Below are 72,089 nucleotides of genomic sequence, written 5' to 3'. Positions count from 1 at the left end.
CTCCACTGGAGGGACTCTGAAGGGAAAATGAAATTACAGGGTTGTAAGCCTCAGTCATTCAATTACCCTCAGTCCATTACTATTAAGCACTTCAGTTCATTGCCTAGCAATTCCTTTTTTTTCTACCTCATGATTGCAAAATGCTTTTGAAAATATATACTTTTTTCTTTTGAAATTGAGATTCAGTTGAGGAAAATTTCCCAAATGAGCTGATTTGGGGTTTGCATTTGAGCAAGCCATCCCAATCTGCCGGCCTATTTCCACCACCACAGAAAAAAATCTTCAGCACTTATGCGGAGATCTGTCTGGGCGTGCTCATCTTCCAGAGAACGAGAGGTGAAACCTTGGCCTCTCTCTGAATTGGTATGGCTCTTCAGCATCTGGGGTTGTTGCAAGAGGTTACAGGGTCAAAACTGGAAGATTGGATCTGTCAGGTAGGGATGGAGACTGTTTTTCTCATGTGATCTGGAGAAAATTCCATCAGGGAGTCAAATCCTTACACAATCAGCTTAGCTGTCAAAGTGGGGAGGAGGAGAGGACAAAACAGGGATTTGGGGACGATTTTGGAAATAATTTCACTGACAGCATTTCTACCCCACTTCGAGACTGTTCTGTGAGCATATGTCATGGTTCCTTGCTAGCCTAGATAGAATTCAAAGAAATGTGCATTTCTCTGAAATATAAGACAGGTGGTTATTGAAAACATTGTTTTATATGAGCCAGGGAAGTAGCATTGGCAAATGATTAGAGCACAGGCCTGAGAGGCACAAGGATCTGGGTTCTAAACCTGGCTCTGCCACTAGTCTGCTGCGTAGCCTTGGGCAAGTCACAACTTCTTGCCCAACACATATTTCCATTACCCTATTTATTTTGTTAATGAATTGTACATTGCCTTGATTCTATTTAGTTGCCATTGTTTTTACGAGATGTTCTTCCCCTTGACTCTATTTATCGCCATTGTTCTTGTCTGTCCGTCTCCCCCGATTAGACTGTAAGCCCGTCAAACGGCAGGGACTGTCTCTATCTGTTGCCGACTTGTTCATTCCAAGCGCTTAGTACAGTGCTCTGCACATAGTAAGCGCTCAATAAATACTATTGAATGAATGAATGAACTTCTCTGTGCCTCAGTTCCCTCATCTGTAAAATGGGGATTAAGACTGTGAGCCCCTTTTGGGACATGAACTGTGTCCAACCTGATTAGCTTGTATCTACCCAAATGCTTAGTACTGTGCCTGGCACTTAGTAGGTGCTTAACAAATATTATTATTATTATACTCACCTGCTTTGAAATGCTCACAGTCACACAACTCTACCTACTGCAAAAGGAGAGGAGAAAGGATGAATTTAGGACACTCAACTAGCTGCTGTATGGAGCACTGAAAGGGGAAGCACGCAAGTCAGAAAGGTAGAATAAACTCTTTGAAGTCTTGGTAAAGCACAGTATCCTGCAATGTGACCTAGCAGTTGACTTCTTGGGGACCACTATCACTAACAGTGTAGTCTGGTGGGCTGAAATCTGGGGTAGGGTTGTTCTCACTGAACAAAGGTTAAGATGCCAAGATGCAGGATGGAAAATGGGCTCGCCCCATTAGAGTGGCAAGAATCCATGCTTACTGATAAACAATACCGGAGAGCTCGTGGACTCAATCGATCAATCCATCGGTGATATTTATTGAGTGCTCTCTGTGTGCAGAGCACTGTACTAAGGGCTTGGGAGAGTACTATATAATAGAGTTGGTAGATATGATGACTCTTGTCCTCAAGGAGTTTAAAATGTAGTGGGTCCAGCATTAATATTTTCTTCCAGTCTTCCATGCATGGCTAGGCCATGATTCTCAGTAAAGTCACATTGAAAAAGAAGGACAATTATATGTTACATCAACACATATACTATGTATACTATATGCTATACTATAGTATATATAGTATAGATGTAGATGTAACTTATAGCTGTGTGTGTATATATATATATGCATATATGTATACATATATATATACACACACACACGTAAAGAGAGAAAGATAGGGAGAGCGTTCTCCTTTGTATTTGAAGAAGACTCCACTAGCAGTGTGTGTGGGTGTGTGTGTTTGTGTGTCTGAGAGGGCCAATGTGAGGCTCACAGTCCTGCCCACACGGTACACACAGGAAGGCATTCCCTTGTGTTGTCACAGTGTATGTTTTATGCATATTTGTGTGGGCACGTTATTCAGTATAGGTGTAAAATTCACCAAAAGCCCTCCTACAAAGAAATCCCTGAATTCTCGCCTCCAAAAACGATAGTCGTAAGGAAGAGAAGAGAGGCAAGATTGTCTACCTTGGCTGAGTCTATCCTGGAGTCAGGTAGCTTTGCTTGTCTCTCTCCCAAATGTCAGACAGCCGCAGTATGGAAATAAATTCTGAATTTAAAAATCCTGACAGGAACCAAATCATCAGGGAAGTGTATGTCAGGTGCTGATGTACTGGGAGAATGAGGCTGCAGCTCCTAATGATTTTGGGAATGGCCCGGTGTCATTTCATGATGACACTGAAGTTGATAACAGGCGGGCACGGAAGCTGGAAATGGACGAGCAATGGAAAAGAGGAGCAGGGAGCCAGTTTGGTGGCAGGGAAGGAGTTAAAAAATATAATTGCCCAGAAGAAATAGGCTGTTTTCACCATTTTTAAAAAAATTGTAAATCGTACCTGTTAGGCGTTTGCCATGTGCCAAGCACTTTACTAAGTCCTGGAGTGGATGCAAAATATTTAGGTTGGATACAGTTCATATACTATATAGAGCTCACAGTCTTAATCCCCATTTTAAAGATGAGGTAAGTGAGTGTCACACAACAGACAGGTAGAGCAGGATTAGAACCCAGGTCCCTGTACTAAGTCCTGGGGTGGATGCAAAATATTTAGGTTAGACACAGTCCATATCCTATATAGAGCTCACAGTCTCAATCCCCATTTTAAAGATGAGGTGAGTGTCAGACAGCGGACAGGTAGATCAGGATTAGAACCCAGGTCCTTCCAACTCACAGGGTCGTGCTCTATCCACTAGGCCATGCTGCTCCTCTGTTGAGTGTGGCTTCAGGGATTTCCTTGTGTTTGCAGGGGACAGTCAGGTCAAGCTAGATTTCAGTGGTCTTAAAAGGTTTTTCTTCTTCCAAAAACATGACTGTCAAATTATCTAGTCTGGAGACATCATATTGTCCTGATGAACTCTTTCTGCTGTCTACAATCCTACTGCAACAACGTTCAGACTCCTCCTATGTCCCCAGCCTCAATTTTCTCCAGTCAGCATCAGTATGGAGAAATTCAATCAATCGATCAGAAGTGCACCTGGGTTCTGGATTTGGGTTCTAATCCCTCTCTGCCACTTTTCTGCTGAGTGACCTTGGACAAGTCACTTAACTTCTCTGTGCCTCAGTTACCTCATCTGTAAAATGAGGATTAAGACTGCGAATCCCAGATGGGACAAGTTTGTGCCCAAATATATTAGCTTGTATCTACCCCAGTGCTTCGTAAGGTGCCTGTCACACAGTAAATGCTTAACAGATACTATATTAAAAAGAAGGTCCACTCAGTTCCATCATCACCACAGATCTTCACTATGTTCACTCTTGGGAAAATAGAACTTGTGCTTCTGACAACAATCTCGATATAGTAGTAGCTTAGCTCAGTGGAAAGGGTACAGAATTGGGAGTCAGAAGACCTGGGTTCTAATTCCTGCGTCTCCATTTGCTTGTTGTGTGCCCTTTGGAAAGCCACTTAACTTTTCTGTGCTTCAGTTGCCTCATCTGTAAAACAGGGATTCAATACCTGTACTCCTTCCTCCTTGGACTTTGAGTCTTGTGTGCAGCAGGGACTTTATCCAACCAGGCTATCCAACCTGCAGTACTTAAGAGAGACCTTGACACACAGAAAACATTTAACAAATACTATTATCATTATTACTAATACGCAGAAGCCAAGGTGATGACAGAAGAAACAATTATGTGACAGTGAAGGCGTTCAAACAATAATACAATTTGCTCTAAATGCAGGACAGTCAATAATGTTACCCTGACATTACAGGAGAGCTGAGCGTATTTATTAGACCCCAAAATGAGCAGAGAACTGTACTTTGTACTTGGGAAAGTAAAAGACCAGAGTTTTCAACTGACTCTGAGCCTGCTACCCTCTTAAACCCGATAGTCCAAACCCCAAGAGGAACTCTGGGACGACAGTGCTGTATCTACTGCTCAGAGGACACTTAGAGAAGTATTGGGGCTTGCCTAGAATTTTGAGGGAAGTCCCACACCAGACATAATTTAGGCAGCTAAAGATTCCCCTCCCCCAGCCCAAATCGAAACACGCTACGGGGTTCGAGCTAGGAGTGTATAGAGACAAAAAGGTTGTGTTAGAATCCCAAGAGACAGTTAGTTACTGCATTTTCCCATCCCATAATATTAAGTAAGCAAGAGCCAAGCTCTATTCATTTTATGATGCCATTTTTTTTTTTCAAATTTGAGGAAATAGATTTATTTCCCTAGTGATGCCGACTCGCGGTAATGCCGACAAATTATCCGTGGGTTTGGGTGATTACTAGTCGCTTCGGTCCCCCATCTTTACCCAGCATTTCGGGCAATTATAAACACAGAGAGTCGGTGCAATAGTTCCATTTCAAGAAAAGCCTATTTTTAAACTTCCCTTATAATGAACCGTGGAACGTTCAGGTAAATCAACTTTCCGGTGAAAATTGAAATGCAGAGGGAAGACCTCTGCGAGGTGAAGAAATCACTCATTCAGTATATTAGGTTACCAAGTCCCCGTATCTTGAAGGTCAGAAATAAATGATGACAAAGAGAGGGGATCAGATGCCCTGCTGAAAGAGACGCTCACATGCGGAGACACAAGGATGGCGCCCAGTGCATTTACTGTAAGGACAATTACACATAATTTACAAGTATTTTCGTTTTGTTTTGTAGATCACACAATAACACGAGGCGATGTGTGTGTTTATAAGTGTTTAGAGAATAGACGGGAGGAGAATGATAATGCACGTGTTATTATCCCCGGCAATTCTTTGGATAAAGCTGGAGAGGAAGATGCAGAATTAAAGTGGTTAATGAGAGTGCCTTGTATGTGCTGGGAATTGCAGCTGAGCAGGGCGGCCATTGCTGCCATTTGGATAATAGGGCTATCTCTGACCAGCCTTATCTCTTCTCCGGACAGCTGGAGTAAAGGACAAAAGCAAAGTCGTTCGATTCCCGCTCCATAAACCGTTCTCCGACTCTCACGGTAATAAGCCCTGGGTCTCCTCAGAGCGTCGCTGGGACAAACCAACCTGCCATTCCGGGAGCTTTCACCAACTCAGAGCACTTTCCCGGAAGCTCCAGGCCCACTCTCCCTTTGCTGACGACAGTGGATCTCTGAAAGCGAGTCAGGAGAGGCGCGGTGTGGAACGGCCGAGTGCAGGCCGTGTAATAGCAGGCATCTGAATAATAGTCTCTCTCCGCAATGTATTGGAAGTCATTTATGGGAGCAGCTGACAATGAAGGGAGAAGAAAAGACAATTATGTCATGAAAATGCAGGTGCAAGATGGGTGACGTTTCCAGGGAACAGATGTGCGGGAAAAACGTCTCCAATCTGATGGCACCTGCTCCTTTTCTAAGCCAGACTTTTCCTTTAACCCTTTAAGGGAAGCCTAAACCACTGAGGGGTTGAATACGTGTCTCAAGCGGCTTTGAAGCTGAGGAGGCAGAGGGATTCTTGATGATCTCTCTCGATTATTCTGTCTGAGAACTTTGATGATCTAGAGAATGGTTCCCAGGGAATGGAGTTGGCTGTGAGGGCTGGAGCTTGGGGGGTGAGGGAAGGAGGCCGAGTCCCCTCCTCCAGTTAACCTCCAGAGTCTGATCCAAAACCCAGGTCCTCTCATTCCCGGGCTGCCTTCCCCACCCTAGGTTAGGGTTTTTTTGCGGTATTTGTTAAGCACTTACTACGTGCCAGGCACTGTTCTAAGTGCTGAGGAGATAGAAGCTAATCAGGTTGGACACAGTCCATGTCCCACATGGGGCTCACGGTCTTCATCCCCATTTTACAGCTGAGGGCACTGAGGCACAGAGAGGTTAAGTGACTTGTCCAAGGTCACACAGCAAAGTAGTGGAGCAAGGATTGGAATCCAGGTCCTTCTGATCCCCAGGTTCGTGCTCTCTCCACAAAGCGACATTGCCTCTAAAGACAGCATTTGTAAGGACAGCAGGGGATTCTGCAAACATTCTGCTCCCTACCTCAATCTATACACATAACAAGAAGAGGATTCAGTCATGCGAATAATGATATTGTGGGTAAGTTTCCCACTTTTCTTTTGTTTGATTTTTTACCAAACTAAGTCGGGGTCTATTCCATGATCACATTCATTTGGATACGTGAACAAAAGTTTGGATTCTTATTAAAACAGTGGAATTGCTCTAGAAATCTCTCCAGAAGATCTCCGTTTTGGAGTCTAGCCAAGGAAAAGTTATTCTGCTTGAAGGCCCCTGTGGTCCATTCTGACATTTAGATCTCCAGCCCCAAACCAAAGTGAGAAGGCCAGATGTGCAGAACTGAAACTCCACTGGTGAAAACACTGAGTAGAGCTTTTTCAAATGTGAAGGACTCAATAAAGAATAGGTTGCAGTTTGGGGTAAATGTCAGGTTGTTTTTAATGAATCTTGCCCCAGTAAGTATAAGGGGAATAATAGACAAGTTTTCTTACAATAAATTTCTCTCTTTGAAATCATTTCCTAACATCTGGTCCTGGGAGACAGAAGAAAGAGAGGGAAGCACTGCAGATGAATCTTTGTGAGGGAAAAGGAAAAATTATGACGGGAACTAGGGTTGCTACAAAACCATGGTTAGGAAAAGGCATTCGAGCTAGCTGTGAAAATATTAGTCCTGCCTAACAAGCTGCCTCAACTAACTTGTTGGTGAACAATTAAATTAAAACCAGGAGGGAGAGGAGAGTGTAAAACACTATATACTTTTGACATGGTAAGAGAAGTTCTTAATCAGTACAGCATCTTAAAAAATAACTGACCAAAGGCAATTCACTTAAATTACATTCTTCTTTCTTTTGTATCTCTTCTCAAAGGAAATTACATTGATTGCCTTGATTTACCTGGAAATATGTCCCAACTTGGATTCAATAACACAAAGCAGACTAGATAAGAAGCCACAAGATTATGGATAAATTGCACTGCTATTTTAGACCTTTTTTTCTGCAAATATCTCACGTAATTGACTTTTTTGCAAAATGTCTGGGACTTTAATCTAATTTTCAACCCAGTTAGCAGGTTTTGTACCATCTTCAATAAGAATCTTATAATCATGTGATATTCTTTCATAACTGTTGATATTGTCATCTTATAATAATTTTATATTGAAAATCTCCTTTCACTTTTTACAAACTGCAGACTAATTTAGAGGGGTTTTTATTTTGCGCGTGTGTGTATGTGTGTGAATTTAACAGCCAAGAAAATGATCAGACCAGAGGAATGGACACTTAAATTGTCCCTTAAAGATTGCTTCTGTACAAAAGACTATTGAAATCATCCTTTGAGAATGGCTGGATTCCATGTTTTCCCTTTACTATGATGTCTTGGAATAAAGAGAAAACTGAAAATTAGAACCAACCATCTGTTCACTTCAGTTCGGCACCATGGACCTCTTTTTGAACTTGAAGTTGGTTCCTCATATAAAACAGGTGAGTAAAATATCTCAAGCTTGAGTGAAGTATTGTCATTATTGGGGATATACTGGGAGGAGGAACTGTGAGTTCATAAGGAGAGTTGAGCCTGATTCCTGGGGAAAGCCATGATTGCTGATGGTTTAGTTCAGTTCTCTGCAATAGCAGGAGCTCAAATGTTGTGTTGATTGATTGACTGAAGGGGACGTCAGATGAATAGAGGAAAAGAATGATGGTGGCATAAAATTATGCACCAGGGATATTGGTGGCCTTGATTTTCTTGTGGTGGTTTGGACCCAGAAGCCACTCAAAATTCTTTATAGAAGCCAACACCCAGCCATGGCGAGAGAAAGGTAGGCCAGTCAGATTAGTCTGCGGCAACATCTCCTTGCCCTCATGGTCTGGAGGCAAGACCGTGCCTTTCCCATGTGTGGGAGTGGTGCTCTGTGGGAAGAGCACAGAAGGATACCCTTCTGTGCTAATTCCAAAGGGGGACATTATCCTTTCACCCTTCAAAATACAGAGGTCATGTTCTTGGTGTATCACATGAACCTAGGTTATGCAGACCAGACAGATTTGGATGGAGCTGCCTGCAGGATAACTGGGGGATTCTTCTGACATCATGGTCTGTTGTTGCGTTACTTTGTGGGGAGTTAACTCTTTAATTCCCTTGGGGTGGGTTATCTCCTCCCCCCAAAAAACTTTAGCCATAGGGTGGGAAGTGCTATTTTCTGGGTTTTCTTAGAAATGAACAGGAAGGCATACCAGTTTGAAATTGTGTTCTAATCTTGTAGTTTTCCGAAAAAATACTCTGAGAGCAATGTCCACTCCTGAAACTACACTGTTTGAGGCAGTTGAGAATAAACGGCATCATTCTTTGTGAGAGTTTTGTTCACAACAGTGGGGACAATTCTCTCATATGTAACTTAATAGTGTTCTCAGAAGTCAGTGTGAGTTATGCCAGATCCCAAGAGGATAAAACTTGTGTTATACGGTATCTTGGAGCCTTCAGTGACAGCCTTCAGCTTTCCCTCTGAGATGAAATAGCCTACCTTGGAAACCCCACACGGTCTCTCCCCGATAACACTGCTCAGTTCAAAAGGAAGAGAATTAACGAGAAAGACAAGCTTCTCCTTTCCTGACAAGGGACAAACAGTAGAGGAGATGGGAAATAAACTTGGAAGACATCAAATCTCAAAAGAGGGGCATATTTTCATCTATAGATCAGATTAGGTCACTGATGTAGTCCTCTCCACCTTCTGGGCCAGAAGAAACCCCTGATTTCAGAGCCTTAGGGAAAGGCTCAGAAGAGTGGCATTGACGATTATCTTTCTCTTTGTAATTTGCTCTTTGTTATTGTATCTGAGACTGATAGTAAGCTCTCCGCTAGGCCAGTGGCCTATGACGATAATGTTAAAGTGAGATTTTTGAAGGTGGCAAAGAAAATATGTAGCCGATTAAAATGACAAGACCGTGTTGATAACTGGTATAGGAAAATGAAATCCATTCCCAATGTCCCCAAACAATAAATGTAGCACAAGGATGCTCTATTCCTCTGGCACTGTGATCTTACTCAATGAGAGACCAAGGTAGAAAGTTCTAAATGTTCTTTCTACACTTTTCCTATCCATTCTGATTAGACTGTGAGCCCAGCATTGGACAGGGATTGTCTCTGTTGCTGAATTGTACATTCCAAGCGTTTAGTGCAGTGCTCTGCACAGAGTAAGTGCTCAATAAATATTATTGAATGAATGAATACTCTGATAACCACACATCAAGTCCTTATTACTCTTCAACTAATTTCAATTTGATTTTGGTAAAACTTAGATAATGAAGCATAGCATAAATTTCATCATCATTCAATAACAATCATGGAGCAATTACTACCCTGTGCAGAGCACTGTATTGGGGACTAGGGAGAGCACAACTGAATAACTGAAACAGGCTCTGTCATCACAGAGTTTATAGTCTCCAGTGGATTAGTACTGTTAGCAACACGTAATTTGCTGTATTCCCTTTTATCATCTCCCTTTAGCAATTCTTCCCAAATGACCTTGTTCAAGGAGAAATTGCACGTTGAGCTACAATAGTAGAGTCAACTGGTTGTTCCAAATTGAAAAATGGTTTTGATTCCTTAATCTGGAAAAGTAAACATTTATGGCATCTCCTAAACTTTCTGTGGTCTGGTGCCCAAATTGATTTATTAGACTATGTCATCCAAGATCAAATGAGATGGGTGGTTTGTCCGCAGAAAGCTTACACTGTGAGACAAGTGTCATTTAAAATCCTGAATAGTGCAGGTTTGGCATTTCCAACCATTTGATTCACTCAACAATTTCTTGACTCTTCACTTCACACTTTCTTAGTAAGAAGAGAGGGAACAAAACCAACTAGTGATGGACTTTATGGAGTAAAAAGGACAAATGGCCACCCTCTGTGATTTTCAAATATTGGAAACATGGCGTGAATTTTCAATTTTCACCTTATGACCCTGTCTAATGCTTTACATGTGAAAAGGATAGCTGCAAAAGAAACAAAATGTCTTCTTACACAGTTCTGAGATTACCTTGGGAAGAAAGCATAAATCACTACTTTTATGGGATACCTGAAAATATGGCCAAAATAAAAACTCTTTCAATGTATTGCCATTTCTTGATCTCCTAAGTAGAGCAGTTATTGGTAGAATTTCAAAAAGAAATTCTACACCCATAAGAATTTTGAAACAAATTTGGGTATAGTTTTGAAAGTTATCACACGCAATCTGTGATATTTTTTGAGCACTTAGACTATGAAGAGCACTCTACTGAATACTTTGGAGAATACAATACAATTTGATAGTCCAATTGATAATTGATAATACGATACAATTTGATAACACAATTGATACATGAAGGTGCACCTACAAAAATTCTGCAAAATATCATAAAAATAAATAGGAGAAGCTTGTAAACAGAGAGGTGGGAGTGGTGGCAGTTGAGAGAGAGAAAATTGGAAAACATGCATTTACTGAGTTGAATGAAAGAATATTTTTTCAGGGAGATGCAGTTACACAAGTCTGTTCAAAATAGTATTTTTTCCTCAGTAGGGCCAACGCTTCTGAGCTGTGTCCACTGTTTCATAGAAATTCCATATCATCCAGGGAGAGGACCTATGTGGGTTTTTGGGTGTGGAAATGCCACATTCAGAAACAAACCACTTGCTAACTCAAATATATTAACACTACCTTAAACCTGTTTCGGAATCTCCACAAGGGAACTAAATAATAAGTGGAGATTTCATTCTAAATGACTCAGTGCTTGGGTCTGATACTTAGAGTGCCTGTTTTCTTATTCTACTTCCATACAACATGGAACACAAAATAGAGATATAAATATTAACATTGCTAAGTCTTCATTCAAATTAAAGTTTTAGGCAAACATCTCACCAACGTCTTTCACTTGCAGACACTCTGACTCATGTTCTGGCGTTTTATTTTAATACAGTGTGACAAAGTTTGTACTACTGAATTAATATTTCTGCTCTGCATAAAAAATTCGTGGAGTTATTCTGAATTTCACTAAAGCAAGCATATTTCAAATGCATTAGTCTTGAATTATAATTGAAATATTAAAAGTAAATGGTTCAGACTTGAACTGTCACTTATAGTAGTGGAGGAAAGAGAAAACATAGATTAATAAGAGAAATTTAATTTAAAAGAAGCATTAAGAATCTTGAGTTATAAAGAAATCAGAAATGATATTCTTAACTCATGGCTTTCCTTGTAGAAAAGTAAATGGAAAACTCTTTTTTAAATAATAGTAATAATTATTATGGTACTTATTTAGCGCTTATTATATGTCAAGCTCTGTTCTAAGCACTGGGTAGATAGAAGTTAATCGCGTTGAACACAGTCTCTGTCCCACATGGGGCTCACAGTCTTAATTCCCATTCTATGGATGAGGTAACTGAGGCACACAGAAGTTAAGTTACTTGCCCAAGGCCACCAAGTAGACAAGTGGTGGAGCAGAGAGTAGAACCCAGGTCCTTCTGACTTCTAGGCCTGTGCTCTATCCCTTAGGCCATGCTGCTTCTCGCATTAATCGTGCTTATGTATTCATTTTTCTCCTCTATTTTCTATTCCTCTGTTCTAGGACCGGATTATTCCAGTTTCTAGCTTTCCTCATTTTACTTTTACAATCTGATACGGAAGGCCAACTTGCACTCATGATGCAACTTGCCTATCCTAACATATCAAGCACTCAGAAAATACTACTCTTGATGATGAGGATGATTGACACAACTCGTAAAATCCCTGGAATCTTGTCGATCCATTTCATTGAAGTTCAAAGTAGGGTCTATCTTTCCTTGGAACTCAAAATGGTCCTTGACCAAAACAGAAGAGAGAGATCACGTAAACCCAGAGAAAAGAACAGTAGCCTTGTAGAAAGAGCCCAGGCCTGGGAGTCAGAGGACCTGGGTTCTAATCTCCAGCTCTGCCACTGTCTGTTGTGACCAGGGGAAAGTCACTCAACTTCTCGGTGCCTAAATTTCCTTATCTGTAAAATGGGGATGAAATCTCTCTCCTACTTAGAGTAGTGAGCTTCATGTGGGACATGGTCTGGGTCCAAAGTGATTATCTTATTCCTATTCCTTGCTTAGTTCAGTGCTTGGCACATAGTAAGGAGTTACTAAATATTATTGCTTTTGTTATTGCTATTATTGTTATTATTATAAAACTAACCATTCATTGACATTAGGACTGTAGGTAGTTTCTAGGAGCCATTTTCTTCTGAGTGTCCATTCACATGCCACCTCACAAACGCTCTCTCTCTGGCATACACTAGAAGGGAAAACTCTGGCTTTGTTGTACATCAAATGCTGCCAATAATTCAGCAGTTCAACAAGACTTTGCTTTAGTTTCCATGGGTAAGGAATACTGATGTAACATACTTAGGGAGTGCAGTTTACCAGGATGTTAACCTCCGTGATGGCTTTGAAAAACTGCTTGTTAGCTCCCAAATAAAACTGCTACTGGGCAGATTATGAGAAGGACTTTTTGTTCATGATAAGAAATTTATAGCCACATGGAAAACAGACTTAAGCGAACACGGAACTGTACACCCTTCCATTTTTATTATTTTTCCCATGTATTCTTCAGGTACTAGTCAAGAAGAATAGAAAATACCAACCACTTTCAGGTTGCCCAGAGAATTCATTTCTGTGGGAAATGTTTGGTAATTTAGTTACATTATTACAAAGGAGAAGTGAAGAGGACTTTTGCTCTATCAGTGACATTAATCTTGCTTTCTGTGGAGTTTCTATTTAGAGTTTCCGTTAATTCTTCTTCCCCCGGGAGTGTAAGTTAGCATCAATGGCTATATTTTCTTTTCTCCATCTAATCCAAAGTTTAATTTACAACCACAGTAAACCTCATAGATCTAGTTGGGTTGGGAGTGGGCACAAAATCCTGGTTCTTCCACTTGTCTACTGTGTGACCTTGGGTAAATCGTTTAACTTCTCTATGTGTCAGTTTACTCATTCTTTCATTCAATTGTATTTATTGAGTGCTTACTTTGTGCTAAGCACCATACTAAACCCTGTACTACTCAGAGCTCCTTATCTTCCCTGCCAAACGTTGTCCTCTCCTGAATTTTCCCATCACTGTAGACGGCACAGCTAACCTTCCCGTCTCACAATCCCGTAAACTCGGTGTCATTCTTGGCTCCGCTCTCTCATTCAACCCACATATCCAATCTGTCACCAAATCCTGTTGGTCTCACCTTCACAACATTGCTAAGATCTGCCCTTTCCTCTCCATCCAAAGTGCTACCACATTAGTACAATCACTTATCCTCTCCTGCCTAGATTACTGAACCAGCCTCCTTTCTGACTTCCCAACCTCCTGCTTCTCCCCACTCCAGTCCGTACTTTACTCTGTCGCCTGGATTATCTTTCTACAGAAACGCTAAGGGTATTCATTCATTCATTCAATAGTATTTATTGAGTGCTTACTCTGTGCAGAGCACTGTACTAAGCGCTTGGGATGAACAAGTCGGCAACAGATAGAGACAGTCCCTGCCGTTTGATGGGCTTACAGTCTAATCGGGGGAAATGGACAGACAAGAACAATGGCAATAAATAGAATCAAGGGGAATGTCACCGCCCTCCTCAAAATCCTCCAGTGGTTGCCTATCCAACCTCCGTATCAAGCAAGAACTCCTCACTATTGGCTTTAAAGCTCTCCATCACCTTGCCCCCTCCTATCTCACCTCCCTTCTCTCTTTCTACAATCCAGTCTGCACTCTCTGCTCCTCTGGGGCTAACCTTTTCACTGGACCTTCATCTTGCTTGTCTCGCCCCCGATCCCCAGCCCATGTCCTGCCTCTGACCTGGAACACCCTCCCTTCTCAAATCGGTCAGGCAGTCGCTGTCCTCACCTTCAAAATCCTGCTGAAGGTACATCTCCTCCAGGAAGCCTTCCTAGACTAAGCCACACTTTTCCTCATCTCCCACTCCCTTTTGCATCACCCTGACTTGCTCCCTTTGCTCTTCCCCCCATCCCTGTCCCATAGCACTTATGTATATATGTGTAATTTTGTTTACTTATACTGATGCCTCTTTACTTGTATTGATGTCTTGATGCCTGTTTACTCGTATTGAAGTCAGTGTCGCACCCCTCTAGATTGGGAGCTCACTGTGAACAGGGAGTGTCTCTTTTTATTGCTGAATTGTACTTTTCCAAGCACGTAGTACAGTGCTCTGAACACAGTAAGTGATCAATAAATATGACTGAATGAATGAAACTATGGAATGGGGATTAAATGTCTGTCCTTCCTCCCCCATAGGACTATGTCTGACCTGATTCTCTGTATGCACCCCAATGCTTAGAACAATTCAGTGGTATTCTAGAATTATCAGGCCTGTGATCTTTGAAGTCACTCCTAAATTCACACAATTACTTCTAGAGTCCTAGGTTCCCTAGTTTTGCTTCCTGGCCCTTTTTCCCCAGCTTCCCGCCCCTCCAACAGCTGCAGCTCAGAATTGGTCCCCACTTTCCTAGGCGGAGCAGGCTTTTGGGGTGCATATATGCCACTTATCATTGTCTGGTTAATCTGTGCCAGTACGTTTCAACAACTGCTAATATTGTGGCCCCGATAAGCCAGACTGGCAGATTTTTGCAAATATCTGATGCAAATACAGCATCAGGTACAGTGCCTATAATTAGTAGCTAAATATCTAATCTAATTAGATCTAAAACCATTCAGATATTTGAAATAGTGATAGCTAAACACAATTAGATTTGGAAAGGTACTCTACTAATCTGGTTCAAGTATTCATACTTCTTTTAGATTACTTGATATTCAAATTTTCCTTGTGCAGTCTTCTCTTTTAATTGAGGAACATGTAGGCCTTCGATTTGGTTTACACTGGAGTACCGCTTAGGGAATTAGACTGATATTAGAGCCACCCTACAAGGAATTTTTCAAAGAAGAAATCATTTTTATAATAATTGTGATATTTGTTAAGTGCTTACTCTGTGTCAAACACGGTGCTAAGTGCTGAAGTAGATTCCATACAATTAGATCAGGCACAGTCCTAGTCCCACATAGGGTTCACAGTAAAAGGAAGAAAGAGAACAGATATTTAATCTACATTTTATAGATGAAGAAACTGAGGCACAGAGAAGTTAAAGGGTTTGCCCACAGTCACACATCAGGCACGTTACAGAGCTGAGAAAACTTGTATTCTGGGAGGGCTGGGGAGTACCTAAGTATGTAGAAATGTGGAACTGCTGGACTGTCATTAGAAGTGGAGAAATGAGAGATTTCGGGGAAGAACTCTTGAAGGAGATGTGGTTTTAGAAGGGCTTTGAAAATAGAGTTATAGTCTGCAAGATGTGAAGTTGGGGAGGGTCTTACTTCCAGACTTGGGCAGGAGAGAGGGGGGATTTAGGAAGCTGAATTACTTAAGAGGGCATTAGGTCCACTCCTTCAACCTCCTTGTTCCCCACAGAATTCAACCCTTGATGTTTCAATCTGTGGCCTATGTACTGAATGCTTTGTTCTCCAATATCTGCTTTTTCCAGAACAGAGGCCTGGCAGTTGGGCAGTGGGGGAGATGTCGGGTGATGATGGTGATTTTCCCAAAAGAATGTGACTTAAGATGAGTGACTTCAGATGCAGTTTCTTCTGTCCGGGACAGTTTACGACAGTGCCTCAGTGACCTTAAGAAGGACACCACACTGAAAATACATATTGCCAAACGATGCTGGTGGAAAGTGAATTGGCAAAAGTGTCTGCCAACTTGCCCACATGCAATATTCTAACCTTTTCCCCAGGAAAATGATGAGTACTTTCAAGAGAGCACAGCTACTAAAGGGGGGAATTTATATTCTGAATCTTGTTGTCCCCCTTAAATTTCTCCATATTAAAATGAGAATTTTGTGCCTACTGCTTATGAGGATACATGAAACTTCAAGGCCTGGAGCTGTGCTAACTTCCTGCCTGCCTTCCATTTTGAAGTACTGTATACTTTAAAATTTGTCTTTGTTTTGCATTTCACTGTAGAGGAAAATGTACTCTTTTTTGCTTTGACTACTTTCAAAATGGATGATTACTTATTTATTAGGTTTATTACAAACATGCTCTACAGTCTGAAGGCTCAGTGGTATACATTCCAGAGCAGAAATGCAACAGTTAAGATAAATATAGCAACTACAACTTCCCTTTGTATAAAGAAGTAATGTCAGGAGTCTCCATTCTTTGGGGATAGTTCCTCCAAAATGGAATTCTTTTTCTGTATTTACATAATAGACCGAAAAACTTGAAATGCCAGAAACAAAGAAGAAAAAAAGGCATTGCTTCAAATAATTATCAACTGCAATAGATATTGCAGGTTTTCAGGCTGATAGCCATTTACGACTTCTGATGATTATATTTGCTACTGTTTTATTCACTAAATAGAAAATTATTTCAGACCAGTGCTTTTCTAAATCTAAATATCACATATAATGATTCATTTTGACCCTTCTGAACTGTAACTTTTCCAATTATTTCCATAAAGCAGCCAAAAGTGGACAGTGTATTGGATATCCTACCGTAAAAAGATGAGGGGAATGTAAGCGTGAAACCACCCAGAGATTCGTAGCTTCAGCCTGCAGGGTGTTTTTCCACGGCAACCGCAAGTCATGTCTCAGTTCCCAGGGCGTATCAATCAATCGATCAATTTAATAGGATTTATGCTTACTGTGTGCAGAGCCCCGTACTAAGGACTTGTGAGACTTCAACAGAATTGACAGATACACTCTCTGGCCACAGTGTGCTTACAGCCTAGAGGGTAAGACAGACCTTAAAAAAAATAAATATTGGACATGAGTGTCATCCATTGGTCACAATCCATCCAATTTTGTGTTCTAAGAGGAAAACAGAAATGATCTTCCTTTTATCTGATGAAGAGGCTTATTCAAATACTATTGAGGCTCACTTGTGGCAAGATAGCCCACTGACAATTTGTCTTTCGATCAAGAAACTATAAGGCTGATCTTTGAATCAATCCATCGATCGGTCGCATTTATCGAGCACTTACCCCGTGCAGAACACTGTACTAAACAGTTAAGAGAATAGACTTGCTAGACATGATTCCTGCCCTCAAGGTTGAATTCCAGTAAACACAGTATTAAACAACTGATATTGGTACACTGCATATTCACGATCGGTGCATTCTAGAGTGATTTACACTCGTGCATATGTGCATATTCACTTGTGAGGTCAATGATTTATTTTGATTTATTCTATCTCATTTTGTTCAATTCCCTCTCTGATCTTTATTCTTACTGCTTTGTAAATATTTTTATGTCTTTCTCCTCTATTAGGGTGCAACATTTTGATGGTCAGGTAATATGTCTTGTGCTCTTTTTGAACTTTAATCCCCATCGGAATGACAAGGTGGGGGAAAGTGAATAATGAGTCACCCCCTCTACCACAGCTAAGAGATCGATCAACCAATCAATGGTATCTATTGAACATTTATTGTATGTGTGCAGCATACCATATTAAATACTTGGGAGAGTATACAGAATAAGTAGACATCTCATCTGCTTCAGAGAAGTTTATGGCCTGGCAGCTGCTAAGTGAAATATTCTAGGGATGATAGAATAGGGTTCTGGAGTTCTGAAGCAGTAACATAGGCTTTCAGCAATTCTAACTTCAGCATTATTTAGGCTGAAAATGGGAGACGGGAGATACCAGGTTGTGGGTGGAAAAAAATCTATTCCTAATCAAGTCAATGAGGTTGCATTTTCCAAGTGAGAGATTTCTTAGAGACAAGCAGTGAAATATTTATTTTTAAAAATCTGGCAGTAGATGAGAGAGGGGAGAGGAAGTTGATCCAGATTATAAATGACTCCTGGATGGCTTGTCAATTTAGGCCAATTTCGAACTCGATCAACAGCGTGGATTGATATTTTGAGGAAGAACAACCAAGTATTAACAGTTGTCACTCTTTCCCTTTCTGTCTCGGCCTTCATTTCACAGATAGCTGCTGGTCTCCCTCAGATGGCCCAGAATTCCAGGGGAATGTCATGGCCGTGTTCCTCCACTGTTTGTCTTGTCAGTTGTTCCACCCCCGTATGCACACATATGCACTCTACGCTGGGCAGGTATCATTTCTACCAAGTCTGTTGAATTCTCCCAAGAGCTCGCTATAGCGTTCTGCACCCAGTAATCCCTCGATAAATACCCCTGATCGATATAGTTGATTAAAAATTGTCAGGATAAATGAAATGACTGTTTCACCCTAGTGACAGGTTTGACACGCAGGAAACCCAGATAATGCAATTTATTAATTCCATAAATAGGCCATTTCCTTTTAAACTTGGGGAACAAACCTTCCGTAAGAGAAAAGAGGCTTACTGCTTGGTCCTATGACAATCCCACAGTATATTTTTGGTGTCTGAGTAGTCCAAATACGCTACCATATAATGGCCTTGGCTTTCCTCCTAATGGGATGTTGAGAATGTTGCAGAGATCCAAAGAAATGGTGAATCTAGGAGAAATTATGAAAAAGACTTTTTTCAGAAAATACTTGCACTCTGCTGGGGAGAAATACAATCTGCCTACCTCAGAGGAATGTTAGAATTGTATCTGTCCCTCTGAGATGTATTAAGCATTGTTCATCTTCTCTATACAGATGAAAATCTCTGGCATAAAATGGTTGAGTGACACAAAATCCCACGACAGGAGTCGAGTGACAATTAGAACTCTAGAGCCCTGAATCTTGAATGGACTGCCAAACATGCTGAGCCACATCACCTCTTCAAAACAGGCTAATTGAGAGATCTTTCCTGGGGCAACTTCCCTTATTCATGGGCAGGACAGTTTCAAGAGCAAGCATGGGACAACAGGGTTATGATTGGGAAGGGGGAGAAACAAAAAAGGATAACCGAAGACATTGGGAATGGATGAGAAGGCTACCTTGGGTCTTTCAGTAGACCTTCTATACCCCTCGGAAAAACCCTTTTCTTTACAGGAAAGTGATAGAGGAATGGCTCTTCTGTAGCAGGAATACCTTTTCTGTTTCTCCCCATTAGAGTGTGAGCTGCTTGTGGGCACAAACATACGACTTATTCATTCTGTAATAACATAATAATAATAATAATAATACTGTTAGCACTAATTAAACTTTTACTTTTTTGTTGAGCTCCAGACAAAGCTCTGGGAGATACAAGAAAATCAGGTCAGATCCAGCCCCTGTCCCATATGGGGCTCTCCGTCGAAGTAGGAGAATGAAGGAATATTGAAACTCAGTTTTACTGATGAGGGAACTGAAGCATCTTGAGATCTGCCCAAGGTCTCACAGCAAGCAAGTGGCAAAGCTGGGATTAGAACCCAGTTCTCTGATTCCCGAGCCCACGCTCTTTCCACTAGACCACACTCCTTCTCAAATGCCTGTTACAGTTCAGTGCTCCAAGCGAGTGCTAGGTAAATGTTAATGCTCCTGCTACTATTACTAAAATTACTACTGTGGACAAGAGAGATTCTTGTTGATCATTTCATCCCCATCAAGGCAGAGTGAGAGCACCTCCACCCAGCCAGTTTTGCAAATGACAGACCACTGAACGACGTTTCCTAGAACCAGGCTTCTGGGGAGAGGTGACCCTGCTGGACTACATCTTTTAAAGATTAGGGGCAGATAGAGGTGCTACTGATCCTTCCCAGAGTACAGTGAGAGACTTCAAGCCTGGTGGGAGCAGGGGGTGTCTCTCTTTATTGCTGAATTGTACTCTCCAAGCGATTAGTACAGTGGTCTGCACACAGTAAGCATTCAATAAACATGATTGTATGAATGAATAAATGAATGAATGGCAGGGGCTCAGTGCATTACAAAGTAAATCTGTTACAGGGAGAGCTGGAAACAGAACCCAAGTCTCCTGATTTCCAAACCACAGGTCTTTCCACTGGAGCGACAGCAGGACTGATGAGGATATAAACTGGCGATTGGGAGAGAGGCCCTCTACCTTTCTTCAAGTGGAAGATTCCATAATTGAATAAAACCCTCTTAGTAAGGATCAGCTTGTAAGCGCATCCTCTCTGGCAAACACTGGAGGAAACAGAGTCCCATCCAGAGCAATTCGGCACTTATTCTTTTTTTGCTCCCTGGCTCTGTGAGGGGATGCCATTTTTCTGACACCATCTTTGGCAGATCCCCACACTGCACCTGCTGCTCCACCTGCCTTTCACTGGAGAGCAAGATTTAAAAATGTTACACAATTAGAGAGCGACTGAAAGGACTCAATTCACATTTCACCTCCTGGGGCTCTGTTGTTCATCCTCAAAAGCAGCTGATGATGATTTGAGAAGCACAGCGAATGGCACGGTCCCTGAGTCTTTAATTCCTCTTTTGAAGAACTCCATGGAGCCAAGTCCCTAGAAAGGACAATGAACATAAAATGGTTCGCACAGGACCCACTTTGTAAGTGGTCGGGGAGCCATTCTGAGCACAAGGAGAGTTCAGGAAGAGAAAAGATTGCCGGGCAGACCAGACCTTCCAAGAAACCTTCACCGTAGGAAACGATTGTGTTCGACTTCCACTACTGTGACATCTTCATCTTAACTACTTTGTCGTTATTCTTATTTCACTAGGAACTCAAGTTCCAGAAGGGATTTCTCGATGCCGATGCCTGTATCGGCTGGTCTGCTGAAGTGAAAGTCTCACCATCATTGGATTTGTGGCAAGTGCTATCAAGCTATTGGGATTCTGTTAGATGCTATCCAAACTTCCCCCTAGGAGCTTTCCAAATCTCTTCTGACTCTTCTTTCTGGACAGGAATCACGTCTACTAACTCTAATATATTCTTCCAAGGGTTTAGAACAATGTTCTGCACAGAGTAAGGATTCAAAAAACACTTTTGATTAATTGACCTATCATTCCTTTTCTCTTTTTTTACCTTTCTCCTCCCTTTCTCCTCTCCCTTGTTTTTCCTTCCATCCTTTTTCTGTCCTCTCTCTCTCTTTCCACCTCTAACTCCATGGTTCTCATTCATGTATATATATTTGACTCAGCTGACCCTCCCCCCAGCACATGAAGAGGAGAGATTCAACTTGGATAATAGCCCAAAGATGTCATGAGGCTGAGACAATCTTCCCTATTCATTCATTCATTCAATAGTATTTATTGAGCGCTTACTCTGTGCAGAGCCCTGTACTAAGTGCTTGGAAAGTAGAATTCAGCAACAAAGAGAGGCAATCCCGGCCCACAATGGGCTCACAGTCTAGAAGGGGAGAGTCAGACATCAAAACAACAGACATCGATAGCATCAATTTAAATAAATAGAATTAGAGATATGTATACATATCAGAACAAGTAAAACAGGCATTAATATAAATAAATAGAATTATCGATTGTACATATATACACAAGTGCTGTAGGAGGGGAAGGAGGGTAGAGCAAAGGGAGTGAGTCGGGCCGAGGTGCCCAGAAATTCTGTGTCCAGAAATTGGGCATCTTTGTAGATGGGTGTTCCACCTTCGGTCGGTCAGTCAATCATGTTTACTGAGCAGTTACCTTGTGCAGAGGACTGTCCTGGCCCAGAAATGGCTCTGCATGGGGAAATACTAACCCCAGCCCTTCTCCCATCACCAGGACAGAGACACTTAGAGAGTCTGTGAAAGAGAGATTTTCCGGCTTCTTCTCTGCCAGACCCAAGATGGCTGTAGGCATTATAAGCATTTCCTGGCTGCCTCTAGGACCAGGAAAGGTACCTTTCCAGGCCTCCTGGGCAGACAGAGTCCAGAGTAGAGCTGAGCATCCTATGGGCCCCAAAACAGTGGTGGTTAACAAACTGCTTGTCTGCTTCCAATCCACAGCCATGATCTACACCTTATGTTTGATCAGCCAGTAGTTCACTGGATTTAAAATCCTTATTTAAATGATCTTTTTCCTAGAGGACGGAACTCTGGGGAACTTGAGCCCAATGTGGGCCAGAATATTCTCTTAATACCCAAGTTTCTATCAGACTTCTATCATTTCAAGTAGTGCTTTGATTCTAAGTCAGCGGTGAACAATATAACTTGATGAACTAAATCTCCTCTGTTGGTGGTGAAGATAAGGATGAGTTTGGAGTATTGACACACATATTGTATGTAAGATCGGCTGAAGGTTGGAGAGGCTAGAAGTGAGAAGAACCCTACGGTGGGGGCCCTACGGTGGGTGCAGGGGCCCCAAAATGCATACAAAAAATCTCCAATAACTCTCTCGTCCTGGATCCCAAATATCTAAGACACCACTTCTAATCTCACCTCATAATTCATTGTCCAGAATTGTACGGTTCTTGCAAAATGAGATGCACTATGCATGGAAGAAGAAGCATGGCCTAGTGGCTACAGCACAGGCCTGGGAGTCTAAAAACCCTGAATTCTAATCCTTCTCCACCACTTGTCTGCTGTGTGAACTTGGACAAGTCACTTAACTTCTCTTTGCCTAATTCCCTTATCTGCAAAATGAGGATGAAGACTGTGAGTCCCCTGTAGGACAATGGACTATGTCCAACCTGATGACCTTGTTTCTACCCCAATGCTTAGAACAGTGTCTGGCACATAGTAAGCACTTAACAAATGCCAAAAAAAGAAAGATCTTTTCAAATCAGGGCTGGAAACCAGTAAACTGGGATTTTCCAGAGTCTTCATTATACCTTGCATCACTCTTTTCCCCCGATAATCTTGCAAACCACCAACCTCCCCAACTTCAAAGCTGTGTTAGAATTCCACATTTTCCAACATACCTTCTCCACTTATCTCCCCCAACCCTAAATTGCATCAGTCACTCAATCAATCAGTGGTATTAATTGAGCACCTACTGTTTGCAAAGCACTGTACTAAGCATGTGGGAGTGTACAGATGGTTTAGTAGGCACTATTCCTGCCCTCAAGGAGTTTAGAATTTAATATGGGAGATCAACATCAAAATGAGTTACAGGGAGGAGTTGGATTACCCACTTGTAGAATTTTACACGTTTATTCGTACCACCCTTAGTATTTATGTAGATAGGTACGATCGATTATATGATCAATTCATTTATTTTGATTAGTCGGTTTGTAAATAGTTTTGTCTGTCTCCTCCATTAGAATGTGAGCTCCTTGTGGACAAGGAATCTATTCATACTTCTGTTATTTTTTCCCATGTGCTTAGTACATCACACTGCATCTAATGGGTGTTCAACAAATAACTTTCCTATTACTACAACTACTAATTAGTACTACTGCATTATCATAGTAACAAATTGGCCCTGGATGAGGCTCATTATCTCTTCCAATTCACTAAGGATCCACATAATCCAGCTCAACAACAATTGCTATTTGACACTGAGGAAGATCCCCTCTCAGGGCTGCACCTGGAGGGTTTCCAGTATTCTAACAATCTCTGCTACAGGAGGGAGACTCAAACAGAGGCATAGCCATTCCATTCCTAGTTTGGCCAGTGGCTAGCGAGCGGAAGGCAATCCGCTACAAGGCAAAACTCAACCATGCCGGGCAGCAGCAGCACAGGAGACAGTCAAGGGCGGAGGTTCAAGTTTACTGAGTGGAAGGAGGCAATGTTAAACCACTTCTGTATTTTTACCAAGAAAACTCTATGGATACACTACCAGAATGATTGCAGAGGGAGAGTGGGCCATACGGGGAGAGATGTGTCCACGGTGTCCCTCTGGGTCGGAAACGACTCGGCGGCACAAGACGAGACAAGACTGAGGAGGAAACAAAAGTAACGTTAGTACCCCAGAATCTTCGAGGAGAAACTGCACCTTTGAGTTACTTTCACTTGGGCTTTCAGAGAATCAAACTTAAAAAACCATCATTGAAAATCATTTGAAAGACTGTGGCTAGATTCCACATACTTGTTAGGAGATGTACACGGAGAACGGTAGTTACCCATCCCTACAATTGCTGATTTCCAGATATTTGTGCAGTATACACTGCACAATTTGTTTCACAGCTTGTCCTCCAAATTAGGAAACATCAGTTAGTATTTTGCTCTTTGTTTCTTTAGGAGAAATGTAGCAGATTATTGAACACCACCTCCTGAGTTTATCAACGTCTTTTCTAATGAATTAGGAAAAGACTAATATTAGAAAAATACACTGTCTATGGATAAATGATTAGCCTTAGGGTTAGAAGCAAACATGTTTTCCTAGTTGATTAAAATGCATTAGAGAAAAGCATCCAGTCTTTAAAAGCCAAAGCACCCAATCTCTGATGATAAAGTAATCCTTTCTTATTATTTTACATGTCCATTCACTGACTTATTCATGGTTACTAAACTCAGTTGAAGAAGTAGGAATTGGTTAAAGCATTTTTTTACATTAGTAATCATTTAAATTAACTTACTTATAGTTGTATAATTAACCTTCAATGTCTAATGGACACTCGGCCATGTGCGTCCTACCTTGCTTATGTACAACATGTAGTTGACAGGAAGTGTTGGATCTAGGCTCATCTGTTGTTTTTCATTAGGAGAAGCCATCAAACAAATAAAGCAAACATATATCTGGATCCTACCGCAGCCATAATCTCAGTTGATGGAAAACTCTTTGAGGGAAAGGGAACATCTGTTTTGCTGCTGGTGCCGCATTCTCCCAAGCCCTTACAAAAGAGTCCTACATTCAAGAGGTGCCCAGTAAATATCTGGACCAATGACTGATTCTCTGGGTGTGCATTTTCCCTTATAAGCGGACCCTGCAATTTGAAAAATACAGTAAATTTCTGAGAACATCGGGCCACCGCTGGACAAAAGCCTTCCAGAGTATCCTGAGAGAATTTGCATCCCCCTCAAAATCCTTAACTTCCTCTCAGTGCTCCTCGTGCTTTGGAGTTTGCTGATTGACAGTAAATTTGGTTTTAAAAATCAAGCCAACCGGGTTCATACTGAGAGCGGAGGAGCAGTCGTAAGGAGGGCAATCAGAGCACCTGGAATGCTAAGCAGCCTTCCTGGAAGCTCATTTTTCTTTTCTTCCCTTCCTACGGAGCATGTCCTGGTTCTGCCTCTCATTTGCTCTCAATTCACCAACTCAGTACTGGACAAGGTGGAATCCATCACTGGAATCCATCATTCTATGCTGAGGGGAAATTCGTGTCAAATCTAATGACGATTACTCCTTTTTATGGCCGAGGAAGCCTAGGTCCTGAAAGCAGTGACTTCCCAGGGGATTGTGGGTAAGTTACACTCCCAGGGCTTCCAGGGAAAAGGGAGAACCATTCTAGTTTATTGCCTTGAAAGATAAAATTTTATTATTATTATTATTATCATTATTTTATGCCCCAAAGAGGAGAAGGTATTGGAATTAATGCCTTACGTACTGCCGGGGAATGGAAATATACAAATAAAAATATGATGTATGGGAAATTTATAGCAAGTAAGTGTGTTTCCCCCATTAAGATGGGTTAAACTTAGCTCACGGCTCCTCTCCGTCAACACAGCCAGCCATGTCTAGGTGAGATCTTCTCTTCCCGGGGAAGATGATTGTTAACTTGCTAAAAAGGTATAGTCATCCTTCTCCGGACTGAGACACAACTGTCAAATCCATTTTAATCTGTGTGATATATTGTATCTAGTGAGATCAAATACAAGGTGGCAGGATAAGTGTGCATTAAAAGATGCCCTGACCTTGTTGCTCAAAACCGCTTTTAGAAAGAAGTAATTGTCTTTTCCCATTAGTTGCATTCGTACAGTAAATAATACATAAATGACAATCTAAGCCACAAAGAGAACAATCGCTCTGCTGATTTGAAATTCAGAAAACACACCAGATTATGCTTTCAGGTGGCAAAGCCCTAGGGTTCCTTGGCTGTCTTTTGTGTTACACAGTCTTGTAAGTGCTGCGGGCTGACAGATGCTTATCAAACATTCATGTAAACACCCTTATCAAAGCCGGGCTATCCAGCTCTGCTTTCACACAAGAGGGTCAGCATGGAACATCATTAAAGCAAGGCCAGAGAGAGAGAAATGCCACGCCACTGGTTTTGAAATTCAAGAGAACTCTTCGGTTATTTTCTCCTTGCGCGAAAACACACCACCTAACCTGTTAACTTGGGGGACGGGAAAGATAAACACAGAGGCAACGTATTAAACATGGCAAGGTTTTTAATTAAGTATGGATTCAGTCGAGTGTTTCTTCAGGTTGGTCATGCCAAAAGAGACTTTAGGATTTCTCAGGTCATCTGGCAACACGACGAAGGGCCTGTCCGTTTTGATTTGTAAATTGCCAAGATTGGATGGGCCTCAGCAGGAGGAAGGAACACAACAAAAGTCTTAAAGAGCTTCTGTGAAAATAAGGGAGGGCTATCCTCTTCTGCCCTCAGAGTGTGTGTATTTAACAACTGCCTGGGTCTCCTTGATAAAAATGAGCTATTATTTGTGCATGCGGAGTAGCTCATTTTGATGCACTAATGAGGAAATATGTAAAAACTTTGTCAATCTGAGCTGCAGAGTTGGATGGTAATAAAGTTAATCTAACACTGGGAATACATTTAGTTTATGTTTTCATCCTTTTTCTTTTCTCCCCTCTATTTTCTTCAAAGGGCAGTTCACAGTCTATTATCTCCAGCAATGAAAGAGACCTCAAATATATTTCATCTGACTTACTTAAAATACACTTATTTCTGTGGGGCCGCTGAGCTCCTCCTACACACAATACAAATTACATGTTTAAGTTACCGTTCTCTAAGTAGGAGGGAAAGGGGACGGTAAGGGATGGGGGCGGGAGATGGGATATCCGCTAGAGGACACCAGGCCAAAAGGGAAATAGTTCCGATTTCTCAGAGTTGGGGGTGAAATACCGAAGTCCACTGTGCCTCTTAGACATAAAAGTAGACAGGTTTGTCCAGTGTGGAACAAACCCTCTTCCCCTGCCCCAGCTGATGTGAGAAAATAATAGCTTGAGTTCAGATGGCATAAAAAAGGAGGCAGTGAGCAAACGTTTAATTTTCCTACTTGTTATTCTTAAAAGCAGAGGTATGTTACCATGATATAAATTCAAAAATGTAGATGTGTGTCCTTTCCACACTTTCAAACAGAACCTCTCTGCACAGATTGGTAATGTGCTAACGCCTTCATTTTTGTGCCGTCCGAGCGTGGGAGATTGTATCTGTGGCAGCCCGATGTGAAGTTAAATTAGCCATGAAGAGGAGACAAAGATGAGCCACTTGCTTGAAAGTATTAAGGGTCAGACTAATGGAAAAATGTCCTAATGGCTTTAGTTATTGACTTTGTTATTGCTTTTTCAGTATGTTTTGATGCTCTTAATGAAAGTGGATAGAAGAAACGTGGGTCTCCATATGTACCGTACGATGCAAAAGAGATAAAGCCTTTAGTGTTCCTCCAGCAAGCCTAAATGAGTTCCAATGCAGCACAATTAAAGGAGCCGCTAAGAGAGGTGGATTCCATTCCGGCTGCTTCTTCCATTTTAGCAGGACGCCGGGAACCAGTCATTAACTGCCCTGATGAAAGTCACCCATATTATAGAGCTCACGTCTTAAACTACTGTGACGGGTTAATTGGAGAGCTGGATTGTTTTTTCTAGGCCTCCCTGCCATTTGCCGGAAGCATCAACTTCCAAGTGGAAAGCGTTCTCTCAGCATTTTCTCCTCTCACGAGGATCGATCCAACTTTTTAGGTGGGCGAGACACCGTTAAGGCCCTTCAGATCCATTCTTCAGACAGGGATGTTGAGGAATTAGGCGGTCAAGACCTCATAGCTTAGATTGTAAACTCTTTGAGGGCAGCGGCAATTTGTTTAATGTCTGTTTACCATTCCCAAGATCTCTATACCATACAAAGTAGGCATTCGATCAATACTTGGCACTAAGATCGTGTCTCCTCATTTCTTGTGATTTCCTATATGTCCAGAAGGGTTGTCTTGATGGTGGGAGGCATGTTCTGAAGTTCATTATACCGCAGTGTTCTTACCATCCAGGTAGCACTCCTTCTTTGTCTGCGATGGTGATGGTTCCATCTGCATGCCCCAAAGCCAGGCATTTATGTTACAGGGAATTTGAGAGTGGAGTTTTTAATCTGCCCAGGAAATTCCCCCAAAGTCCCTTTATTCATTCTGGGACACACAGGATACCGTGGGGGTTGGGGAATTAAAGTATTTTGGGTTTTGAGAGGGAGGTGGTACGTTTTATCTTCTTTCGGGCCAAGAAGCTACGTAGTGGAGTGCTAAGTAATAGAAGTGTCGAAAGCCTCTTCCTCGTGTGCAACACTTAGAATAACTTTTCACACAAAGGCAATGCTTCCTTGCTGACATTTGCAAGTTCCTCTGGCAGAGATCTCCCATGACACCACCGCATGGGTAGATTATGGGAAAAATAATAGCCTCCTTGAATGCCGGTTGTAACAAGTAAAATCCAACTATTCACTTTTACTGTAAAGCACAGTAGATTACTCCACCCACCCTACTCCCCTTCCTACAAGATTTGCAGTTTAGTGAGGAAGGGCCAGCATATGGGCAGTGAAGGATGAAGGTTGTAATCTGGAAGAGTTGAACAACTGCAGAAAATTACTTTCTGTCCTACAGGTAGCACTGGGTCAGGAACAAAAAGGTCATCATTTTTAAACTCCTGGCAGGAGATCACACACATGACTACCTCAGCCCTGACACCTTAGTCATTTATAAACGTTCCAGTACGGGGAAGCTATTCTTCATCCACGTTGCACAAATAGCACCCTGGCCTGGATGCGTAATCTTCAGCTGACACCGGTCGTCTTCAAATAGGAGAAGATGATAATCATTAGCAATTTTATAGGTCAGGAGAAATTTACACATCACCCTCATTCTAGGATTTTGGGTTGTGAGCCTACAGTTCTCCTGAGTCAGAGTAGAGTTTAATTAGATCTCTTTTCTGCTATGAAGCTTTCAGTTTTCTCTACGTCTGCCGGGATAGAAGAGTACACTATTCTTTGACAATGCCAATTAGACCTTCTGTTTGGTTTTTACCGGAAAAGTCCTTGACCATTTAACCAGAACAGTGCTCAAACAAAACATTTGATTCTTTCTGACTTTGATGGCTCCATAATTATGGCACCCATTGGCTCATAACAGACCAATGGATACAGCCGTAATTTTCCGGGGGAAAAAAACCCAAAAACGTTTGCCAACAGATTGAAGATGCCATGCCTGTGGACAAATCAGGGGCTGCCTTTGTAAATATACCCCCTTCTTTTCAGATTGAGAGGCTGGACAGTATCTTATCTTTAGTTGGCGAATACTAGCTTCTATCTCGAGCTCAAAAGAGGTTCAACCTAAAATATGCAGAAATGATTGAGCATGCCAAGAAATGCCTGGAAGCTGTAACTTGAATACCCTTTCAATCAGCTGAGAAATTAGAAAAGTTATTGGCTTGGCCTTCAGCTACTCTACTGCTACTCTAGGCTAACAATCCCAATTCCTTCCACTTGTCCTCTTGGGGCCAACTTGCATCCTTTTAATCTCTTTTTGTTGTCCTTCTCTGAGCCTCCTCCGGTTCATCCATATTCTATTACCAATTCTGCTTCTTACTGAGAGAGAGGCACTGAAAATTAAAGAACACATCTTATAGTTCAACGGAAGCATGTGGTCCCCAAGTCAAAGGTCCCCATCAGTGTATATAATGGAATGCCCTCTGACTCGTCTTCTTTCTGTTTGTTTGGTTTTCACCAGAGTATATGTTTGTGAGAAAATGCCTGAATGTGCTTTCAGCCTGGTGATCTGGGGAACAGCAAAAGGTGGTGGAAGTGGCTGAATGGGAAAATTAGCATGTGTAAATGAGGACTGGGCCAAGTTTTGAAGAGTTTTGCAGAACCAACACCTTTTGAATAGTATTTGCAAGTCTGTGCGATACCTGGACACACTGAGGGGAATAAAGACTATGAAACACTCTTTCTCTCTGACCTACAAACAAGAGAATAAGGGCAGTGAGTTCAGGTCTGAGCTACCCTGGCTAGGATATAAAATGTGTTGGCCTTCTGTCCCTCTGCTTTCTAAAGACTCATCTCCAACCTTTCCTTCCTGCAGGACAAATTTCCAGTTAAATTGCTTTTTGTAGATTGAAAACCTTGCAAGGGAAACTGAATGTCATGAACTTACTAAACTGAAAGCACTGTAAGTTCCTTAGGGCAAGGATCATGTCTTGAATTCTATTGTACTCTCCCTAGCACTTTACGCAGGCTCCACACACAGTAGGCTCTCAATAAATATTACTAATGAATCATGAAAAATGACCACGTGATCACCTATGAACAGATAGGAAGTGATTGAGAGACTTTTCCTAAGGAAAAAAGTCTGCCCCACTGCTACATTATACCTCTCATTTCCTACTACAACCCAGCCCAAACACTTCGTTCCTCTAATGCCAACATACTCTATCTCGATCTCGTCTATCTTGCTGCTGACTTCTCGCCCACATCCGAGAAATCTCTGGTCTGGAATGCCTTCCCCTTTCATCTCAAACAGATGATCACTTGTACCATCTTCAAAGCCTTATCACAAGTGTAACTCCTCCAAAAAGCCATCCTCCACTCAGCCCTCATTTCCTCTTCTCACACTCCCTTCTGTGTAATCTTTACATTTGGTTTTGTACCCTTTATCTGCCTCAGCACTTAGCACAGTACTCTGCACACAGTAAGTACTCAATAAATATGATTGATTGATTGGGTATTTGATTGAAGAGAGGAATGCATTCACCAATTTAAGGTTTCTACAATTCATACCCCAACTAGAAAAGATAGTACGAGCCACTAAACGAAAAGCATTCCACAGTTTTTGGTGTTTCATCAGCAAAGGATGAAATCTACGGAGAAAAACAAAGCTGAATTTTGATGGCGCTGGAAGAGCTGTATCTATGGACAGTGTTGAATGTGAACAAAATTTAGATGATGAGATATGAGAGGATGTATTGCTGAATGGATGCCCACAATAATTATACAGTCACATATGGTATTCACAATGACTTATGCAAAATGCAACTGCATTTTAAGAACTTCATATAGAGATTTGCTGACTGAGTAAAACTGTGCTATATTATTTATCTATATGCTGATTGCTCCCAGAAGTCCTTTTGATATCAGCCTTCATCACTTGCAGACAGTTTTTCCTCCTATCTTGTCTTTGAAATGATGCTTGCTTATTAATTACTAAATGCCGATGAGTTGAGTTGAAGTTCAGAATTAATCATTGAGATGGTTAAAGGGTATTCGAGATTGTATAACATATGAGCTTGTGTAAATTGGCATGTTGATGATACAGGGGTTACTGAGGGGCTCTGGGTTGGGGTGCCTGGGTTGGGCTGGGAGACAGAAAGGCGGAGACCCTTTGCAAATACGCAATCGTGCCACCTGTCCTCCATTTTGGAGGTGAAGCGTGCCCCCGAAGGAGCTGAGGGTGAGCAGAAGCACTGAGGCACCCTCCCAGAACTCCCTTTTTTTATGACATTTGTTAAGCTCTATGTGCCAGAAACTGTATAAGCACTGCGGGAGGTACAAGGTAATCAGGTTGGACACCGTTCATATCCCATATGGAGTTCATAGTCTTAATCCCCATTTTACAGATAAATTAACTGAGACACAGAGAAGTTAAGTAACTTGCTCAAGCTCACACAGCAGACAAGTGGCAGATCTGGGACAAAAACCCAGGTCCTTCTGGTAACTAACCATGCTCTATCCATTAAGTAATACTGCTTCTTTAATCCCTCACCATTAGAGGACTAGCTGTTCATCAGGGTGGCCAAATAGTTGACCCCCTCTCCTCCATTTTCACCAACTCCAACTGCTATTGTGGAGGCAGAAGGTAGGGAGAAATGCCAGCCTCCCCATTATTCAGAATGCTGGGATGGTTGTAGACTGTACTCTTGTTATGAGCAGGGAATGTGTCTGCTCCATTGTTATGGTGTACTCTCCCAAGTACTTAGTACAGTGCTCTGCAAACAGTAAGCGCTCAATAAATACAAATGACTGACTAAAAGTCTGGATAAGGTGGTGGAATGGACAATTGATTTAGAGTGAAATCTTTCTCGTTTTGGTTACTTTTTGCCTGCAGTCCTCATCACTTATAGGTTGTGAGTTCCCCTATAGGCCAGGAACTCTGACTGAATTGACATTTATGTATTCTTCTCAGCATTTAGTACAGTAGAACTGCTCAGTAACTGTTACTATTGCTCTGTTGATTATATTACTGGCATGAATTGGGCATCTTCTATATGGTATCACAGCTAGACATGTCAACTGAAAGTGTGTATGTGTTTGATTAAAGAGACTCAGTGGAAAGAGCGTGGCCCTGGGAGTCAGAGGATCTAGGTTTTAACATTGGTTCTGCCACTTGCCTTCTGTGATACTGTGGATGAATCACTTAATTTCTCTGTGCTTCAGTTTCCTCATCTATAAAGCGGGGTTTCCTTCGTAATTGAACCGTGAGCCCCGTGTGGAACAGACACTGTGCCTGACCTATCTTGCATCTACTCCTGAGCTTAGTACAGTGCCTGGAACATAGTAAACACTTAAATAATGTTATTATTATGATTATCTTTAGGCAGCCAAAGCAAGGAAGAGGGTTGACTAGTGATCTAGTAAAGTTGGGCCACAGGGGATTGTTGGGGCCAAAAGGATCCAATTATATCATTTTAAACAGCTCCTAATCATCAGATAATTGCCAACTCTGGCCTCCAGGACTATGCTAGGTAGACTTGACCACGAGTGGGACTTAAATTGCCCATAAAATCAGAGGTAGTTTTGAGTTCCAAACTTTCAAATTCATCTCAAAGCGGTCCTCTTTCCCACGTGTCATCAAATCAAGTTTTAATGCACCCGAAGCCTAAAGTCAAACGGTCTTATTCTGTCCAGGCAGCTTGGGTTCCCAAGGGTGAATGATCTGTCTCCAAAAGTCAAAAGGATCAACTCTATGCTAGCTGCTTCTCCAGAGACTGTACACTGTCTGAATCATTAATGTGCGCTTACTGGCCCAGCAAGTATGATTTCTACTACTCTAACTATCCCAGAGTTCCCTCTTACCAAGGCAGTAATCAGTCGACAGTTCTCCAGTCTGGCTTTGAACTGAATAATATGTTTGAAGGCCATCCTTTGACTTTGCTTTGCCTTTAACTTTGTTTTCCAATGCAGCTCACCTAATTCAAGTAGAATCTAGACAGCATAAAAGTAAGACATACCTTGAAGCAAAGATGACCCAAAGAAAGGTTTTCTATTTTCTTTCACATTCTCCCAGGAGAGGAAATCACATAAAAAAGAATCTCCAACCCCAGAATTTTTCACAGTCCACTTTGCAGGCTTTCAGTTGATGGGGGTGCTCATAGTCAATAAGGAAGAATTCTACACATCACCTCTGCCTTTATATTTCCAAGACAATTGAAGGGTTATGCTAGTTTAACCCAAATGCCAGAGTTGTATCCTTCACCCTAACAAGAGGGCACGGCACTCTGGGCACTCGTACATTTGAACATAAATTACTTTTTGGGCCAGGCATCTGGGCAAGATTGATGATTTCTATTTATTTTCGTTAAATCTAACTTTAGGCCCTTTGTTTGGTTAGTTAATGAACAAGATTCCTTGGAGTTCCTCTAGGATCAGCATAAAAGGAATAAACGATCTTTCCAAAGGAAATGTTTGAAGTCAATAACAATTAGTCAGTGGATAGATTGATTTGGAGAAATGAAAAGCTGTGACCACCATTTCTTGGTAGTTTGAACAAAACAGAGGAATGTTGGGATTCATTTGTTTTTTTCAGCCTTTATAGTCTTGTGCTCAATATTCAGATTTAATATGTGCCCAAGTTGGGTAAAATAGTTTCTACCAGTCAAGACTGAAAGTAGATCATCTGAAATACCCTTTTGGTGAAAAAATTCATTCTTTCAGTCCTTGCTGAGGTTTGGGGGATTGAAGAACTTTCTCATCCTTTAAAAAGAGCAATAATAATGATTAACATTTACAAGGGCAAGAGTCTACCAGCGCTTAGTCACTGGGAGTAAATGCTGACTTTGGAAAGGTGGGTGCTTGTTTGGAATCGGTATAGAACTGGATCAGTAATTTACTCAATTTGCCCTTTTGGCCATGATAAATCAACATCCTTCTCCTGCTCCATTCTTTGGACCAGTGTAATAGACACCGTAATAAGGTGGAGAAAGTCCAAGCACAGTGTTTTCCTCACCTTAGTACAGGGCCTATTCCACTACTGCCAAGGCACAGGCATTAGCATTATGCCGGGTTTACCGATTACCAGTGTCAGTACCTTTCCTAACAAGGGGGCTTATAATAGATGGTTTAGATACCGAGGTGAATTTTCCTCACACAGAAATGATTAGCTTATATGTATAGATTTTTCCACCGAAATGATAAAGCCAAAAAGATGGTTGCAATTTGGAATGCCCGACCCAAAGACGACCACTGTTTTTATCCTGTCTGGCACATGGGACTGGAAGTCAAGAGACTTGGGTTCTGAGCCTGGTTTTGCCACTTGCCTTCTTGGTGACCTGAGGAAAGTCACTTAACTTCTCTGGGCCTCAGTTGGCTCATCCGTAAAATGGAGAATAAATGCCTGTTTTTCCTCGCCCTTTGACTGTGAGCCTCATGAAGAAGCGGGTCCGTCCCGATCTAACTGAACTATCTTTACCTCGGTGCTTAGCAAAGTTCTTCACACATAATAAACATTTAACAGAGTCCGTAATTATTATCACTATTATTACTGTCATTATTATTATTCAGCATGGCCTAATGGAAAGAGCATGGACATTGGAGTCAGAGGATCTGGGTTCAAATGGGGATCCCTCACTTGCTTGCTTTGGGATTTGGGGAAAATCACCTAACTTCTCTGTGCCTCCGTTTCCTCATCTCTAAAGTGAGAATTTAATAACCGTTCTCCCTCCTACTTAGATTGTGAGCTCCATGTTGAAAGAGACGGTGTCCGACCTGATTATCTTCTCTCTGCCCCAGTACTTCGAATGATGTTGACACGTAGTAAGCACTTCACAAATACCATAATTACTGTGATTAAGAGATCCCGGGAGCTAAAGGAGCAATCGCCCCAGTTTTCTATGCCAAAAGGGTAGAGACCAAACATCAACAGCTTCCAGGCAGGAAGCAGAGCTTTGCTGGCAGCAATCGCCAATGTAGTTGACACCTCAGCAAACCGGGGCCTGGAAACCGTGCCAAACTTAGATTCCTAAGGGCCTGGATGATCAGACATCCGGTTTGAGTGTCTACGTACTGCATCCCTCTTTTTGAACTGCTTCTACCGATTCCTTTTGTCAGACTGCGATACAGCTCTTTAACCACTATGTTGAAATCCTTACGGTTTCATGTATCCAAACGAGAGGGAGAGTAAGCCGCCACAAAAATCCAATTTGATCTTCAAAAGATGTTTTCTTCCTCTTGCCGTCAGGGTAGCTGTGTGGCCCAGTGGAAAGAGCGTGGGCCTGGGAGTCAGAGGACTTGGGTTCTAATTGCAGCTCTGCCATACACCTGCTGTGTGAGCTCGGGCGAGTCACTGAACTTCTCTGTGATTCAGTCCCCTCATCTGCCAAGTGGGATTCAATGCCTGTTCTCCTTCTTACTTAGCACCATGCGAGACGTGATTATTTTGTATCGACCCAGTGCTTAGTTAGATGCTTGGCTCATAATAAGCGCCTAACAGATACCTCACTTACCCCTTTTAGAGTGTAAGCTCCATGTCGGGGGGAAGGTGTCTACCAACTCTGTTATACTGTACTCTCCCAAGCACTAAATACAGTACTCTGCACACACTAAACACTCAATAAATATGATTGAAAAATATTAAACGTATACTGCCTACTGGAGATGAAGCACTGTATGAGGCTTTCAGGAAAAATAGTAATAAAAAGCTATTAATAATGATAATAGCAGTAATAGTTGTACTCTTCCCAGCATTTAGTGCAGCGTTCTGCACCCAGTAACCTCTAAATAAATAATAATAATAATAATGTTGATATTTGTTAAGCGCTTACTATGTGCAGAGCACTGTTCTAAACGCTGGGGTAGATACAGGGTCATCAGGTTGTCCCACATGAGGCTCACAGTCAATCCCCATTTTACAGATGAGGTAACTGAAGCACAGAGAAGTCAAGTGACTTGCCCACAGTCACACAGCTGACAAGTGGCAGAGTCAGGATTTGAACCGATGACCTCGGACTCCCCAGCCCGGGCCTTTCCACTGAGCCACGCTGCTTCTCTATTTGAATGACTGACTCACCGAAGTAGAAGATGTGGTCTCTCTCTTTGAAGACCTTCCAGTCTTACAGTCTAATGGCCCTGAAGGGTTCTCTGTCTATGGATGTCAGAGAGAACAACTTCAGCAGGTCTGATCCCGGGGCTCAAAATCCAAATCGATCTTGTAACATGGAAATGTCAGTTTCATTTACCCAGAAATCAGAAAGGGTAAATGATTTATATCCCTATCCCTTGCTAGCCAGCATCCTATTAGTAAAGGCAATAGTATGTCCTAGAAGTGGACTTTATTGAGCGCCTTCCGCGAGCAGTGCAAGTGTATTAAGCACTTGGTGGGTCGGGCCGAAGCAGGCTGCCTCATTAGCTCTGTAATTGTACCAGATGTTCTACGTTGGGATTGTGACTCAAATCCTGAAAAACATCCCTTTGGAATTGATGGGCGATGCTATATAAAACAGATTTATACATTACCCTCCGTCCCTGTGTTTCTGCCATTGAAAAATTGATGGGATTTACAAGTTTATGGATTTGTAATGGAACATTTTATCTCCCATCTTGACCTATATTGTAGAGTTTCATTTATATAGCAAGGATGTAATTCTTACGTAAGAGACTCTCCAGTAATTTATACCCAGAAACATCACGCACCCTTCTAAGGAACTTGAGTGCCGAGCAAAATACACTGGGTGGTTATGAGAACGAGTCGCAACGAGGATGCTGCCACTTCTTAAGACGGTGCTCTCGTTTTTCAACCAGATGGGTAATTTTGCTCAGCGAAGCCAATTGTTACACTGTGATTGGTGGCTTGTATTTTCTTAGATAAGAATAAGTTGTAGATTTTTTTTCTAGATTTTGCACTGAATCTACTGAAAACCCACATCATAATAGTAATCACCGAGGTACTTCATTCCATTACCTTGTGCCACATTAGGGAGAGATTATGGAGACCCCGGATACACGCTACCAACAGTGTGGTTTTAACTCTGCCAATGTCACTCTTTTTCTCCCTTGGGACGGCCTCCTCTGCAGTCCTCAAAGGCCATCAATAAGGCCTTGGGAAGCCCAAACAGAAGAGCTGAACCCATATCTTTGATGCTAATACTTGAAATCATGCAGGGGAACGTGGCCTGGCGGAGAGAGCGTGGGACCTGGGTTCTAATTCCGGTTCTACCACTTGGCTGTGTGACCTCGGGTAAATCTCTGTGCCTCGGTTACCTCATCTGTAAAATGGGGATTAAGACTGTGAGTTCCTTATGAAACAGGAGCTGTGTCCTACCTGATTATCTTGTATCTACCCCAGAACTTAGTACAGTTCCTGGCACTTAGTAAGCACTTAACAGCTTAAAAAAACAAGAGGGAAGAGAGGAGAATCTCTGGTGACATTGGATCCGGAGACAAGACATCGATCAATCAATCGATGGTATTTATTAAGCGCTCACTGTGGGCTGAGCACTGTACTAGATGCTCGGGAAAGTGCACCGCGAAAGACTTGGTAGACATCTGATCCCGTCCCCCAAGGGACTTAGGGTCAAGAGGGGGAGACAGACATTAAAATAAATTTTGGATAAGGAAATAGAACCTATAACACCTCAGTGAATATCAGCGATATTGGCCTGGCTTTCCATAGTCCTGAAACAAAGGTTCCCAAGCATACAAAATGAGAATTTTCATGAAACAACTTCAAAAATGATCAGCCTTCTTTCAAAATAAAGGGAATTATCAACATCTACAATTGTCAGCATCAGATTAATTTGTACCCTTCAAAGGAAACAGGAGGAAAACTACTTTGCAAAGAGTTTGCTGCCTCCCTGATTTGAGCATTTTTCAAGTTGTTTTTCCAGAACCGAAAGAATGTGAAACACAAATGATCTTTCCGACTGAAATCATCAAAATGGGTGGGTGCAACAGCTGAATAACTAAAAATTCAATTTAGAATTATTTTATAGCGGTTTGTTAGCCTGTTTGTTTCTCTTCACTGGAGACACAGCTAACTATAAACGAAGACCTCACGAGAATGTCTATTCTCGACGAGTATTAATTCAGAAAGAATTTATGTTTATTTATCTGTTTCAAAATGTTTTTGAGCTGAGAGCCTATCAATGCTATTAGAAAAAGAAATGTTAAGCTCTAATAGAGTTGCTATGGAAATGTGGGCCATAAATCATACACATGTATATGGAATAGCATGGCCCATTTTGAGCATTATTCATTTTGGTAAAACTTAAATAATGAGTGACTATGAAACTTTGAATGCATGGATTCAAAGTACATTTTCTTTTCAGATAAAGCACATTCAGCTGAGGCTTGAGACTGTTCAAGGTTTTAGTGATCTATTATAAATGGTCCTGGAGATGTGGCGCTCTTGTTAATATATCTGCAGTATATTGAAATTTTAAAGAAATCATAATTATGTAGTTCTCATGCCCACTCCTGGTTCTCAGCTAATTCCTGTTGATTTTATTTACAACAGGCAGATTATATTTAAATTCAAGTGCACAGTTTGTTAAATTCACGTTTCTCATTCACAAAACATATCTCTGTTTATCATTTCCTCTGTTTTCAAGGCATTTCTCTATCAAAAGTGTTATGTTCGCCACTAAGGAATGTTTCGAACGGTATAGTTATGAAATGGAGAAAATTATCGATTCGGCTGCTAAATTTCATAAGGGGGTGATTTCTCCTCATCCTTTTCATTTCATTATTCCGCATTCCAGACCTTCGATTTAACGAAGTGGTGGTGTCATTGTTCGGTGAAGGCAGCAGTTATGAAAACTGAATAACGTGTTGGTAAATATTGGAATATGTGGCTTCCTAATTATTTTATATTGGTTGACTTGGTATCTTTAATGTTATTTGCCTTTTTATTGTTTGTTTTGTGCACTGAAGTAAATGTCAACAGTGTATTACCCAGAGTAATTAATATGGAAAACAATAGCATGTTTCTTCCTTGTGGAAATACCAGGGTTATCAGAGTCTATCCCAATCCATGAATCTCAAAAGGTCCACTGGCATCGTAGAACGGAAAGACCCGTTATAAAGCGTCTGATAAAGCGTCTGGAGGTTCGGCACGACTGGTCACGTCGGACTATTATGACATCATTGCCTATCGATCAGTCAAACAATGGCACGCGTTGAGCATTTGCCGAATGCAGAGCACGGCCCTAAATGCTTGGGGGAGTAGAATGCAATAGAGGAGGTAAACATGCTCCCTGCCCACACGTAATAATTATGATGATAATTGTGATATTTGTTTAGGGCTGACTACGTGCTGGGGTGGATATAGGCAAATCTGGTTAGAAGGAGTCCCTGCCCCACGAAGAGCTCACAGCCTTAGTCCCCATTTTACAGATGAGGTAACTGAGGCACAGAGAAGTGAAGCCACTTGCCTAAAGTCACACAGCAGACATGCAGCAGAGCCAGGATTAGAACCCATGACCTTCTGACTTCCAGGCACGTACTACTACACCATGCCGCTCCTTAAACTGGAAGAGGATTTTCTGAGAGGGACAAAATTAACTCTTCCTTCAGACTTTAGAAATCTGAAAGATCTGATTTGACCTCCTCCTCCAATCAATATGATCAATTTTATTTATTGAGTGCTTAGTGTGTGCAGGACACTGTATTAAGCACTTGGGAGAGTATGCTGTAACAGAGTTGGTAGACACATTCCCTGCCCACAATGAGTTTAAAGTTTAGAGGGAATAACAATTGTGGTTTTTAAGCATTTACTATGTGCCAAGCACTGGACTAAGCACTGGGGTAGATCAAAGATCATCAAGTGCCCCATGGGGCTCAAGGTCTAAGTAGGAGGGAGAACAGGTATCGAATCCACATTCTGCAGATGAGGGAACTGAGACACAGAGCAACGAAGTGAATCTCCCAAAGTCACCCAGCGAGCAGATGACAGACAACTTGATAAGCTGATGACATGGAAAATAAACATAAGAATGATAGTATCTGTTAAACGTTTACTGTGTGCCAAGCACCGTTCTAAGCGCTGGGGTAGGTACAAGATAATCAGCTTGTCCCACGTGGGACTCACAGTCTTAATCCCCATTTTCCAGATGAGGTCACTGAGGCACAGAGAATTTGAAGTGCCTTGCCCAAAGCCACACAGCTGACAAGCGGCGGAGCCGGGATTAGAACCCACGACCTCTGACTCCCAGCCCGGGTTCTTTCCCCTGAGCCATGCTGCTTCTCTCCTCCTCCTCCTATTAGAGCTACTAAAATGTCTGTTGTGTGACCTTGGGCAAGTCACTCTGCTTCTCTGTGCTTCAGTTACCTTATCTGGGGATTGAGGCCGTGAGGCCCACGTGGGACAGGGACTGTGACCAACCTGATTAGCCTGTACTGACCGCAGTGCTTAGTACAGTGCCTGGTACATATGGTATGAAATACCATAATTATTATTATTACTCTTACCATTACCGCTTCTATTTCTACAACGGCTGCGGCGGTTATTATTATATTATTATCACTCCGACCTCCTGCTACTTTATTAATGAGAAGACAGGCCCAGAGAAGTTCTAATTTGTCCATGGATATTCTGCGGGTTTCTAGAGGAACTAGAATGAACTCTGAACTCAGACGTTCTTTTCTCTCTCCTGAGGAAACATCATCCTCTTCATTCAAATCCTTACTGATCCGTGGCCCAGATCGTAACTTCTTGGCAGTGCCTGGTGTGTCTTGAATACTGCAAGAGAGCATAAACTGGTACGAAATGTGATCTGATGAAAATTTGAAGACTGTAATAAGAGCAAAAAGTCACATCAAATGCATCCAATCTTGGGATTTTTATGCGAACATAAAACGGTATATTGTTCCTGAATTATAATAGCAGGATGCAAAGAATAGGAGCCAGGCAAATGAATTGCAGCGTCCCCTCCATCCAAAGGTCCTTTTCAACCGCCCGTCCTACTTCGACGTTTATTTCCTTTGGATGAAGCAAGAGGCACACAGATAGCACCGAGAGCCACTTGGTATTTCAAAAGAGAATCAGACAGCATCTCGTTAAAAGTTCCGGTTGATTATTTGTCGTCAGCGCTCTGCAATTAGCATTTAAATAATTCAGTGTTAGAAGTCATTTTCTCTGAGATGAACAATGATTCATTCTAATTCACTGTGCTGCAGATTCAAGACGTGAAAAGTATACATATATATATATAGTGTAGGACGGGGGAAAAAAAGGATGTCTCGCTGCAAACTTATATATATATATATATATATATATATATATATATATATATATATCTATCAGTGTAGCATTTCCTGTAGCGTGCGGCCTATAAAATCTTTAATGGGAATGTAAATGTAAAGTTATTGCTTCGCATCTTCGGGTGATATTTCTTTGCAAATGCTTCTGCTGCCTCACTCCGTTATCTCCCCGAGTTCTAAGATGCCACATAACCGTGCACCCCCACTAATGATATTGTCATTGTCATTTAGAGATCGTGCGGAGACCTGCAAAGTCATTATTAATTATAGCCACATGCATCATAGCAGAAACACTCAAATTCATCACTGTATTTATTAATCAGCCGAAAGATCCTTCTTCTATTATCAGCAGTTCCACGAAAATAACCCTATTATTTTTTGATTAAGGATAAATGGTATTTTTTCCACAAAAAAAAAAAGGAGCACTGGGAAGACAAATCATAATAAAGTTTTCAGCACAAACCACTTAATTCCTTCCAGCCCAAAATGCCTAACCAAAAGGTGATGGTCCATGCAATAATAACAAGGACATTTTCTTTCTTTCTGCATCCATTAAAACAGTCTGATTGCCCCTTGTCCATTTCTAAATGATAGATAATATCCACTTCTCTTTCCCTTCTCTTCTCCATCATGCCCGCTATAGAAAACCTAAAATGAGACATTTCCTGCAAGCCAGCAGCAATGAAAGAATACTGAATGGAAAGCTGATGGAGGATACAGAGACCGGGACAAAAGGCAGTTATTAAATTTGTGAACTCTATCAGGAGACAAGAAAATAAACGGTACCAGTGTCTGGAAGGGTAGTGAAGAATGACATTTCATCTTTAGGGCTCTCAGCTTGAGAAAGAGAGTACTCTGATAAGCACTGTGAAAAAGCAGTTGGTGTATTCCCTGAAGGGAAGCGGTGATGTCAAGTGGATAGATCACAGGTCTGGGAGTCAGAAGGACCTCGGTTTTAATCCCAGTTTAATCCGATTTTAATCGGTTTAGTCTGCCGCTTCTCGATCTCTCTGCTGTGTGACTTTGGGTAAGTCACTTCACTTCTTTGTGCCTCAATTCCCTCATCTGTAAAATGGGGATTAAGACCGCGAGCAGGGACCAAACCAACCCGATTACTCTGTATCTATTCCGGTGCTAAGTGCCTGGCATATAGTAAGTACTTAACAAATATCACATTTATTACTATTATCATTATCATCATCATTTATTGGCTGCCAGACTGGATCTGGTGCTCTGCTTTGCTTGATCCTACTGGGTCTGGGAGGGTCAGTAATTCAGAAAATTACATATATGATATCAGACCTGCTGCCTGCACTTCAGGAATTTCCAGGACAAGTGACCAGAAGCTAATGCTACGTCCCTCTAGGATGGATAGCCAGACTTTGACTATTTCGTTGCTCTGTCATCATCGCCATCATCCTCATCAACAGCAACAGCAGCTTTATCAAGTGACTACTGTGTAGAGTACACTGTAGTTAGAACTTGGGAGCGTAGACTAGGAATAAATGGGCTGTTCTCGGATCTCAAGATGTATACAATCCAGTGGGAGAGGCAAGTGGATGAAGATTGCTAAACTGTGACTGGCACAAGAGTTTGAGGATTTGTGTAAATACACAAGTAAGCAACCGCATACATTACTGAGGCATTAGAACACGTACACATGAGCGTGAAGGTGGTTAATGGCAAGAGAGATTTCAAGGAATTCCCTTTACCGTAAACTCTTGGAGGGCAGGAGTCACTGGCTACCCATTCTATTATACTGTACTCTCCCAAGTGCTTAGTAGTGTTGGTATTTGTTAAGCGCTTACTATGTGCAGAGCACTGTTCTAAGTGCAGGAGTAGATACAGGGTAATTAGGTTGTCCCACATGAGGCTCACAGTTAATCCCCATTTTACAGATGAGGTAACTGAAGCACAGAGAAGTTAAGTGACTTGCCCACAGTCACACAGCTGCAAAGTGGCAGAGCCGGGATTAGAACCCATGACCTCTGACTTCCAAGCCCGGGCTCTTTCCACTGAGCCACGCTGCTTCTCGTAGAGTGCTCTATGCAAAAGTAAGCATTCACTAAATACCACTGATTGCTTGATTGATTGGCAAGAGGCAGGGGGGCTAGTATGTGTCTGGATGGGATTCCCGACACAGGAAGATGCTCACTCTCTGACTTGTAGAAGGGTCTCACAAGATGGAACCCAAAATTAGAAAGGTTGGAAGATGTTAGTTCTTGATGCGACACTGCGTATTGGGGATATTGAAGTTATGTGTAGGCTTGCAAGCTCCTTTTCTTTATCCAAAAATCTGCATGCTGTGCACATAAATCCTAACTACAGGTGAAGCTAGAATTCAGGGCTACATATAAGAAACAGAGTACTCCAAATAAAAAAGATGCCATCACGAAGGGGTGGCGTGGCTGGAGGATTTGAATACAGATTCCATTCAAAATGAAATCTCAAAACAAGTACAGTTTTATCTGCAATTAAGAAATGTATTGGCCTAATTTATAATTTCATAATGACAGAGATATCAATGTAAAGCAGAATAGTCTTTGAATTGGAAAAACATTTGTTAAATCTAACGAGATCTGTGAAACGGTCAGATGTGTGATAAAATGTAGCCATCTATCTTTTTCATGGAATTCACTTGATTTTCTGTAGCACATATATTCCTACGGTCCTTTAACATGCACTTTTACATCTTAGCCTCAAAATATTCCTGAGTAGTTGAGAGAAGCAGGCAGTATTTTCCCCATTTTACAGATGAGGAAACTGAGGCAAAATTGGTCAAGCAATTTGCCTAGGGTCCCAGAGTAGCCTGATGGCAGTGCCGGGTCTAAAATCCCAAACTCCTCCCTCTTAATTCAGTATTGATACAGTGGGGTATACTAGGGTCTATTTTCTGTACTTTAAATTGGTAAGGATATGCTCACAACGAATCTATTACTCAATGTGAAGATTGAAAATGGACAGCAAGTTTAGTATAATGAAAAGTGAAAGAGTGAAGTCAGCCCCCAGTACAATAGGGCTGATTTCCCTGCAGTTTTTTCTCATGCACTGGAATATATTTATGGAAACCACTTGTGATAACGCCAGCAGAAATTTTCCATCGTGCCGCATGCTTAATTTCATCTAACTTGTTTTATGGCCGTGTACTGAAACACGGAGTGAAGCTCCATTTAAACAATTTGTCTCTGTTTCTCTCTGCAGAATGCCAACAGATTTGTTTAAACCAAAACACAATGCATAAACAATTCCTTTTCCTTTTAAATATACAATTCAACCTAAACCCCACATTCTGTGGAACTCCTTTTCATTAACTTTGCCCAAGCAGAGAGATAAAGGCTCAAATTCAAGTCCTCGAGCTGCAGCTTCTATTTCCATGTCCCAGAGTAAATCGACGGCTCTTTAAAAGAAATATCCAACATTTAGGTGTAAACTGGCAAATTCTGGCTCCCGGATTTCTGGGCCACTAGACCAGTACTGGGTGACCGCAGAAATCTGTGGCTTGCCTTCCACAGCCGATCTCTTAGGCTGACATGGGATGATCTGACTACACTTCATTCTTTTCTTCATTCATTCCATCGTTCATAAATATGCATTCAGAGGTGCTGTGTGCTGAACGCTCGACTAGGCGCTTAGGAGTATAGAATCCTGTTTGAATAAAAAGTACGGTCTGGGTCCTCACAGAGCTTAAGTTATAACGGAGGAGGTGGAAAGAAACACTTTATATAAGAACCCTGAGAGCAGGAGGAAAAACACCTACAAAATCAGAGAATGCCAAAATATAGAAAATGTGCAGATTGTAGGCTGTAAGTTCCTTTTGGCCAGAGAATATGACTGCCAACTCTCTAATATTGTACACGCCCAAGTGTTTAGTCTAGTGCTGTGCACAGAGTAAGCGCTCAGTCAATACCATTGATTGATTGTGATAAAACAAATTCATTAATGGCTAGATAAATGGAATAGAGGGAAGATGGAAATGTAGACTCTTTGGAGTGGATAAAAGTTTCTTTTGTAATGCAGTATCCCTGGGGAATTTAAACAACGTATCAAAACATCAGAAATGAGTTTATGCTTTAGGCTGAATCTAGCTTAACTGATGAAGAGAATTTGTTTGAAAAGTATAAGACTCTGAGTCAACCACTCTTCATAAATCATCAAATAGTGCCATGTGCTTTTTTGCTTGTATCACAGTTAAACGAATAACATTCTGAAAGGCATAAAGGCAAATTATTTTATCATCATTGCCATCACCATCATCATCTTCATCATCTCTTCTGGTAAATAGGTGTTCCTAAATAGGACATATAATATGAAGAAGATTAAGGGTCTGTCCTTTACAAATTTATATTCTATATTTTTAGTTCCAGAGAGTTGTTTTTTTTTTTTAAGCCAAGAATTCTGTACTTCCCAAACCACTGTAAATACAGGATTAAATCAAGCAAGTTGGACACTGCATTCTTATAAACCCAGCCAACCAAAGAGTGTTAATGGAAATATTTTCTGAGGAGAAACATAAGAGGTTTACAATCCAAAATAATCACTGCCAATGATTTGGCTTTTCTGTGGCAGTTTAGTAAAAAATGTTCATACAACTCAAACCTGGCAACCCTTAAAACAAGCATAGATGTTTACAATTTTAACTCGCTTTCTGGAATTTCAATGATTTATTAAATTAACCTCTTTAGTTTCCATCTGAAACTATCAGATTTATCAGATTACCAGTCTACTTAAGTAGGGATTATCTACTACCCATCCTTAATTATTTGCGACAAATATCTACAGGTATTCTCTAATCGTTCAGACAAGCACTAGGCATACATTGTGTGTGTGTGTGTGTGTGTACACGATACTCTACACAAAGTAAGCGCTCAATAGATATCATTGACTGATGTTTTCGTATACAATCATTCATGCCAGAGGTTAAACTCATGAAACATGCCATTATTTGGTTAGACCAAGAGATCATCCAACTCAGGATTCTGCCTCAACTGTGACAACTGGTTTTGGAAGAACTGCCCAATCATGGCCTTTCCTGACATTGATCCTAATATTTAGGGATGGCTCATCCTACGTCTTTGATTATTCTACCTACGTCCTTAACCTTCTCACTAATATCCAATCATAGTCACAAAAATCTAGCTTTGTTCAGGCAGAGGGAGATAGCAATGGATGGAAAGACATGGGCACAAACATGAACAGTTAGACTGATCCCTGTAGAGACACACATAAAAATCACAGAGGGAGAGGGGAGAAGGAAGTGGTGACCCAGCGTAAAGAGAGGGGGAGATTATAAAATGGGAGAAAGAGACAAAAGGAAGGGGGAAGATCAAGAAGGAAGAAGGATAGAGGGACACAGGAGAGAGAAGGGGAGGACGGGTACAAGACCTAGTTTCTAATCCTGGCTCTACCACGTAACTGCCGTGTGATGATGGGTAAATCACTTAACTTCTCTGTGCCTCGGTGCCTTCATCTGCAAAATGGTGATTCAATAATTATTCTCCCTCCTACTCCCTGTGAGCCCCTGATTACCTTGTATCTACCCCAGCCCTTAGCATGGTACTTGGAATACAGTAAATGCTTAACAAGTATCACAGTTATCAGTATCATTGTTATTATGATTTATCACCCAATTATTCAGTACAGCGCTCTGACCACAGTAAGGACTCAGTAAATACCATCAGTTGATTGACTGATTGATCACACACTAATACATGCATTCATGTTATAGAAATTCTTATGTGTATCCTGTTACCTATTAGAGTGACTAGATTCACAATAAGCCTACTTATCCCATTTAGAAAATTGTGTATGATCTTCAGAATTAACTACCCTTTCCAGGCATAGGAAATTCATAATCCTCTAAATACATTTCATGGTCCAAAAATGCCCTTTCCCCTTAAGAATGAGCACTCTTTTCTCAGTGCGATTTTCCCCACAGTGAGATTGCAGATAGAACTCAACCTCAGGGATCAGTGCACCTTGTGTGCTCAGGTGATGGCAGAGTGCTTAAGTACCAGCCTAGCATCAGTACCTGTGGATCAGCTATGGCCCACAGCCCCTCTGTTCATTCATTCATTGTAAACTACTCATGAAATCAGTCATAACAGTAAGCATTAGCCCATGTGCCCAGGACCTAGAGGAAATCAGGCAGCAGGCTTAATCAACGATCCCGAAAGACACTGAATATTCAACACTTTGCTGCTCCTTTGCATTCCTTTCTATTAGTTTCCAGAAGAGCTGGTGTTTATGGAAGGTCTCTAGGTGCCTCTTCTTCAGGCGGGGCTGGGGAAGTGACTCCGGGGAAATGGGGAGGGGAGGTGTTGATAAGCGCTATCAGAGAACAACGAGGAGGGGTGGAGAGGGCCAAGAGGCAGAGGCAGAAACATTCATGTTTTGGGAAAAGAAAATGATCGATTATTAAAAATACGCCAGGTTAGTGCTAGGGGATTAGTCCATTGTCCAGTATTGCAGCCTGCAGTTTACTAGCCTATAGGTGATATACTACTGATCACAACGGTTAACCAAACCGTTACATGAGGGCTGCTAGACTCCGGAATTCTTGGTGGCTGAGAAGAGAAAGGAAACAACTTGAACTTGCCAGCAACTGTCGTTCAAACTCATCTTGTGACCCACACAAGGGGGAATGGAGGATTAGAGTATTTTTTTTAACGTCTGGGGAAACAAGCGAGAGGAATCCACTGAAAGTTGAAAGGCTCAAAGTAAACAAAAGGAAACAAATCAACGATCCCTCAACGGGCAGTTAATATCTAGAATTCACTACCACCGGAAGGAAGTCAAGCTGAAAATATGGACAAATTCAAAAGGGGTGGGGATAATTTTTTTTAATAAGCGGTCCACAGAGTTTCTAGGAAGAATGTTAGGGATGTGAAAGGGAAATTTAAGGTGGATTACAAAGTGGCTATCTGCACATGGTTCTTCCAAGCAGCCAGTTTGGGGATGCAGTGTAGAAAGAGAAGATCTGGGTACAAGACCTGGGTACCTATGTGATCTTGGGAAAGCCATTTAGACTCTCTGGGTTTCAGTTTCCTCATCTGTAAAATATGGATTAAAATATACACTGTGAGCCCTGTGTGGTACAGGGACTATGCCCGATTTCATAAACCTATATTTAATCTGGTATTTAGTACATAGTAAGCAGTTAATAACTGCCATAATTATTATCTACTTGCCATTTCTGGAGACAGAATTCTGGGCTAGACAGAGCAATATTTTGTCTCAGCAATGTTTTTTCCTGTGTTTCTATTTCCTGTTAACCAAGTTTCCATTCACTCTGGATTCAGAAAGAGAGATTACAATCCTTTCCCTCTTTCTATCCTGATTTGAAATGTTTACTTGGGGTTTAGGTCTTATATAGATGACTGGTACAGTGTCAGAAAACCAGTGAGCTCTCAATTAATGGGCGCTGGAGTGTTACACTTCATTCTTGTCTGCCTGCATTCTCAATCTTTCCTCTTTGTCTGCGGGACTTTTATAGAATGTCCTTTCTCTGTCTGTCTGTCTCTCTCTCTCTCTTCAATCAGAGCTCCAGGTACAATAGATTAGCTGGAAGAGAGGAAGGAGAGGGTTGATTCTCAAACTGCTTTACATGATTGTACTCTTAATTTTTCAGGCCTACTTTGCAATTCATGAGTTCTTGTTTTTGATAAACTATTTCCTCTCTGCCTCTTCTGAAACACCAGTGGTTGCTGGAGAAAGAACAGAAGAAAAGTTCCATTTTCAAATACATACTCATTTACCTCCATGTAACAGAGGCTCGAGAATAACCACAGAAAAATACGGGCAACTCCAAATCCAACTAATTATGCTTTTCTCCTAGTCTGCTGTAATTTCTAAAGATCCCTGATAAATGTTTCAGCGAAAGGCATACAACCTTCTCTAATACACACGGCAAACTGATATAATAGGGGAAAATTTAATTTCCTTCTAACTGGCTGTCAGTTTTTGCCCTGAAGTATGGAGATTGATAAACTCTAGACTGTGAGCCCATTGTTGGGCAAGGATTGTTCCTATCAGTTGTCAAATTGTACTTTCCAAGCGCTTAGTACAGCACTCTGCACACAGTAAGCACTCAATAAATACGATTGAATGAATTGAATGAATGATTGAATAAACCTTTCCAAGTTAACCTAGATCCCAGAAGCACAGGGACACAAAGGTAAGAGGTGTTTTAGACATATTTCCTTTCAGGAATAACTTTCACTGCCACTCACATTAAGACCTATGTCCACTCTTGTTTCGCATCTGTAATATGCTCCTTAAGTAGCCAAATTCAATTTCAGCTTTCAACTCTCTTGCTAATCGATATCCTCGGTTGTTTGTAGTAATGGAAGTGTGTGTGTGTGTGTGTGTGTGTGTGAGTGAGTGAGTGAGTGAGTGAGTGAGTGAGTGAGTGAGTGAGTGAGTGGTAAATAGTCTCCAGCCTTCCTCAAGAAAATTGTTCATCAATAGTGCTTTTTTGTTTCTGATTCTTCCCACCTCTTAGACCGCAAGCCCCAACAGGGACATTGGCAATGTCCAGTCTGATCATCTTAACATACTGTAATTTAAAAGACACTTATTATTGACCTTTTTACTCATATTTCTCTTCATGTTGTGTGTTTCGAGAACAGTAAACACTTTATAGGAGCTCCTACATCCCTGATGAAAGGACTTTCTATAATGCTTTTAGCCTGTGGAATTGGAAGAGCTTTCCAAGGGAACATAGTGTTACTGGAACCTTAGATTGCCCTTTGTGATGTCCTCAAGTGTGGGCTGCATAGATAAGAGTGAACAGACCAGCTTTACTCCATCCCTGATGGAGAAAGCTTCAGAAGGGGCAACTTTAACTTTTATTCCACTGATCCTATCATCATGGAGTAATCTGAGGATCTTGATAAACTGTTCAGGGGAGTCAGAGAAGACAAGTAGCTGCTGGAGCCCAGGACTACCGATAGCGTCAAAATGTTTTAGTCAGGTCGATGAACACCACCCTCTTTGATGCCATGTTCAGCACTTCCGCTTTGTTGGCGTTACAGCCAACGATTTGTCTGCTGTGCCCCATTCTTATGTAAATTCACCCTACAATGAGAGAATAGCAATATTCCTTAATAATTGATATGGAAGAACTCTGGTGAGGATTGTTGGATCCTACCAGATTCTTCTCGAGCCTAGAAATACTGGTTGCCGTACTGAAATGGTGTGGTATTTCCATATAATGATAAAGACTGTACACATGTTTGAGATTTTCCGATTTGTAGATCTTTCATTCATTCAATTCATTCAATAGTATTTACTGAGCACTTTCAGTGTGCAGAGCACTGTACTAAGCACTTGGAATGTATAATTCGGCAACAGATAGAGACAATCCCTGCTCAGTGACGGGTTTACAGTTTAATCTTGACTAGTCTTGGTGCTCTGCCATTCATAACATTTATGTTGGTGTCGACTTAGTACAGAGCTCTGCGCATAGTAAGTTCTTTATAAATTCTATTCCTACTACTTGAATGTTGGAGAACAAGCCATGGTTTTGCATGCTAATAAGCTCACTACTCCTTTCAGGACCTAGTTTTAAATCGTGTCTCCTCTCTTGAAGATTTCCTCCTGGTCTGCTGAAGAAATCTGCCTTCCTTGAACAAAGGCTTTCCGTCAGAAGTTTCATAGGCAGGTAACTAATTATTTCTCATCTCCCCAACATGTCCAGAGATGGTGAAACTGATAAATATTTGATGATGGTACAAAATGAATTTTACAAGACTTCAGTGGGATTTTTTAAAGTTGGTCCAATGGATTTGTTGCAAGAATCTTGTGTTTACATATGGCTTTTGTGTCAGTTGTTTTCCCTCCATATTAGCACCCAAATGGGTGAAGACTTGAAGAAATCAAGAGAGTGACTTTTCACAAAGCTCTGTCAAGGAAAAATGGCAAGTACCAGAATCCCTCCAAAAGATAAAGAATCTTACTGGATGAGTTGAAGGTTCATATCATAAGGGTATCTCATCTATCCAATAACTAATTAACCAATAATTTTGAAAGGTTTAGGCAACTACACCATGTGGTTGAAAATGAAGGTTGCACTGAGAGAGTTTTCAGGATATTAAAGTTGTCTGCATTATATCCCTTTTCCTGAGGAGGGGGATCACACATCACGTACAAAGACAGATTCTTTTGCAGTAGGTGTTTGGGAACCTGAAATATTGTACAGTAAAGCGGCGTTTGGGCAGAAACCTATCTATCCACGCATCCTCTTACAGTGGAAGATGATAATGTCGATGAAGTGCCCGTTTAGTCACTCGCTGCCTTAGACCTAACCTTTATCGATGCGAAGGATACCGAAAAATTTACCAGTTAATATAATATAGCCCATTTTTCTCATCCCTCTGGCACTCCTCTGCATTTTTGCCTCTATCGCGCCACCTAGGTCTTACCCTTTTATGAAAAAAACAAAAAGACATGCTAACTACGAGAGAGGAAAGATACTTGCAGAGTTGCTATAATTGAATTGATGCCACGTCTGGCCTTTTAGAAAGTCATTTACCAGGTGAGAAACTCAGTCCTATTATGTGCCGCTACAATGCCAGCGAGATTCATTTTCATAGGACTCTTTCGCACTGTTATTACCTCCCATCCTGATAGTACAAATGGTTCGTCTTTATCAATAGCGGTGCCCAGATTGGTATTTAGAGCGACAGTATCTTCTCAGTGGCAAAGTATCCCTCACTGCTTTTGCCTCAGTCCATTAAATTATCCGACTACCATTAAGTCAGGAGGCTTTATTTTGCAGTTTGAAATTAAAGGAACAGCAGACCTCCTGACTTCCACCGCTAATTAAAGTGATTTTGAAGGAATAGAATGATGGGGAATTTTGAATGGCAACCCCAGCTAATCTTTCCAGCTAGCCAACTCTTGTACTAAAAGCCCATCGTGTTGTGGAGTATTATATTGTTCACCAATGGTAATAAGTAGAGGGAACGTACCAGCTCACAATATCTTATTCACTAGCCTGACCCCTTCTCACTGATAGTATATTGAATGAAACCGCAAAAACCTTCTATCCCTTCAGCAGGAACCATCGCCCACGCTGGGCAAATAGGCAAAGCCTGGCTTTCAAGCGGCAAGTCTGGCTTTCAAGCTGCAAGTCTGGGTCGGACGTGGGGAGATTTTTCAGCAACACTCTAACAGTTGTCTTGCGTTTCCAGATGTAGGTAGTTGAAGAGGCACCAATAAGGTTAAAACAATTCACACACCAGCTAATTAGAACTCTTATATTCTAGTTGTTGTCCGTTCACACCCTATGGCCTGCCAGACCAGAATTATGAGGTTTAATTAGCTGAAATGGTAAAACTAAGCTGGGGGACAGAAACAAAAGGCTTTGGAGACACAACGAAGCAAAACTTCAATCAATCAGTCAACCAGTGGCATGGTGTAACAGAATGGTGTATAGAAGTGAACAAAAGAAGAGTAAGAAACAGAAAACGGGTCAGCCTGACATGTGATGCTGATCTTGGATGAGAAGCTTTGGGAAGATTGTGACATCAAAAGGAAGAACAAAAATAACATCAAACAACGTGTCTATTAACTCTGTCATATTGTACTGTCCCAAACAGTACAATGCTTTGCACACAGTAAATGCCCAATAAGCGTGATTGACTGAGTGGTAGCAACTGCCACGATGCAGGAAGGAGTAATCTTTATGTGCTCATGATTTGGAGGGATTATCAATCAACCAATCATATTTGCATAATGCATACTCTGAAGCTTAAATGCTTACTAGGTACCAAGCACTGTGCCAAGCACTGGGGTAGACGCAAGATGATTAGCTTGGACATAGCCCATGTCCCACTCAGTCTAAGAGGGAGGGAAAACTAGTATTTTTATCCCCTTTTTACAGATGAAGAAATTGAGACCTGGAGAGGTTAAGTGGCTTTCCCAAGGTCATGCAGCAAGAAAGGGGAGAATCTGGGACTGGAAACCAGGGCTCAGTCCCTGGTTTATTTTCCATTAATGGTTTATTTTCCATTAATAAAAGCCTACCAACATAATCATCACTGTCTGACGTGGAAATAGCTAGAGCTGCCCTCCATTTTTGAACACGGTACTCTTGATGGGAAGACCCAATCCACGCTCGTGGGTGTGACTGAACCGATGGTTGGGCGACAAACTCCCTCATCATCCCTGTGGGCAAGGGCTCGATACAGTGCTCTGCACACGGTAAGCACTCAATAAATCCAATTGGACGAATGAATGCACATAAAAATTGTTTCTCTGAAGCCTTTCCAGGTTTGCCTCTGCTTTTAAGATTGCCTCTCGGTATCCTGTTCTTTGGGAGCTCAGTCATCTCCTAACCGTGGTCTCCCACAGCTATGTCTCACTGAAGTAACATTTATTGAGGTCGCACTTGGCGTTCTGCATCGTACTAGGCTCTTTAGTAAATATGGATGAAAGAAGGGACATGTTCCCTGACCACAAGGAGCTTACATTCTAACAGGGGAGAGACAGGGATGGGAACATTTACAGAAAGAATGAGCTAAATAAACAAATAAATGCCTATATATATGCAGTGCTTAGGAGAGTATTTATGAGGTCATGAATGGTAGGGTTAATCTTTGTCTTTAAGACTGTGCTGCACTTTGATTTGAAATTATTTATTCCCCCTTCTCTCCCTTTTGGTGTTGCCATACAAAAGCTGTCTGAGGGATCCTGGAATATTCATTCTCCTTATTTACCCTATCTTGTAAGTTATTGTTGTCTATATAGGCTCTGAACACAGTACGAGGTTCAAGTGGTAACCTTCCTATTCAAACACATAGCTACTTAATTTAGTTAGTAAGAGGTGCTTGTTTTTCAAGGTAATGTTCTGCTTACATTTTGTTTTTAACTAAAATTTCATCCACGGTTTTCAACTGCAACACTAAAAAGAAATTTTTCTCTGGGGAGGGATGAAAGCCATTCTTTTTGGACCACAAAATCTAGTGAAAGTTACGTAAGTGTCCCATGCACTTGTACAAATGAAGTAATTTTTGATATTTATCCAAAGAACAACCCAGTAATTTATCTGTGAGATTTTCCTTTTTTTTCTGCACTATCCCTCTGGTCCTGGCTTTCGCCCTCCACCTATCATTCTCCTGTGGAAATGCAAGTTCTTCATTCTTTCCTTTGCAAAGATTTACAATATCCTCATCTTCAACAGCCAACATAATAATACCTTGAATTTATAGCACACTTTTATTTTCCAGAGAGCTTTCTTATTACCGATCTTATTTTTGTCCTCACAACTCCCTGTGAGAAAGAGAGCTATAGATTTTCTTATTCTCTCTCTCATACAGGGGAGGGAACTAATGTCCAGAGAGGTTCAAGGACTTGCCCCGGTCACACAGCAGACCAGTGGCATAGCTAGAACTAGATCCTCAAATTGTGAGCTGTCCACTAGCCTACACTTGCTCCTAATATATAATCACGGATCTGATCCGTTATTTTTGGACAGTGATTTTGGGGAATGCTTTCCATGGATTTTGATTACACGACCGAACCTATGGTCAAACTGGTGGGATCTTCTCATTCACTCGTTCGTATTTATTGACTACTTACCGTTCTCCCTCTAACCCTAAATTATATATGGAGAAATGAAACGGCGGCTCATTCACAAACATTTGTGTCACAGCAGGACACGCTGTAGGCAGAGAAGCAGTGTGGCCTAGCGGAAAGAGCACAGGCCTGGAAGTCAAAGGACGTGGGTTCTAATCTCAGCTCTGCCATGTGTCTGCTGTGTGACCTTGGGCAAATCACTTCACTTCTCTGAGCCTCAGTTCCCTTATCAGCAAAATGGGAATTGAGACTGTGAGCCCCACGTGGGACAGGGATTGTGTCCAACATGGTTACCTTGTATCTACCCCAGTGCTTAGAACAGTTCTTGGCACAGAGTAAGTGCTTAAGAAATACCACAGTTATGATTATTATCTAACCAAGAACCCACACAACAGAGCCCCACAAAACACTCTCCCTAGGGCTGATTCAAGGATTCAACAACGTAGTAAAACACCTCTAGGGGTTAGACCTGGAAGGGGTTCAAATTCCTCCATCAACTATTGGGAATAACACAGTTTGAAGAAAGTTTGCCCAAAGAGCGAAAATCTCCAATTAAAGTTTCATCATCGCTCTGGGTATAAAAGCACAGTGCTCGCGTACTCTCAGCCAGATGACTGGTAATTACCGTAGCTACGTAAATACTTCTTCCCCTGTAATATTCATTTAAATTACAGCGATTTTCCAACGACAACAACAAAAATATCTGGACAAAAGAGGCAAGATGGCAACGATTAGTTCAACTCTGAATATCTTTGGAAGGAACAGTAAAATGTCCAATCCAAGAATTGGTTATTCCCAGAATAAAGAGGTCATAAAAAAGAACACAAAGTCAGATCCAAAGGCGTACGCAAAGTGGCAGCTTCGGTCTTTGGGGATACGAAAACTTCAACAAAAAAAAAAAAAAAGGACACTACGAAAGCTCTCGGGAAAGAAAACATGGTTTCCATAGCAATGGATCACAACTTTGTCTGAACACAAAAGGTCCTATTTGATTGTGATATTGGGGCTTCAGCAAAAAATGTACTTTGAAAGTGACTTAGGAATCATTAGACCCCCAGATTCAACAGTATCAGGAGGAACTAGGATAAAATCAGAGGCTTCCTTTGCAGTTTCTCTTTAACTATTGTAAAAATAACCTCACGAAGAGGCACTTCAGGGGATTTTACACAGTAAATCAGCTATCCAAATGCCTGCAGGAAGAAAGAACAAAGGGTCCTTCAGGGTTGACCTTGGAGAGGTTTGAATTCCTACTTTAATCCACTGGCAAGATTCAAGGTGAATAAAATCCTTTGTACAGACATTGGGAGCAGTGGGTGATGGATTTGGGTGTTTTGAGTTATGAAGGGTCCTTCAACACCCTATGTCTCTTATATCGTCTCATTTTGCTGATGATTAATCAATCAATGGTATTTGAGCACTTACTGTGTGCCGAGCACTGTGCTAAACACTTAATAATGTTGGTATTTGTTAAGCGCTTACTATGTGCCGAGCACTGTTCTAAGCGCTGGGGTAGACACAGGGGAATCAGGTTGTCCCACTTGGGGCTCACAATCTTAATCCCCATTTTACAGATGAGGTAACTGAGGCACTGAGAAGTTAAGTGACTTGCCCAAATTCACACAGCTAAGTGGCCGAGCCGGGATTCGAACCCATGACCTCTGACTCCAAAGCCCGTGCTCTTTCCACTGAGCCACGCTGCTTCTCTTGGGAGAGTACACCTCAACTGAGTTTGTAGGCACATTCCCTGCCTACACGGAGCTTACCGTCAGGAAGGGGCGGTCAGATCTTAAAAAAATTTTGGGATATATACACAAGTACTGACAGGCTGAGGATCAGTCATTCAATCAATCCTACTTATTGAGTGCTTTAAAGGGTACAGAGCCAAGTGGAGAGACAATGTAGAAGAGAGAGAGAGAGTAGAGCAAACAAAGACTCAGTCGGGGAAGGCCTCTTGGGGCTGAAGTGACCTTAATCCGACTCTGAAGGTGGGGAGAGAGGTGGTGTGTCATATATGAAGGGGGAAGGAATTACGGGCCGGAGGGAGGACTCGAGGAAGGAGTCAGCAGTGAGATAGATGAGATGAGATGAGATAGAGGTAGAGCGAGTCTGTCAGCGATAGACGAGTGAAGCGTTTGGGACAGGTTGCAGTAAGAAATGATAAGGTGAATCGTGGGGGAGGAGACATGGGTTAGCTGATTGAGTGGTTTAAAGCCAGTAAGGAGTTGCTGTTTGATGTGTTTGTGGAGGGGCAATCACTAGAGGTTCTTGAGGAGCAGGGAGATGTGGACTTAACTTTTCTTTTAGAAAAATGATCCGGGCAGTGGAGTGAAGGATTGGAGTGGGGAGAGACGGGAGGCAGGAAGATCAGCCAGCAGGCTGATGCAGTAGTCAAGGCAGAGTATGATAAGCGCTTGGATCAGCATAGCAGCAGCCTGGATGGAGAGGAAAGGACTGATTTTATCAATGTTGTGAAGGTAGAAGCGATAGGATTTCATGACAGATTGAATATGTGGGGTCAAATGAAAGAGATGAGGCTACGATAATGTCAAGATGATGATGTAAAGTCTCTCTGGGGATAAAGCGCAGTGGTGGCTTAAGCTGCTTCCCAGAAAGCCTACCAAGTTGAGATTCTCCTTCAATCCCACTCACGCCCCGCCTTCCCTAAAAGGAGCAGCAGCTCATCATCCTTGCTCACAAGCGACCTTTCAGGAAACAGAAAATGTGACTAGATGGATGACTTCTTAATAGGTAGAAAAGAAAAATGACCTTTCTTTTATGGGGAGCTACTTCTCACTCGTCTTCCAGTTCGGGGTTCCTTGGGAAGAACCACCCACCTAGGCAACCTTGCCGTAGAATGGAGCAGGGCAGAGCTACAGTGATCCATTCATTCGTTCACTTGTATTTTTTGAGCGCTTACTGTGGGCAGAGCACTGTACTCCAGTGAGTCCACAATCGGAGTAAAAGTTCTTGTGGGCACTGAATACCAACAACACTTCAGTTATGTTTCCTAATATTCTACCATTTTCCCTATCTTTAATTTATTTTTATTTTAATGGCTAGCTTCCTCTGCAGACTGTATGCTCCTTGAGGCAGGGATTTTGTTTACCAAATCTAATGTATTGTGCTTTCCCAAGTGCTTAGTCTCTGCACCCAAAAAAAGTTTCAGTAAGTACCACTGAGTGATTAATTGATTAATTACTGCTACTGCTCTTCCTTCTCCTACCATCACTTACCATTTACCCTGGGTTAGCCAGATTTCTGTAGGCTGCCCAAGCCATACTGCACAAATATGCAATACCTATCACCAAATGGTGAAACAGTCATCCAACTTTGTACTCACCCCAAGCTTTTCTCTTTCACTTAAAGAAATTGGACTTAACATTCTGGATTGTAAATAGATAGCTTGACTACTCAGGTGATATGAACAGCTCTCCCTCCCAGCCTTTTGATCTTTCCAGACACTCCGAATCCTGGGGTTCTTTACACTGCATTTTTCATATGTCCAGCTCTATTATCATTGTGAAAGGGTCATGTATGGCCTGACAGTTGAAAACAGTCAGTGGTTATATCCCAAGTCCCTCGCTGGGTTGTAACATCTTAAATCAGCTCCAGGCAAAATAGAGTAAACAATGTCCCAGAACTTGGCAAGCTTATTCCAGTTTTTCTTTACTTTAAACCAAATGTGAACCCTCTAAAGACTGATAAGAATGTGAAAACAGAAGTTTGAGTTTCCAATCGCTTCAATAATTCATTTGACAAGAGATTTATTGTTCTACCAAAATGTGTAGCCCCTAAATCCATCAGGGGCACTGGGATTATTAGAGCATTTGGGAAAGAAATACAAGCATGGGCTTGCTATTAGGTTTAGAAGTGCAATTTTACAGGCTGCGTATGCGCATCCAATTTTTTCCAATGAAATTTTTATAAGAATCTTTATTTAAGTGTAATCATAGGAAAGCATTCACCTCGCTAAAATCAGCCACCGCAAGATAAATTCTACCAGCAGCTGGATGATCCGAACGTTGGACTCAGTGGGAATCAGTAGTCGCCAAGATTGAAAAACCAGCGGGGAAGCCACTAAGACCTAGCTTATAAAGACCCCGCTCGTGCCTCTACCAGCACCCCTGGTGAAATACCCCTGTCAGATAAAATATTTGAGCGGCAGTCGGAGAGGACCCTTGGCTCGGGGCCAGTAGCTCCCAGCCTTGGGAAATCATCACTCAGGGACACTCAAGGGCTGACAGTACACCAACTGGAATCAGAATTGGTTTTCCACATTCTTCATAACAGCATACACATTGGGAAAAGAGTTTCCTTTCCCATTTTCCATGAAAACATTGGGACCCAGGAAGGGAGCTGGGTTGTTGGTTTTCTTCTCTTTGTGCCTGGGAAGGAAGTTGCCAATGAATTCTAGGCAGGAAGGGGAGGCTTGTTGATGATGAGAAGGAGGAAGAGGAGGGGGAGAAGGGTGATATAGATGATGCAAATGATGACGACGATGATATGCATTATTATGTGTACTTATTTTAATAAATTATTTGTTTATATTAATATCTGTCTCCCCTTCTAAACTGTAAGCTCGCTGTCGGCAGGCGACCTATCAACTCTGTCATTCTGTACTCTCCCAAGTGCTTAATGCAGTGCTCTGCTCACGATGAGCACTCGGTAAATACGACTGATTACAATGAGGAGGAGGAAGAAGACGACGTCACAGATGATGAACATGAGATTGGAAGGGGAGAACCGATGACTGTGATTAAAATGGTGAAGGTGAATCAATCGATCAATGGTATTGATTGCATACATTAAAATCGAGTCGGTAGACACGATGTCTACCCACAGGGCATTTACAATCTAGCGGAGGAGCTGGTGCAAGGGATGGAGAGGAAGATGAGGCTGATACCAAATCATAAAGTTCATTGATCTAACTTCTGACAGTAGAGACAGGAAACTGGAAAAATCACTATGACCACAGTGGGAAGCAGGGAAACAGCCCTAGAAAATGTGACAAGTTGGTCTCCAGTCATCAGATATCAAGTGACCACCGGAGCAGGTGCTCTGAGAAGATCAAGGCACCTTGGGAGAAATGCAAACGGCATTATGTGAGATGGATAAAAATGTAGCAGTATAGGAAGGAGAAATACACGCATATGAAATGGAAGATATTGAGAATTACATGGTTCTGTGATTTCACTCACATACACCAATTAATCCCTACAATGAGAGATCACCTCATTTGGGCACAGATAACCATCCCTGTGCCCAGTTGGGGAGCACCAGCAGCCCCTGGACAAATTTAGCTATGGATGATCTAATAGCCTTGAGGAGAGATCACGGGCTTAGAAATAAGAGGAGCCAGGTTCTAATACTGACTCTGCCATTGCCTGTTGTGTGACCCTAGGCAAATCCCTTAACTTCTCCATGCCTCAGTTGCCTCATATTTGTAATGGTGATTAACTATCTCTTTACCTCCCAAATAGACTGTGAACTCTGTGTGGGACAGGGATCGTGTCCAACCCGATTATCTTGTATCTCATCCCTGTGTTTAGGACAGTGCATGGTCTATTGTGAGCACTTACCAAAGGCCACAATTATTATCATTAATATCATTATTGTTACTATTACCATTATTTGGCATTGTGATGGACAATATAAAATCAGGAATACACTGGACATCTGAGTCAGTGGATCAACCCAGCCATCAGTGGTATTTATAGAACTTTTACTCTGCATTAAACGTACTAAGCACTTGAGAGTACAAAACTAGAGTTATTTGGTACGATCTCTGCTCTCCAGGAGCTTCTATTCTCGTTGGGGAGACAAACCCCAAAATAAATTACAGGCAGGGATTGCAACAGAGTTGAAAGATATGCACGTAAGAGCTACTGGGGTGGAGGAAATCCAAAGACTTAATCATGAGAAAAGAGTGTAGAGTAAAATCCAGTCATCTTTCTCAATTTGTAATATTTGGGCCCCCACTGTCTCTTAATGCACCCCAGCCCAGAAACCCAAATATTAATTAATGCTGGCAATAGATTATCCCTAGTCAGGTTTTGAACTACTGAGAATTTGATCCAGCACTAGTTCGTCGGAGGATGTACCCTAATGTGTTTTGCAGTTGGAGGCAACAGTGGGCATTTATTAAGAGATATGATGAGAGGGCACCAATGTAGCCAGTGGGAATTGGGCAGTGAAGATTAGTAATAGTGGGCATTTAGAAAAGGTCTTGGGATATGAACACGGCACTCTGGGGTGCTGTGATAATGCTACTTGCATTACACCAGGTCCTGTATTCTATTCTATTTTCATATGGAAAAATATGAAACTCATGAAAAATTAAATCATTAATAATTTTACAATGGAGTACCGACGGTTCTGACAACCACACGCTGTTGCTTAGTACAGTATTCCTGCGCCAGCTGAAATATTAATAGAACATTGACTAAATATCTCTTGCAAGGACTACAGAACCCGGAGGTTATTAAGAAACCCCGTGTTTGTCTTCCAGGAATTTAGTTTAGTTTCTCTGCCTGTAGGTAGTTTCTGTGGGTTTGCTTTCTGAAGGATGGATAATTTTCAAAGCAAAAGTGAAGAAGTTCTAATAAATATCATCTTTATGAAATATTCATCCCATCTGCAGGTTCTTTACATGTTGGCTGCCAATGAACTATCAGGAGAGCTATATCTTATATTTAGAATCGGTTTGGTGAGACGTGCTGATTACAGAGAGGCGCACGTCTAGTGGCTAGTCATTAAATTAACCCATCAGAGCGCCCTGTACCATTAGGGCATAGTTGACATCGACACGCCTCATCTGCCAATAGACTTTTGTGGGTGACTATTCAGATTTAATCCCAGCTTTCTCCTCAGTATGAATGTCCCAAACTTGAGCTGTGTTCCTTGAGTCTTATTGTCCATGGCTTCCAACAGGTTGTAAGCTTCTGGAGGGCAGGGAATGGGTCTATCGACTATCGTATTGCACTGTCTCGAGTACTTAGTAGCATGCTCTGCACATAGTAGGTACTCCATAAATATCAGTGACTGATTGATTTAAGAATTGCAGATTCTTTTGAGCCAGGGAAGAGACTCCCACTTTGTTGTTCCTCTTCTCGTCTCTCAGTAGCCTGCGAGCTCTGGGGATTGCATCTACCTATTCTCTTTTACCCTGCTCTCCCAAGCGCTTAGCACAATGCTCCGCACAGTGTATGCACTCCATATATGCCACTGATAGATTCATCCAGGAGGACAAGGTCACCTACAGCCCTGTGACCCTGGCATTGAGATGTTAAAGACTAGACTCTTGTTGTCCAGAACAAAGCGACATCTCTCTCTTGATTCCCTCTTATAATAATAATAATAATTATGGTAATTGTTAAGCGCTTACTTCGTGCCAAACACTGTCCTAAGCCCTGGGGTAGATACAAGGTAATCAGGTTGTCCCACTCGGGGCTCACGGTCTTAATCCCCATTTTAAAGATGAAGTAACTGAGGCACAGAGAAGTTAAGTGGCTGGCCCAAGGTCACACAGCAGGTAATTGGGGGAGCCGGAATTAGAACTCAAGACCTCTGACTCCCAAGCCTGTGCTCTTTCCACTCAGCCACGCTGCTTATAGCTCTAGCAGCCTGAGAGGAACGAAGAGGACTCGGTGAGCCGTGCTCTCAACTAAACCAGGCTTCATCTTGTCCACAATTGCCCTATAACATAAGAAGTGTCATGATCTAGGCCAGCGTTTCCCCAAAGTGACTCGAAGCACACATCTTTCATTAGCCGGCATGTGTCTCTGGACCAGATGAGTCCGAACACAATGACAATGATTTGCGAGGACTGTAAGCGGAGGTTGGCCGTGAATAGCCGGTGCCATTAGAATAGAAGTGAGTCCTGCCCCTCAAGGAATTGGTATAAAATGTGGAAGAATTATCTGCCAACAGAGCTTACTTTAATTATAGTACAGTACTTGTGCGGGATTTATTTAGAATTATAAACCTAATGAAACGTTGAGACTGAAGTGCTGCTTTTCAATAGACTATTGTGTTCAATTTAATTGGTGGGGAGAGACCAGGACTATAGAGAGAATCCCATACAAGTTCCATTTTCCCATGCACGCTTTTATCTTCACCACTTCCTTTAATTATTTCACTTTGTTTCATCTATTTTTTTAACTCTTATAGTTGATGGTGTCAATCATAGTCCCGAGTCGGGAATTGGCTATAAATGCCTGGGGGTATCGGAGCCTTCACTTTGTTTTGACTTTCTCTTTGTAGTCTGCTCCTCACATGAAAAGAATCAGACCTTCCGTACAGGGCTTGCCCATTTCCAAGAAGCTTCGGCAATCCTTAGAAGACCATCTTGCGTTTGGAGCTATTTCACATTCACCGGATGATGGGCCAGAGAAAATTTCGGTTCAGTTTGTGGCTGTCGCCCGTCTGGGAGAAGAACTCCCTCCCCCTTCATATATGACAGACCACCATTCCCTTCCACCTTCAAGGCCTGACTAAAATCCTATCTCCTGCAAGAAGCTATCCCTGGCTAAAGCTCTCATTTTCCCTAGTCCCTCATCCATCTGCATCTCCTATGTGCTTGGATCACTTTAAACACTTGATGTTCACCCCAACCTCAGCCTCACAGCACTTATGTGCCAAGCCATAATTTGTTTTAAGGTCTGTCTCCCATTCTAGGCTAGGTGGGCAGGGATCGTGTCTACCTACTCTTTTGCATTTCACTTCAGTGCTAAGTATCGTGCTCTGCACACAGTAAGTACTCAATAAACGCCACTGATTAAATGACTGATTGAGAAGTGGGTTGCTCTTTGCATAATAATTAATAATTGTGGTATTTGTTAAGTGTTTGCTATGAGGTAACTGAGGCACAGAGAAGTGACGTGACTTACTTAAGGTCACACAGCAGACAGCATTAAGGGTCAAAAAACATGGAACAAATTTGAAGGTGGTTGCTGAAAACACCAAAAAAGGTTAAATAGAGCAGCTCATGCAGGAAGAAGGGCCACAACCAGATGAAGATGATGGACATCTGCCCAGTCCCAGCCCAGGAGGAAATGGATGTAAAAGGGTGGACTAATTCACACAGGCAATATTCCTAAGGAGACCCAATTTTGGAGGATAAAAGTAAGAATTTAGCATAAAGAACTATAATCTCCTCACTATCTCAGCACTGGCTAGACAAGTTAATGGGGATGTGGAGGTTGTAGTGAAAAAGTACAGCAAGGTTGGAAATAGAATCTAAGAACAGTTAGTTACTTTATTTGTTAAGCACTTAATGGGTCCCACATGCTACTGTAGAAACAAGACACTCAGGTCTGACCCAATCCCTGTCCTCACAGGGCTCACAATCCTAAGAGAAAGGGAGAGCAGATATTTTATCTCCTTCTTCTAGATGAGAAACTGAGTTCTAAAACTGTTAGGTGACTCACAGCAGTGACACGACAGCCTAGGGACAGAGCTAGAGCTAGAACTAGAACCCCGGCGTCCCGACTCCCAATTCTACGCTCTTTCTACTCGGCCGTGTTGAACTCACCTCAGGGAATATTTACTTTCCATTTAGCGTTCCAGAGCAGAGATAGAAAAGGGAGTGTACGGGGCTGAAGGAGTTAATGCGGCTTCCCAAATTGTCTTTCTTATAACCAAAGTGTTCCTCAACACAGACAATCTGACTCAGCATGTTCTGAAATAATGCCTTCATAGAAATGTGATAATGCTTTTTACATAGCATATCCCAAGTCTCCAAGTAATGAAACTTTCTTATCATGAATTCAGAAACTTCAGATTTAATTTGAATCTATTCCAGCAGGGTGTGAAGATGAAAGAGCTTCTAGTGGTGACATTTAGAAGCAAGTCGCTCTGATTGTATCTTAGAAAAAAAGTTAGTCTCAGGCACTTTGAGGGCAGGGATTGGGGGTGAAACCAAGCCAGAAAAATTGAATTAATGATAAAAGCAATGACAAGAAACCCTTGGAATCAATCAGCATAGACAGCAGGGTTTTGCCAAAAGAGCACGGGGCTTAGAAGTAGAGGACGCTGTTTCTCTGGCTGGCTGCGTGGCCTTGAACCAGTCATTTAACTTCTCCGTGCCTCTGTTTCTTCATCTGTAAAATGGGGATCACATCCTCTCTCCCTACCTCTTCAATGTCTCGTTCGGGACAGGGACTGGATCTGAAATGATTAAGTTTTGCCTGCCCCAGGCCTTGGCAGAGAATAAGTGCTTAATAAATACCATCATTAATCAAAATAAAAAGAGAACTTAAAATTCAATACAATGTCATTGCTGGCATTGTTGTTTGAAATGGTTATTAAAAAGATAACTTAAAAGAAAACATTTAGCAGGCACAGGGAAGGAATTTGAAATATGGCATTACCTTGTGTGAGCAGCGTCAGATGCCTTAGGAAGCTGTATTATCTCTTCCTTATGCAAGACAAAATCCACCTGGAAAAACAGTTCTTCCTATCAGGATGGCAGAGACCCAGAGGGGTCACCAAAGTTTGTCACTTGGGGAACAAGGACTTTTGAAAGCAGAGCATCTGTGGGGAGAGATGAGACTTAAATATATTTTTGGATTCATGAAAGGATCTTCCTCAAGTAGCAAACATATTCTGTCAACCACCAGAAATTCAGTCCTTCCCCTGAGTTCAGTGAGTTAGGCAATGGTTCCTCTTCCTGCTTTCATTCCTCCACTTTCCTCTTCTGACCAATAGAGAAAATCTGGGCTTGTGATTGCACTGGCAAAACTGGTGTGGGTGTTGAGCAGGTGACTTCAGTTTCCTCTGCTTGCTCTATAATTGCTCGACTGTCATTTCGCTGCGCATGTGGGGTTTAGACTGTAGGCCGGCTGTGGGCCGGGAAGTCTCTTGTACTGCATCAACCAATCAATTTATTAAGCACATACTCTGTCCAGAACGCCTTTACTAAGTGCTCAGGAGAGTACAATACAACAGAATTAGTGATCACGTTCCCCGCCCATAATAAGTTGAGAGTCTAGAGGTACCGTACTCTCCCAAGCACTTAGTACAGTGTTTTGCGTCCAGTAAGCACTCAATAAATATCCTTGATCGATTGATCGGTTAGAAGGCTGTCAACTTCTCACTGATTGGTAAGCCAGGTTCTCTGATATGGCTGTCTACTCAGTAAGCACATGCAGACCTAAAGACTTGGAACCCATAAAGGGGAGAGACCAAAAAAAAAAAAAATTTCAGTTAGAGATAAAGGGTGTTATACTTGTTATATCTGGACAAAATGCAGACCTGGTGAAGATGGCTGGAGCTTTGAGGAAATAAGGAAGTTTCAGTAAAATGGGGATTAAGACTGTGAGCCCCACATGGGACAACCTGTTTTCCTTGTACTTATCTCAGTGCTTAGAACACTACTTGGCACATAGTAAGTGCTCAACAAATACCATCATAATTATGATTATTGTTATTATCATCATTATTATTCTGTCCTTTGCCTGTTCTGTGATCATAGACAATCAAAAAATCAATCAGTATTTGTTGAGCATACGCTAAGCACTTGGGAAAGTACAATAGAATTAGTATATATCCCTCCCTTCAGAGGACTTACTGTCTAGACAGTATATTGAAGTCTGTGCCCTTCTGTGCCTTAGATTTCTCATCTGAAAATAGGCATATCATAATAACTGACTCTTGTACCTGGGGCTGAAGAATTGAAGCAAGTATTCCAAAAAGCACTTCAGAAAAATTAAAGCACTATATAAATGCACGGGGTTTCACTAGAGACTTTGGTTTTGATGTCCTTTCCTGAGTGGTATATAGAACTGTTCCCTCTGTAGTTACTTAATACCTCATTTCTGACTCTCCTAAACTGGGCCAAACTTTAGCCTTTTTTGCAATATAAAAAGCAGTGCTAAGTGATATCAATATTCCTCTAGTTAGAGGCATAAGCATAGGTGTATTCTGAGTGTAATAGACAGTTATTCTCTGATTTGGAATGTAGGTGCCTGAGACCAAGGATTCAAATGCTTTTCATTGAACACTTTTTTGTAAGAAAGCTACAATATACAGAAGAACAATGATAAAAATTAATTTTATCCTAACTATAAAATCATCTGAATGATCCATTCAACAAAGAGAGAAATCTATCTATGTGACTTACTCTGACCTCTTTTTTGTTTCCCATTTCATTTTTGTCCTAAGAATATTTGCAGAATAAGAATGTATATAAAAAAGGAAGAGCTGGATATGAGGAAAGATCACGGGCCAGGGAATGCTTCCTAGTTTCCCCACTTACTGTGTGGCCTTTGGAAAATTACATTACCGTCTCTGGGCTTCATTTGCCTCATCTCCTACATCCAACTCCTTGTTCACCCTGTTTCCCAGTCTGTTATCCTGTCCTGACCCCACATCTACCAGACTCCAGCTCGCCCCAATTTGAAAGACTTCTTAAGATCCCCAACTCCTCCAGGAAGCCCTCCCAGGATTGTCACGACACGATCAATCACTTGTATGTATTGAGCACTTACTACATCAGTCAATGATATTTACTGAGTACTCACTGTGTACAGAGCACTGTATTAAGTTGGCAGAGTACAGTGTGACAATGGGGAAGCAGCATGGCTCAGTGGAAAGAGCCCAGGCTTGGGAGTCAGAGGTCAAGGGTCCGCCACTTGTCAGCTGTGAGACGGTGGGCAAGTCACTTCACTTCTCTGTGCCTCAGTGACCTCATCTGTAAAAAGGGGATGAAGACTGTGAGCCCCACATGGGACAACCTGATTACCCTGTATCTACCCCAGTGCCTAGAACAGTGCTCTGTACACAGTAAGCGCTTAACACATACCAACATTATTACTAATAACAGACACATTCCCTGCCCACAGTGAGCTTATTAAGTGTTTGGGAGAGTACAATACAACAGAACTAGCAGACACATTCCAGCTTGCAGTATATAGTGGGAGTTTACATTTAAGTTACTTCATTCACTACCCACTCATTGCTATTGTTCCCCTTATCCTTCCCTTAGCACTCAAGTACCCATATGTTTATCTATTTAAAACTCAATATTTATTTATGTATATGGAAGCTCACTGTGGTCAGGGAATGTGTTTACCAAGGTTATTACGTTGTTTGTATATTGTTCCCTCCCAAGCACTTAGCACAGTTCTCCAGCACATAGTAATCACTCAACAAATAGGATCGGTTGATTGATAAACATCAACCAATTTGCTTGACTCTTTCATCCTGAAGTGTTTGTAGAGCTTGTGCTTGTTCTTCCTCCGGCTTTCAGTACTTGTAAATATGCTTATCTGTTTCACCCATTAAACCCTTAGCACCTTCAGGGTAAAGAGTCTATGTCTGGCCACTGTTCTACTCACCCACTGCAGTATAATGCCCAACAACTTAGTAGGTGTTCAGTAATCAATCAAACAATTAATAGTACTTATTGAGCACCTATTTATGTGTAGAGCACTGTCTAGTATGGCCTAATGGATAGTTCACAGTCCTGGAGGACTTGAGTTCTAATCCTGACTTTTGACTTGCTTTTGTGTGACCTTGGTCAAGTCACCTGATTTCTCTGTACCTGTTTCCTCACTGGTAAAATGGGGATTAAATATCTGATCCCCATCCTCCTTCAACTGTGGCCACCAAGTGGGACAGAGACCGTGACCAATATGCCTACACTGGACATTCCACAGTGCTTGGAACCTAGTGCCCGCTAAACAAATACCACGTTTATTATTATTGTTACTACGTGCTTGGAAGAGTACAAAGGAATTAGAAGACACCAGCCCTATCTTCATGAAGTTTTACGATCTAGCAGGAGAGACAGTCACTGAAGTAATTTACAGATAGGAAGAAGAAGGAGAAGTGGAATATGAGTTCTTCAGTAGGAGGGTATGAAAGCTGATATGTTCAGAAGTAATATGGATGGTTGGGTATCCACGGGTGTGTAGTTGGTGAAAAAGTACTGATATGATAATTGGAAGGAAGAAAACTAATCAGCAAAGGCTTCCTTACAGAGATGCTTTTTCAGAAGGGCTGGGGCAATGGGGAGAGATGTGATGTGACAGAATTCCAGGTTTAGAAAAGGATGTGAGCAAAATGTTGGCAGCAGGACAGAGGAGAAGTAGGCTAGTGTGAAAGGACTGAAGATAATAATAAAAACAGTAATAATTATGGTATTTGTTAAGGGCTTACTATGTGTCAAACACTGTTCTAAGCGCTGGGGTAGGTACAAGGTAGCCAGGTTGTCCCACGTGGGGCTCACAGTCTTAATCCCCATTTTACAGATGAGGTAACTGAGTTTCAGAGAAGTTAAGTGGCTTGCCCAAGGTCAGACAGCAGACAAGTGGCGTAGCGGGGATTAGAACTCATGTCCTCTGACTCCCAAGCCCGGGCCCTTTCCACTAAGCCACACTGCTTCTCTTATGGTGAGTTGGGGTGTAGTGGGGGGAGAAGAGAGTGGGTAAATGAGAAAGAGAAAGACAGTTGTTAGTATCTTCATGCTTAAATGAGAACAAAGACAAAAATAGTGGATTATGAACCCAAGGGTTTTTCCTCATCTAATGAGGTAAAGGTGAAATATCACAAAGCGCAGGACAGGGACTGATTGCATTTTATCTTCCTAGCTGAAAGAGCGCAGGACTGGGAGTCAGAAGAAATGTGATGTAATCCCAGCTCTGTCATCTGCCTGTTGGGAGAAAGAGGATGGGTCACTTCATTCATTCATTCATTCAATAGTATTTATTGAGCGCTTACTATGTGCAGAGCACTGTACTAAGCGCTTGGGATGAACAAGTCGGCAACAGATAGAGACAGTCCCTGCCGTTTGACGGGCTTACAGTCTAATCGGGGGAGACGGACAGACAAGAACAATGGCACTGAACAGCGTCAAGGGGAAGAACATCTCGTAAAAACAATGGCAACTAAATAGGATCAAGGCGATGTACAATTCATTAACAAAATAAATATGGGCCTCAGTTTTCTCATCTGTAAAATGGGGAATAAATAGCCTACCCACTTAGACTGCGTGCCTCGTGTAGAATAAGAACCGTGTCCGACCTGATGATTTTTCATCCACCCCAGGGTTTATAGCAAAATGTTGAACACATAGAAAGTGCTTCACAAAGATCACGGTCATTGCTATTATTTCTATTAGTTGTTAGTGTTATTATGGAAGAGTGGATATGGAAAAAGAGGAGGAAGAAGGGGCAATTTGGACTCTACCATTTCTGTGTCACTGAAATGTGTGCATCTTCCTCCAAGTTAGATGATGAGTGAAAAGTCTGTTTGGGATTCTATTACTTATGGCTTTACCAATCAAATTTGAGGCTTGAGCAGAAATGGTTTAATGCTCAAAATGAAAGATAGGATTTTTTTATAGTTGAGCACTCTCACGAGGTCAATTAATGCCTTCCCTCCAGTGGGAGAGCACTAGCTAATGACTGAGCCTCTGAACATTAGCATTAATGCTGCCGCCCTCAACTTCCAGCCTCAGCCTGCAATGCAGCAAATCGTTGACAGCTAATAACAAAACACTATAACCAGCCTCCTGCCTAAGGGCAGGATTCAGAAGTGCCGTGTCGACGCATAAACAAACTGCTCTTTTTAGAAAAAAACAACACAGGAACTTGATCAAGAAATGCAAAGAAATGGCTACGTTGCTAAAAAGGACTGATTTGTGTTGTTAACTACTGTTTGGCTTTCCATCACATTCCAATGCTGAATTTAAAAAGGTCATCTCTAGCCCAGAAGGGATGGTTTCGTTGGGGAACTGAAAGATGCCCTAGGAGCTGAGATATTGCTGTATTTCAACTGCATTTTTTGACCGTTTTAGAGGAATGCAACAAGTACTGATTAAAAGCCAGGAAGTGGGTAAGTGCATTCCTGATCCCAAGATGGTACATGGATATTTAGCGGAAGATCTATTTCCGTGTTTTCTGGGCTTCCTGCCCTGTCTGAAGGGGCTGTCGATCAATCATTGGTATTTACTGAGGGCTTACCGTGTGCAGGGCACTGTACTAAACGTTTGAGAAAGCACAGTACAAGAGATTTGGTAGGCACCATCCCTGCTCAGAAGAAGCTCACCGTCTAGAGGAAGACCTTATAGTCATTTACCAAATCACTGTCTTCTAGCTTCCCATGCTCATTTCCGATAAGCCTAGAATGAAGAAAAATTAAAGCCTCGCTTCTTCAAATTCTACTCTTTGCTCCTTCAAAGGCAATCGCTTGACAGTCCCTTGGATTGCAATCCAATACCTCTCCCCCATTGCTCGCACCTTTTCCTCTCTGTCTGGAACACTCTCTCTTCTCAGCTTCTATAAATTGCGTCCTTCCCCTCCTCAAAAGCCCTTCCTCCAGCAGGCCTTCCCCGATTAATCCCCCCACCTTACCAGTTCGGCCCTTCCTTCGGCCAGTTCAAGAGTCATGATATGAACTATTAATTTATGACGTATTTATTGATTTGCTTGGGTCTCGTATTCATTCTATTCCATTCTCTCTGTATAGTTGTCCATTTATCTCTATTGCCATTACCGTTCAATGGTAAGCTCCTATACGGCAGAGAGATCTGTCTTTGGCTACTTTCCCCGAGCATCTTCTACAGTGCTATGCCTACTTGCAGAGCCTCAGTCGCTACTCTTGACGCTGAACCTGCTGAAGATGAAAGGGAAAAGAAAAAGTGTGACGTTAAGAGAGGCATTTATTTTAGATGAAGCCCGGTGCTCTGAAAGCAGTAAACGGTCAATAAATACTGCTGATTGGTGAACTGATAAAAAAGACCAATATATTTTTTTTAATCAACATATATGGTTGCCCACAATACAAGGCCTTATGATATTGGGAGTTTTTTGAAAGCAGGGAGTTTTTTCCCATTCCCCCTCCCTGTATAGAATGAATGAATGAACGATGGTATTTGTTAAGCGCTTACTGTGTGCCAAGCACTGTTCTAAGCGCTGTG

At 41.8% G+C, this 72,089-nt stretch overlaps 1 long non-coding RNA gene across 2 annotated transcripts; it reads right to left on the bottom strand.

The window, feature by feature from the left end:
• Window positions 1-18,489: 18,489 nt before the first annotated feature.
• Window positions 18,490-65,820, bottom strand: LOC120638815. 2 transcript variants are annotated; one of them, XR_005660785.1, is made up of 3 exons: window positions 65,539-65,820; window positions 23,806-23,904; window positions 18,490-18,711 (listed from the first exon to the last, which is right to left on the bottom strand). It is a non-coding gene; the product is annotated as an uncharacterized LOC120638815 (long non-coding RNA). The 2 variants fall into 2 exon arrangements; XR_005660786.1 differs by lacking the exons at window positions 18,490-18,711; window positions 23,806-23,904 and adding an exon at window positions 40,855-41,069.
• Between the last annotated feature and the right edge of the window lie 6,269 nt (window positions 65,821-72,089).

Source organism: Ornithorhynchus anatinus, chromosome 14 (assembly GCF_004115215.2).
Source record: "Ornithorhynchus anatinus isolate Pmale09 chromosome 14, mOrnAna1.pri.v4, whole genome shotgun sequence".
Lineage (NCBI taxonomy): Eukaryota > Metazoa > Chordata > Mammalia > Monotremata > Ornithorhynchidae > Ornithorhynchus > Ornithorhynchus anatinus.
This window is presented reverse-complemented; position numbering and strand designations above follow the sequence as displayed.